The sequence below is a fragment of the Ixodes scapularis genome, unplaced genomic scaffold (assembly GCF_016920785.2).
Source record: "Ixodes scapularis isolate PalLabHiFi unplaced genomic scaffold, ASM1692078v2 PGA_scaffold44__24_contigs__length_19508400, whole genome shotgun sequence".
NCBI lineage: Eukaryota > Metazoa > Arthropoda > Arachnida > Ixodida > Ixodidae > Ixodes > Ixodes scapularis.
Genome location: NW_024609873.1, coordinates 3626877 through 3698965, shown reverse-complemented (window position 1 = coordinate 3698965; position 72089 = coordinate 3626877). Strand labels below are relative to the sequence as shown.

Genomic DNA, 72089 nt, shown 5'->3' with positions numbered 1-72089 from the left:
TGAACAAACCTGGGATGAACAATAAACATTTGCGAGTAATAATATCAAACAGTATTGGCCCTTGATGATGGGGGCCTTCTCTAGTGGCGTCACGAGGGTCAGCGGCACCCGGGGCGGTAGCCCGCCGCGACCCCCCCCCCCCCCGCTATCGTGGCCCGCCGCGACACCCCCCTGAGCGCTGCACCCCCCTGAGCGCTGCACCTTGAACAGATAAAGCTGGCTGCTGTATGGAAGAAATAAAACAAGCAGAAACGAAATTTTAGTGGCAGATTTACTTCTCTGTGAGCAACAAAGGCGAGCTTATTTGATTAAAGCTTGTGCTAGCTCACTCAGTGCCTGGCTAGTAGGCGCACTGGCATAATAGTTCTTAACTTTGTCTCAAATGCTGTTGAGTGTGTAAATGAGGCTGTGGAAATAAAAATTATTGTTATTATTATTATCATTATTTCGCCGCTTCTTTCGGTCGACCCCAGGTGCGAGATTCTGCCCGTGAACACCAGCACGAGGAAGAAGAGATCCGCGTCGTGAGAGAAGGCACTGGTTTCTTCGACATCCGGGACTTCCAGGACAACTGGGTGCGGATCAAGGTCCAAGCCGGAGACCTGCTTGTGCTGCCACCTAACGCGTATCATCGGTTCAAGCCCGAGGCAAGTTCCCAAGCGGCTATAAGTAGAGTTTCGTGTTTTTTTTTTTGGTAAATACAAGTAAACGCCGACATCCCGTTTTATTGGGAGCGGGGAATCCGGAAAGCCTAAGTTTGAAGCTTGCTTTTCTCTTCAAAACTACGCTTCTTGCTTTCGTTTCTACCTTTATCAGTACGGGGACCATTATGGAAGAAGATAAGGGTGTCTGAACGGCACCGTCTCGTTCTGGAGCAAGCGTGTCAAAGGGTCGTGCCCATATCTTCTAAGTGCCGCGAGATGGCGCAGCATGACAGGAGCTCGAGGAACCGTACTTCTTCGCGCACATGATACCATGGCCGCGAGGCGCGCGACCGCCACTGCAGGGAGAGTTCCGGCTATGCTTTGTCTTTGCGTACGCTATTCTCAAAACTTGCTAGTAGAGAGGTTTAGTGTTGCGTATAGGAGCAAACGTAAGCGCAGTGCGTTAGCGTTGCGTACCCCACGCTCCGCACGTGCGTCGTCGCCAAGCACCAATCCAAGAGCGCAGTTTGGGTTTCGCGCACGCGCAGGGTGACGCAACGCTAACGCAAGCGCACGGCGCATGTGCTCGCTCGTATACGCAGTACTAAAACTCACTAGCATCTGTTTTGCTCGTTGCGTCATCGCCCATTTTTATCATGGCCCTGTGATGCGGCAGGCGCGCGAACGCAGCTGTAGCACGCGTATAAGCCAGACATTGTACAGCGAAGCTGTACAATGTCTGGCTTATACGCGTTGACCCCTTTGAGTGCACCCTCACTCAAAGGGGTCAACAAAATGCAGCACCTGCTCTGAAACTCATCTGGTGCTCCCGTAGTTTGTGCTGTACTCGAAGAATCACGTGCTAAAGAGCAACGCAAAAAAAAAAAAATTACCTTTTTGCGTTGCCTTTCATCACAAAACTCAGAATATACAGATCTTCAAAAATTCAAAGTTCGTTCGAGAAACCTGTAGTAATTCCCCCAACGTTTTGACATAAACAATAATAAACAAACAGTGTTAGGAAGTACCCTACGTACATGGTACTTAAAGTACTACTGTTTAGGAAAATTGTACTTTACTTGAAGTAAATTCTCTGAACATGTACTTGTATTTTCCGAGGAAAGTAAAACTCCCGACTTGAATGTACATTCCCCAAATTAAAAAAAAAAAAAAAAAATCATCAGCGAGAGTAAAACAACCACTCTGCAGCGGCTTGACCTTATACAATATTTGCTGCCATTTCCGTAAAAAGCCGATGCACCTCCAATTACCCCTGGAGTAATACATACTAGTTAAAAAAACACGGTATAGGGAATGAAAGTGCGTTATGAAAGATTGTGCTAAAAGTGCTTGTACTTTACATTTGAATATGTTTTATTTATATACGTTACTTAAAGTACATTACACCCTTTGTACTTACTACTTTACTTGAAGTAATAACTTCTCATTTACTTCAAGTACTTTTTAGATGTTCTTTACGCAACAGTGTAAACAAGCAAACACTGTAAAACAATCAAGCTCGGACAGTGATAAACTTCAAAATAGAAATGACAGATTCGCAGTACATCATTGACCAAACAAACAATAAAGTACAAAGCAATTAGGCACGCAGAAGCAGAACCAGCTATTAAAGGGATACTTCAACGAAATTTGAAATATACCCGTCGTGTTCAAAAATGGGTTGAATATGATCCACAATATCCGCAAATGACAATCGGATGTTTGCATATTGAGCCTAATGGCTGTATTTTTCGTTATAAACGGCCCACTCTGGCAAGCGCTCGGAGAACAGCCAGCGGAGACCACGTGACGTCCAACGCAATCGTGACGTAGGTCGTCTCGGGACGAGTAAAGCTGCGGCGAGGCTGACTTCGAGAGGATGGCCTATACCTGTTTTCACCTCAAGAACCATAGTAAAAAAAGTCCGGCTTCTCGCGGAGCGTTACTGATTTTCCCCCTTTATGTAGAGAATTAAGATATAGGTAGGTGATTTGTAGATTAGTTTTATGTTATCTTATCAAGACGCACACGTTCCAATCACCAAAAGCATCGCTTTTTCCTCCGACAACCAAATCTTGTAAGAACTACTTCGTGCCGCGTATGAATAATGCGCAAAACTTGATTTTTTCTTGAGGTAAAACGGGTATAGTTGTTCCAGCCACCAAATCGGCTGCTTTTGTAGGAATTTTGAGTGACGGGTAAATGTTCTATAATCCTGTAGAGGGACAATAGCGACTTCTGGGTCAGACAAAAGGGATTCTCGGGAAGAAAGGAGTTCCCCTTTCCACTCTTCTCTCGTCGTGGCCGGAGGCGAGACAAACGTCGTCACTATCTGCAAGGTTCCTGGACGGGTATTACAAACTAGGCGTTAGCGACAACAACCAGGTGCTCTTTGATAACTGTTTAATTCGTTTTTAAATTCATTTTCGTGTCGTTGTTAACAGAATATTGGTGCGTCTGATGTGATACTGCTCCTTTAAACACATATAGACCAAAAAATAGGCGCCGAAATTTCGTTGTAGTATCCCTTTAAAGCATATTTCAGTGAAAAAAACAAGCCGCTTCATATTTGGCTATCACAATTTTGCTAACGAATCAAAACCTCTGTACTTTCTATTTACTATAAAAACATAAAAAGTAACCTCATTAGTAACTTCAAAAGTAATTCGCTACTTTTTAACGGTAATCTGTAATTTTCTTAATTACTTTCTATTTGAGTACTTTCTACTCTATTCAAATTACTTTTGGCGTCAATACTCAGTAACTTAACTCAATTACTTTTTTGAGTAACTTGTACATGTCTGCAAAGCAGTTATCGATGTCGTTTCAAAATAAAAGTTATGGTGCATTGCATTTACTTTTCTTTTGTCTATCATTTGGTATACTGCAGTGGTAATCGCTGCAGGCGATACCACAGCTTCGCAGCGTGAATTGGAGCTCAACTTTTTTTTTTATTCTTGAATGGCGTCTGCACTTTACTGAGGGTCGTATACACATTAAGTCAGGATGAGCTACTACAATATCAGTCTGATGCATGCTACTACTCTTCTCGTACTTAACACTCGCCTTTCTAGCTTGACACATTGAAAAAATATAAAACGCCCTCGCTTGGGGTTTCGGTAACAATACCGGTATACGGCTCGCAAACTTCCCGCCAAAAGAGCTTTGACACAGGGTCGAAAGAAAGTGCACGTTTATAGTGCTGTCTGTTCTTAGCGCCAATTCACCATCGCCTCAACGTCTCTGGGTTGCTGCCGTGGGATTTGCTCGCTTGAGAAATGAAGCAGACGTTCTGGTACGAGCCCAAATAGCAAAAAAAAAAAAAAAAAAAAAAGACTTAAGCAGCCCGTTTGCTCTGCCCTTGGGGTACTCACTTGAGCACCCCTCGAGGGGGTCCCACGTCGGTTTAGCAAGTCGGGCCCAAGAGGGGCACACTTGGGCAACCCACGGGGGCTGCTCAAGTAGGCCCCCTTGGTGGAAACCGCAGTGCGTCTACTTGGGCAGCCCAACATGGGCCCCCTTCGTGGCGGCACATGTGGGAGAGCTGGTCAATACGAGTCCGCCGACGAAATCAGTAGCCGGGAGGGTCTAATTGATCGATTAAAGCATCGCCCTGAATAGGTGAAGGTTGCCGGTTCGATCCCCGCTCATGACTCATGTTTTCGCCAGCTCGCTTCCACTTTCCATACTTTAGGCATTAAAAGTAATAAAAATACTTGTAATCAATAACTTTTTGGAGTAATTTTGTAATCAGTAGATTACTGGTATCAGGCAGTAATTACGATTGCTTTTTGAAGTAATAAAAATGACTTCTAACCATTACCACTTTTCCACGAGCCCCCCATCTTTATGCAATTAGAATTTGCATAAAAGCGTACCGATGTTAATGATGCCTGCCTGAGGGAAACCTCGCTTTACCCCCGAACAAATGGCAAGTCGACACGCATCACCTCATGGTCGCGATCTTAGCGAAACTGGTACGAGAGAATGACTCCAAGACTATACGTAAATTGTTTCGACTAGCGCGCCCTAAATCCCACACTTTTTAGCGAGAGCTTAGCTTAGAGCATGTGCTCGAGGTTTCTTTTCTACAGGCTGGAGTATTCTTGTAGACTAAATTTGATCTATCTACGCTATTATGCGAAAAACAAACAAAAAAACACGTCGTGAGCAGAATTGCTTTCATAATACGCGCAGCTGCGATATCAGAAATTTGTACTCGAGAACAAACCAGCAATTTAGATTCAAGGACGCAAAAAAACGCCGCGAATGAAGCTTCTTGCTGAGCCAATAATAACAAATCGACTGTTGTATTACCCTTTTAAAAGAGAATGAAACAATCGATTTGTTGTTAATAATTACTTTTGTTGAAGGCGCAACTGCACAGTTAAATGGCCTTCCAGCCTAAGAAGGGGGTCGTTAGTTTTATATAAATACCGTGTGGCAGGTACCAGGACCTCCCCGAGGATGCCTCCACAAAATTTCAGCTAGCGATTTGAACAATAAAGCACATAAAAGGGCCTCCGAAAAATCTCCGTATCGTAACTCACTCGATCAGCGAGCCGTGACGCAACAAGATCAAGAATGCCGTCTCCTCATAGGTTCTTCTTCCTCCAGTCTCCTGGGTGTCATCGATCGCGCGCGTTGGCGTAGCGTCGCTCAACGCATCTCGGGCTCACATTAGCAGCAACAGCGCGTTACAAAGAAGGGCAAGAAGGAGAGGGCACATGGAAGTATAAACGCAGCGATGACTTCAAAGTCAAGTTTCTTCTCCTCCTTTGTAAAAAACGAGACCTAAGTAAAAAAATGGCGCTTATCACATTGACTATTTTGCCAATTTGTATAATTCTTTTGCGGCTAAAGAAAAGGAAGGGGTGCTGACATACTTGTAGTCGAGTCTCACGATCCTCTATGCCTCAATAATTCCTCTAATTAGAGGTGCGCCACTCCTTGCCAACACAGCACATATTGTAAACTGGGGAGCTACCGTCTCGCAAGTCAATCTCTAGATGACCAGAGAAACTCTTGTTTATGTTGTTATGATGCTGATGAAGCCGATAGTCGAGACATCTGCCAGTTTGTCCGGAGCCTCCTATATAATCTTATATATTAGAGGCCCTGGTCCGACATACATCTGGAGTGTCTCAGGAGAGCGGTTCGATGTTCGTGAAGAGGGGAACCGAAAAAGGCGTGACGTCACGATTAACGGCTGTGTTACGTCAAAGGTTTCGTCGAGTGACGAAACGAACATGTGTGTATCGAAATCTCAGCTTGTTGAGTTATTTTTGATGAAATCTTCGTTCTTTTGGTTTGACAAGTTAGCAGCGTGATTGAGGTCACATAAACGTGCAGGAGGCGTGAAGACCTACAGTTGCTATTTTAAGAAGAGAGTATACAGAGGCATTTTGTAACTGCTAGAACCGCCTGAGCAGACATGTACAGGTTACTGAAGATAAACTACCTAAGGCATTCTAGTTGTTACTGAGACTAAAAAAAAACGCGCGTTACCTTGCTCAAAATTAACGACGTACTTTTTCATTACTCTGAATGTGTCCTTTTTCTGAGCCAGTAGTGGCCTTCCAATGTTATCTTCTATATCTTAACGTATTTAATATTTTCTTGCTTTTAACGCATTCATGGACATACTGAATTCCCCCACAGTGCAATATGCAGATCAGTAGAATCATCTAGGCATCAATGTTGCTGGGGTTGTAAGCACATCTTGTGCTATCTGCGTGCACATCTTGTTCTATCTGCCGTGACAAAAATATTTATGCATCCACTTTGATGTACCCACTTTGGCAATGATTTCTTTGCGTTTTTGGCATAAGGTTCTTAGATCGAACGTTCTTTCTTAGACTCAGAATTCACAAGTACAGCTGAGGCAATGGAGACGCCAAGGCAGGTGTCGCTTATGCATGGAAGCTATGCCTTAGGTGCCTGCTAAGTTTTGTTGTGTGTTTCATTGTAATGAAGTCGAAATGGTTCCTTCTTGGCCAGATCGCGTTGAACCCGAATTCCATAGGCTTGATTTCGCCTGCGCTGATCAGCGAAAAAGGTATCAGCGTGGCTGTTGAGGGCCGTTTACGGGGATAAGCTTCGACAATGCATGGCGCTAAGTACAAGGGAATGGAGAACGACCTAGCTTAGGACAAATATTGGACCCTTTGGGGTGGACAGAGGATTTGTCCCCTCCATTACCAAATGTGTGCTTAAACTGCTGTACCTTACGCGAGGTCTCCCGTATCCTGCCTTTGACCTAGTTTTGGCCTCATTCATGTGTACAATTCTCTCACACGAGACAAGCTAGACAGAAAAGATGCACAAGAATGAAGTCAATGTCCTAAGGAGCTAACTGGTCGTACGTCGTTGTGTTTATCTGTTGAAGGCTTAAAGGGTAACTGCAAAGAAAAAAAGATTTTTTTTAACAGCCTAATTGGGTCAAGCATGTCAAAAAATAATTTTACCGCGAGAAAACAAAAAAGTTTTACAGCAATATTTATTGCGTGAGACCGATTTTAGTTTGCGGCTATTTCGTCCGTTTTGAATCGCGCGCCACGAAGTTGGTATTCCGTAACGTTGAATATTAATCGGCTGCTATACTTCTCATTGGCTAAGAGTTTAATTGACAGCTTAGATCTTGGTTGTTAAACCTTTGTTATATGTTGCAATTTTCTTTTGAAAGACATATTTTTACGTTTAAAGAATAACCCATGTGATGAGAGTTATTAATCTTTACAAAATGTTTACAAAACGGGCACTTCCGTTTGGAAACAAAAGCTTCGCCATTCTTTTATGGCCGCCAAAGTCTCTGCTCCCGCCTGTCTCGCCTACCTCGACTAATCGTTTCGCCGAAACGATAAGTCTTTCGTGCTGACCCAGGTGCTTGAGTGAGACTTCTTGAAGTGAAGTAGTGTGTGTTTAGCAGCTGTCGCAGGTGTTAGTGATAGGAAGCGACGCGGGGTTTTGACTTTCATAGCGCGGCTCTTTTGTTTTCCTCTTTGCTGGCTTAGCGTGCTTTTTTGTTTCTTTGTTTGTTTGCTTGCGCGTGCAAATGCTGACTTTTCGGAGATGTCAGATGAGTGATCCCGACAGCGAGCCTTCCAGCAGCCATTTCGCCCCGAAAGGAATGCTATTGGCTGGAGGCAATCGGGCGTTCGCGTAGCGACAAACGTGTCCAGTTACGTTCTCGTCATATAGCTATGGAGGCCGTCGAGATTCGCCCCGTGTGCACCTAACGTCCGCGACTAGACACAAAATAAAAAAGCACTATGTTCACTACGTAAAAAGTGGTCTCAGTTCATGCATCTGTAGGCAGGTACGAAATCGTGCCCAAATTTATTCACACCGCATGATGCAACACGTCGCTGTGCAAACGCAGTCCAACACATAAAAACGGCAGATTTAGGACAAAAATTTGGAGTCCATTGTTCAATTAAAACGACGTAATTTTGTTGAAAACGCCCGCAGCTTTTTACTCACGGTATACGTCGGGAAACTTCCACATTTTGACACAGAACGAGGCAGATTTACTTTTAAAAACGCTCGCTGCGTCCTCCCGGACCAGTTTGACTGGATCAGCTGACGACGACGGGACTGAACTGGTTGAACGTCAACCCCACAACAACCAATTTGCGCTCCGTGTTAGCACCGCATTACACACACCACGAACGTTTCAGCTTTGTCGCATCGCCGTGTTGCATTAAAGAGAACGAGATCACCGAAACCAACGCAGCGCTGTCGTGAACCTTGGCTTGTGGTTGCACACTCGTGAATTCTGTGACTCCCTTCGCTTTCAAAGCACGCACGACGATTACGAATTATACTTTCCATCTTCCGGGAACATCACAGGGGCACTTCTCCGGTCACGTCTTCGCTACATGTGCTCGCAAACCGCGTCAAACCAAAACAATACCGCCGCCGTGCGTTGTTGCCAGATCTTACCGGAAGTCGAGACGCTGCGTCGTTCAACTCCGCAACGCAAGGAGAGTGAGGGGCGGGGCGTACTCCTCTTCCGCGGGGGTCAAAAGAGCGAGAGCTTCAAATGTGGAGAGGTTCTGACTCTGACTAAATTACGTCCTGTGGAGTAAATAATGATAAAAAAAAAATATTTTTCTCGCGGAACATTTGCTTTGTGACATGCTTGTCCCAATTAGGCTGTTTAAAAAACTACTTTTTTCTTCAGTTACCCTTTAATTATCGTATCCGGAAGGAGGGGATTATTCGCCAAAACAGAGGGGAACGTATATGTTTGGTGATATCTCTAACCTTACTGAATACTTTGTGCAAATTGTCTTTTATGGCCTCCCTGGCGCTTTTCTATTGTGTGTGGGAAAGCCACAGGGGCGAGCTGAAGTGAAAACCAAGTTGGGTAACTAGTGTTTTAATAGTGTTGCACACGTTCCGCTCTAGCAGCTAAAAAATACCGTTACCCTTTTGCTTCATGAAAAAGTTACAAAAATACGTTACTCGTTTCTCCTCTCGAAACGTAACTAAGTCTTCACTTCGTTACTGAAAAAGTAACTGAATATAAATAGGGATTAACTTGCAGCGCGGTATGTACGATAGACTGTTCTCGACTTCTGATATAGGATTTGACAAGAGGAGTGCGTGCAGTCTGTATGTGTAGTTTATCTCTTTCCTTTCTCTCTCTGGTTCACTTAAGTCCCACATCCTTTCTCACGGAGTAGCAGATCGACACTCAAAGTCCGTTCAGCCCCTATTTTTAGAACTCTATCGCACTTCCTGGCGACTCTGACGTCGGGGTCAATCGAATGTTTTCTTATTCTTGACTAATAATCACTTGGGGGAACCTTTCTAGCCTCGTTTACATGAAAGCGACTTCAACGCATCGACTCCACTCGTTCTTCGAACGAAGCCGACGCGGCAATGTTACATGAATGCGCACCAAGCCCTACACAAAGGTGGCGCCACGCCGTGCCAAAGCTCGAAGTTAGGCAGTTCCGGCACCAGCCGCACCACGTTTTCCGGTGCATCGCACGTGGAGGCCTTTCGACGCGTTCAGTGAACGTAAAGATCGTGCCCGCTGTCTTCGGTGCTGCGGAAGAAGTTACGAGACGGAACAAACATCAAAACCCAAGCGTTTAGGGCTCCAGGCAGGGCCGCCGGGTCACTCTGGACCAGAGGCGACGTGTGTGCGCAAGCTTTGAGGACGCCTCCGCGCTTCGCCGCGCCAGACCTCGGGGATCGCGACCGGACGCCGAGTCCGAAAGGCTCCTGCGCAGCCAGGAACGGCACCGAGGTAGGAGCTGCTCGTTCTGCGCCACCATGCAGTGCTCTACAGTGCTCGGAGCTCTCGGTGTCGTTCGTGCTTGCGCCGAAACCTTTGGGACCCCTTCGGACGCGCAGGTCGTACTTCGCAAGGCTTGGACGGGGCCGCCCTCACCGAGCAGCTCCGCTATATTCCGCTTACTTATGATGGCAATAAAAGCTCGCGTTTGTTCTCGGGAAAAAATTGCGGGCGACCATACGGGACAGCTCTCCGCGACGGCAACGAGGTTGGCCGCCGCCATGCATGTCTCAGCTGTTCACTCGCTCCCGCAGCGAGCGCCTTCCCATAATCCTCCGCGTTCCAAAATGCGAGGCGACCTGCGTTTACATGGGCTGAATGAATGCGCACTCGCCATGTCAATCTACCTCTGTCTAGCGACTTTAATGCGATGCGCTTTCTTTCCGCATTATGCCGTTTACATGACCGTATTCAATGCGACAACTGGATTCGATGGGACCAAGTCGCATTCATGTAAACGCGGCTTTTGACAATGATATGCCTATGACACAGTGCCCATGATTCAAACGGCGATCACGAATGTTTCGCAGGGAAAAGTTGCAATGTGCCGGGTTTACGCCGCCGGAGTGGACTACACGGCAGTGTTCCGGGAGACCTGAGTTCTCGGATCGAGGTCGTGCCGCTCGAACGCCAGGAGCATGCCGAAGAACCGCGACGGGTCCGACAAGTTTCCAGACGTTGGGCACCTTTGGGTCTAACACTTTTGCAGACTGGTTTTTTTTTTACCAGGTTTATTTTTGCACATTTCTGAATATTTGCTGATGCAACAAATGTGTCAATGTGTCTCTCTCACTTTCTCGGTATCCCTTTCCATGGTCACTGATTCACGAATCGGAAAAATATGCGTCTGCACGTAATAAACTCAAATTTATATAAGAAGTGTATTATATTGGTGTTTTCTACCTTTGCAAATTTTCAAGACGTAGCTCTGGTCCTTTGAGTAATAGGAACGTTTGTTACATTTTTAACGGCGGATTACTGAGACTACTGAGTCGTCCGAGGTCGCGCATGTCGTGCTATACCGCAATAGGCGCATGCCCCTACTAAAAAGTGAAAAAAAGAAATGAGTTTCAATTGAACTTGTAAACAATTCACTCAATACACCGTGTTGAGTTTTAATTGAAACCATTGTTTTTTATGGCTTCCTATTGAGTTTTCATAGAATTTCGGCCACTGCGTTCCAAATGAATTTTTAGTAATTGAATTTGAAAAGAATTTCGGTGTCTGTGTTTCAATTGATTTTCAATAAATTTTTGAGTGGCTAGCTGTTAAAGTTGAATTTTTGCAACTGCGTTTCAAAATACTCCGCAATTTGTTGGGAATTTTCGCCTCTATAATTCCTTTACGTGGAGGCACATAAGTGCATCATATACGTAATTCATGAAGCACTCATGACACTCGAATCAGCATTTATTAAGGTTCCTAGTATACTATCCACTCCTCAGAGGTCTGATGACTTGTAAACAGTGTTCCTATGTTATTAAACTCTATCCCTTCGTAAAAACAACATTGGTACAAACAACAGTCATTCGGTGCAGTCGCTAACTCCAGAAAAACAGTCCCCAGCGGGTATATTCTCGCTTCTCTGTATAGCGCCACTTAGAACGAGGCGAGTCACCCTAGTTACTCACTTTAAACGATTTATATTATTGTATGGTTTCTTTACAAAGTTACTACCAAAGAGTTATAATGTACGCTAGCGGTTCAACTGTTGTAGCGTCCGTTTTAAAGTTGAAGCTGGCGTGAACAAGTCCGGAATTGGCTACCGGAAGTGCATTTTTATGCAAAAAGAGCGAGTGGTTTTTCTCCCTCCGTTTGATTATAAGACCACATATCACGAATAATTTGTACGTATACTAGATAGCTTGGATCATTTCTTAGTCACGGAGACTCAAATATTAATCAGTTACTGCGTTTTTTTCAAACTGATAGCATTAAAAACGGTGCCAAAATGGCTTCGTACATGTATTTGTACACACTGTCCGTCAGTGTTAGCGCGAACACGGCATTGCCGCTTTTCTGCAGGGGGTTTTACGTGCCAAAACAATGAGGAACATCTCGAAAATCAAGAGATATGTCAAGAAATACGCACAAACACTTGGTCAGTACCTAGCTGCGCGTAAAGACGATCAAAACAAAACAATGCCAATAAATGAGTGCGATTTGCAATAAACAGCAATCGTTTTATTCACTCTGCCACTCATGCAAGGGTGCAAAAGGTAGGTTTGTTTTAGCATTCAAAACTCATATCTGCTCGCTCGAAAACTTTTAAAATGGGGAAAACTCTTACATCCCGATAAATTCAGTACAATAACGAGAAAAAACATTTTATAGCGCGCTTACATGTTACGGTATTACGCGTTTTATCCGCTCGTAAATGGGCGTCATTTCAGTGGCATACATTTATGGTGGATTATCAATGTTAGCGACATGGAGATGTTGGCATTCCTTGCGCAAGTTCTACGTTATTTTCGACTGTTACTCTTAGATTCTCCTACACACTTGCCGTCCCTTAAAAAAAAAAAAAGAGTTTCATTTGAACTTGTAAAGGATTAACTCAATACACCCTGTTGAGATTCAATTGAAACCATAGCTTTTTTTGTTTTTTATGCGTTTCTATTGAGTCTTCACACAGTACGGGCCACTGCGTTTAAATTGAATTTTAGCAGAGAATATCAATAGAATTTCCGTGGCTGTGTTTCCATCGAATTTCAAATATATTTTTAGTGGCTGTTTCAAAATAACTTTTGCCACTGCGTTTTAAAACAAAATATTCGACAAGACACTTAAAACTGCTTACGTGTAAGAATGCGAAAACATTATTTACACGCAGCGCATTCCTACGAGCAGTGCGCCACGGTCTTCCTCTTCTCCACTGCGCTTCCGCGGTGACATGACGCTCCCCCACTGCGCAGGCGCGGCGTCCCCCCCCCCCCCCCTCCCCCCCTCCCTCGGTTCCACGGCTTTTGTGACCATGCATCTGCGTTGCTGTGCTTTTCATTGTGTTTCATTTTTTTTTTCGAGGCGCGTCCGCTTTGACTTTGAGCGGCCCTGGCGGCTTCCGTGACGAACATCTGATGTAGCAGCCAATGGGAATTTACACCGCAATTCGCTGCATGAGCTTCGCTCCATGGGACAGGGGAATTTAGGGGCCGCCAATTTAGGTGCCGTTTTGTGCGGCTTCAGAAGCTGATGACTCCGGTTCGCTCCAGGAGACAGTTCATGGTTTCGCACTAAAAATATTTCTGCCACTTGCTGGTAATTTGTTTTGTAACTTCTAATGCATGTTACTTGAAGGAAACCAGTGTTGGAAAAAATACTTGATAAAAGTATTTAAGCTGCTACTAAATACCTGCTTCATAAAGCATTTAAAATATTACTCAAGTTACTTTCACTGTAAAGTATCTTGAGTTGGGTACAAATACTTAGAAATCTAATTCAATTACATGTGAAGATACTTCCGCATTGCGTAATTTGTATCGACGTCAGTGGAAACGACAATTATACAACTGCGCAAATCTGGGTTGCCAGTAAGGTTTATTATCTCGCAACAACATAACACAGAAAAAAAAAGTATCGTAGCGCTATTTTGTGCAGTCTGACAATAAGGAGCAAAATATTGTCACGAATGGCAAATGATGAGGCGGCGAATAACCGAACAAACTTAAAGTTTAATGGGGCGAAACTGTGCCCAAAACAAAATAGACAAAGGCTAGCGTCGCAGGCGTCGATGCCCGCTAAACAGCAGGATCGACCGCTGGGGCGAGACTGACTCCGGACCGCCACTCTGAGCACCTTTTGTACCGGCGTGTGTTTCTGAAACATTCGGCGTTAAAAGTTCGACGCGTAGAACATTCGTAACTCAATCAAACGACAAGGCTCTCGAACTTACGAGAATGTCAAGTTGAAAGAATAAAGGAGGCGTCCGCTCCCCGGTATCAAATCTGGAGCCTCCGCGCGAGAGCCAAGCACGAAAAGCAAGAGCGGTAACCATTCGGTCACACGCTCGCTGGGCAACGCGCGTGGCAATATCACTGATACACTCTTAGAAAAAAAGGGAGTCAGGTGGAGTCAAATGCGCTTTTGACTCCCCAGTTTTGCGTGATGGCGTCGAGGTACTCCATCTGGCAGCAAAAAGGAGTCTGATGCGGTTCGGACTCCCTCAAAAGCACTGGAGTCAAATTAGAATAGTAAATGCCTGAACTCAAGTGACCCCACTTGGCACGCAGGGAGTCATCTAATTCTATGAGGTTGGTAGAGTCAGCGTAACAGAGTCTCGCCACCAGAGTCAAATGACCCTGTTTTCAAGTCGCGTGAACATTAGACAATTTGACGTGTTTGCAAAAACGATATCACCTTTTAGGGCAAGGTATTTCCATGCACTCCAGTCGCATACAACTCCCAATATTTGTTTAGACAGAAGAAAGAAACCAGCGTGGCATAGGCCTTTTATTCGACATGTCTTAATTACATTACCCACACGCGCCTTTGACTTTTTTTTTCTCTCATATTTACTCAGGTAAATGTTTGCGGCTCGCTCCAAGAAAGCCGGCCCAATGCACAAGGTAAATGGTAGCGCTGTGCTCTATCTCCGGAAATCCGCATAAAAGGCATATGAATTATTAGGAGACACTAATTTGTAACGGATAAATCGGGGGTCAGCTCACCGCAACTTCATTTTGAAATCAATCCCGGAAGATGTTTGCTGATGTCTGTACACATTTAAGAGCACGCACTATGTCACAGTTATTCCGCTGTCGCCCATGCTTTGCCTAAGCGCATGACATTACACACAGCACACGAATCCCCCGGAGGTCCGGTGATGAATGCGGTCGTTGAAGATCTCTTCGGTATCGATGACTGCTTCTGGGTCGCGCGCAAAGCCGATGAAACGAAGGCCCGAGATTGGCGGAAGCGCGGGAGCCTACGCTTAGGAGAGCATTACGTATTCATCGGCATGTCACATTCGGCAGCTTCAAGCAACAAGCAGAGGTGGAGGAAACGCTGTAAACTCTGCCCATGCATGTCCCGTTCTCAGCTTCATGCCCTGTTTTCCCGAGAAACTAAAAACATCCCGACAATGCCGCAGATGTCGTACACTGTCTCCCCGAATTCTCTCGGAAGCCTCCTCCTCTCCTTGACTTACGCCCTCTCCTCTTGCCGTACTCGTCCCTTTTGTGTTCCCCAGTAAAATTTTCCGAGCCGTCAAAAAAAAAAAAAAAAACTGGTTTGTTGGTGGCGCTGGAGGGTCGCTAAAACGCTTCGGGATATGTAAAAAATGGCCGACCATGCGTTCACCAAGCCATGCTCTGCCAATCTTAGAGGCGCCGTCACTGATAGGTTAAATTTTGCTCCCTCCTGCGCTTTTTGTTGGAACATAAACGTTCATTTGTATTTTTTTTTTCGTTTTCTTTTCTTGCTGACTTCGAAGGGATCTTCTATTTTTATAATATTTCGAGCCTATAGAGTATAGACGCTTTACACACGCGCCAGAATACAGCCGCCATTGCTGACCTTATCTTGTTTTGCCGAAATACCGACCCACTAAAATTGGTGTGGAAGAGCCTCCACAAAAGCCAGTGCTGGGGAGAAAGGCAGAATAAAATCTAAGATGGCGATAACATGGCCTGCTGTGGTAATAATGAAGTGAAGTAAACGTAATAAGGGGGAAAAAACTGAAGGTCAGTTATGGTGCTGCTGCAAAACTTCTATACGTGATGGGCAGTTTGATACTTTAGACCCATGTTACGAATAAAAAATCAGGGCGCGGGATGGCCAAAAAAAAACATGCTTTTCGAGCAAGGCTCGTCAAATCATGAGACGCTGGAGAAATGCAGCATTCTGCATTAAAGGGGTCATGAAACGCTTTTCCAACTTTTTCTGTTTCGCTTTCCTCCTCAACTCATAAATCGCGCATTCCACCAAACAGTTCAAGAAGACGAAAAGAAGGGAGGCCCCTCTCGCTCGGAACTTGGTTTGTGTACCCGGAGAGAGCCATTGTCCCCCTAGAAGATTAGCCCGTCGCTCAAAACTCAGACAAAAGTTTCTTTCCCTAGCCCGTTCACCCCTAAGCTGACTGTGCTCTGGAAGCTACGTGCTCCTTGGGCTAGCCACACTTTTGCCACGTAAGCGTGGCAAATGTGGCTGCAGAGAATGAAGTCAGGTGATGAAACGGAGGTGGCCGATTGGTTCGGCAAGCGCGTAGCTTCCACCACAATGTCAGCTTAGGGGTGAAGGGTCTAAATGAGGTCCGGTTTTGTGTGACGTCAGTTTGGACCCGATGACACGCTTTTGGGACCGCGGATGTATCCTAGTGAAAAGGCAGAGCGGTTACGAAGGGGAGGAGGAACGAAATAGTCCGCTGTGTTTTCAAATTTTCGCACTGAATGTCAGGCTTTTGACTTCTACCTTTTTTCTTTTGGCCCACTGAACGATGTTCTATTAGTAAAATCCCTCTATCCCAACCCAAAAATCGTTTCATGGGCCCTTTAAGTCCTTATTTCGAACTCTTTTTGTCCGCCTTCCGCCCTTTGAAAAGCATACGGGAAGGGCCTTAGAACGGACCTGGTATCGCTGCGCCGCAGCGTTCTTCCGCAACATAAAGTTCGTCTGCCTTTCTCGCCGTCACCATGGCAACGAACGCCGAATGAATAGAAGCACGCACGGTACCACCGCGTGAAGCCAGCAACAGCTGTTTACGAACGCCGTCTGCTAGCCAAAGCCGAGCGCGGTTGATCCTGTTTTTTTATTTTTTATCCGTAACATGGGTCTAAAGTACCAAAGTGCCGATTTGTCTTCAGACAATTCCGCGTCCTGTTTTTTTATCCGTAACATGGGTCTAAAGTATCAAACTGCCGATTTGTCTTCAGACAATTCCTCAAACGGCCAGCTGCCTGAAGTGCAATTTCTCAATTAGGTCAGTTTACGCTAAGCCAATAGTTGTGACAAGAGGACACCCGTGAAATTTGGTTGATCATGACATTCGTGAGCGTTATCTCAAGAAAAGCAAAACTAAATAATGCGCAACTACGAAAAAAAAAAAACACTGTGAGAAAATAGTATGGAAACTTCCATTGCTACAACTTATCCCTTAGCAAAAAGAGGCCGTACTTCAAACGAAGTTGAAATATATTTAGTACGAATATTCATTTTGTATTTATTCTGTATTATTTTGGCCGCATTCGAAATACGCGCGTAATGTATTCAAAATACATTATAAATATGAATCAAAAAATATTTTAAATATACCAAAAATATGATTCCTTCACACTCAAGATGCCATTTGTGGATTAAAAACCGGTTACACAATTTTTTTTTATTTTCGATTTTGTCAGCAAATGGTGTCCCTGTGGTATTTGAAGGCACTACTAAATACATCTCACAAAGCCACATTAGAAACGAACACAAACACAAACACCATGACGCACTGAAGAGCTCATTCACAGTCCCGTTGACTGCTCTAGAGCCTTATATAGCCTACATATTGAAGGTAATAATTTTTTCGGTGACCACCTCTGCGCTTATTAAGGTTACAAGTATTCGATCTTCTCCTCGGGAGTCTGTCAAGGGGGAAACAGTGTTTTGAAGTTCGTGGACGATATCTCTTACTAAAAGGCATTGGTACAACTAATAACAATTCGGCACAGTCCCTAAAACAATATCCACACAAACGGCTCATAAAATACATGTTATTGCTTCTCTGCGTAGCACCACTCAGGGCGAAGCGAATCAAGGCAGTTTCTTCACTTTAAAATACTGTAAACGACTTTATTTTCGTGAGGACCTAATTCTCGCAAAGTTGGCGAATCGCCTACAATTCCGAAAAATAGGTCCCGTGAACAATTCCGGCAAAATGTAAAAACATTAAAATCTCTATTGCGATCCCAGCGCGTCGCGAAAATTAGAATTTGCGAATTATTCCAAAACTCCAACTTTGACCTAAATCGTGAAATATTGAGCCCGCGAAAAATAAATATTTTACAGTAGTTGTTTTGCCTTTCCTTTTTAGTAGTTGACTATTTAATATGGTAGTTAATGTCACTGTATTAAAGTCACTATTCACATCACGTACAATGGTGAGTATACACGTTCAGTGAACTAACATTGTGCTAACAAAACCACGCCAAACGTATCTGTTCACAGCACCTGCTGAAGCTTTCCAGCATCAGCAAATGTTGTGGTTGTAGTTCCCGAACCCCGTTCGTGATTGGTGTGCAAGGAACTGATCAGGTGTGTTCTTGATAGAAAAAAGGAAACAATAACATAAACTGGGCTGATTTATCAGTGCGATGCTGCGCAATTCAATTGCCAAACTAATCAAATGTATTTAGGCGCTTCAGTGTACTCCATATCTGCTTGAAGTGAACTTCAGAAGGGGAGCTTTTAAATATTTTGGTAGTTTAAGTCAAACTACCAAAGTATTGCAGTCAAAAGGTACTTAGAGTATAACACAACAGTATTTACGATTTTCAGGTATTTTAAGAGTATTCTGCACCTATTCTTGATTGCTCCATTTTTTTAGGGTTGGAGTATATTTTGCATGAATTAAATTAATATTTCAAGAAATATATGTGAAAGGTATTTTGTGCTTATTAATTTAGTATTTACATATTTCAAAACGCATGAAGGGAACTTCAAATGTATTTTAAGTAAAAGTATTTTAAAATGATTTTTAGAAGTATATTTTAGTACTAAGTAACAAAAAAAGAAGTTTATATTTTCGGTATATTTTTCGTGTACTTACAATTATGAATTGTATTTCAAATACACTCAAATTAGAATGTGGTATATTTCAAACGTATTAGTTTTCGCTAAGGGATGGCCAACTCCTAAAAATAAATTTTGGTGGTGCTTTCTCATCAACTATAGGAAACTGCGAAAATCGTCCTCCAACGTCAGGCTCGATTTAGGGAACACACTCGCTTGCCCTGGTTGCATTACGAAACTTTAGAAAGATTACACGTTGTCTTTATAATTCGCAATAGTGATATGTGAACTTGCAATAGACGCGTAACTAACATTAGAATGGGTCCTTGACAGTCTTGTACACGTTACTAAAAAAAAGTAGTCGATTACAATTACTATTACTCTTGGCTAAAAAGTATTCGATTAGATTACTCGATTACACGACGGAAAAAGTAATTGGACATTACTTAAAGAAGTAATAGTTACTTTTCCGATTACTTTATTGTGTGAAGACACATCTCTGAGCGCTCATAACAATGAACTACTTCCAACCTATATTTCACATTTGCACAAGTATTGAAGAAGAAAAACTGGCTCCCTCTTCGTGGTCGTTGCACCTTCACAATGCGGACACAAGCATAGAATTCGTTTGAAAACGTTTAATGATTTGGGCGCGCGCCAGTGTGTGTGTGTGGGGGGGGGGGGGGGGGGGAAGAGCCGGAGGGGGTTCTAGATCTTGTTAAGCTTGAGCAAGGGTTGTCGCTCTAAGTTTGCGTCGTTCACTTTATTATTCACATGTGGATGAACTCGCATGTTATACAAAAGAGCAGCAGCTCCAGGATTTGAAGCGGTTCATGTGTAGTGTTCATTAGCGGAAGAGATCGCCCCGACCACTTCTCAACTCGAAACATTGCTTGTCACAAATACCACGTAGGGGAAATAGGGAAATATTTCAACTGCCTTTGTTATACTTTGCATCCGCTTAAGGCATTCTTCGGTTCAGGTTCTCCTACGGGCTGCGAGTAGGTACCCTAAGCAGGATGTTTTTAATTGTTTTTTATTTCTCTGTGTGTGTGTGCGTGAGGGGGCTAGTTTGAACGAAGGACTCACAAAGCTACATTCTGCTTCTTCAAACTTTGCCCTGAATGGCCTTTGTCACACACTGTGGCTTCCATGGGGCTTCCCACTCCCAGTCCCAGCTCGAAAAAAAAAAAAAAAAGGACATTCCACAGAAACTGTACATAGAAAGAGATTGACCTCGTTGCCTACAGCTCCGCAAAAATCTTCATTTTTTCCGTTCGAAACAAAAAAAAGCAAATTTTATTTTTGTCATTTTATAAAAAAAGGCGTGTGCCCGGGCCGGGGGGGGGGGGGGGGGGGGAGAGTCCCGTGGACAAATTGTAACGGTTACAAGTAATTTTATTACTTCAAAAAGTAATCAGATTACTGTTCTGATTACTGCCTAATAAAAGTAATCAACTGATTACAAAATTACTCCAAAAAGTAATCGATTACCAGTAATTTGATTACTTGTAATGCGTACGGTACAAGACTGGTCCTTGATAAACCCTTGCGTGACACAAATGCTAAGTGCGGACACGCACCCGGGAAACCAAGTGAAAATTGGGTATTCAGTTGTGTCCCAGTACAAAGGAAATTTCTCCGACGATACGAAATTTCTCCGACTAAATAATAAAAAATAAATATCAGTATTTCCTTTGTGAGACGCTCCATATTTATTTTGCAATTTTTCATCAAGTACCCAAGCGGAATGCTTTTGTGATTTCTTTGGTCCGCGAATTCACTTTGTGAATTTTCTATCGTGAAAATTGTTTTAAACCAATCAAGAACATATGTTGTGAAAGAACCTAGCGTTATTGGGCCTACGGCGTGTCGATGTATCGCATTATGACTTTGGTCCACAGTGTATTACGAAAAGCTATAGCCAAAAAGAAAACATCGCTTCTGGAACCCGTGGGATCTCTGTTTTCTTTGGTGCTGCCCCCGACGACCGAACTTGCCAACCGTCCCCTGTCTAGTATTGTCCATACTTTCTATTTCATAAGTCATGAAAAATAAAAGCATGCACAGCGCGTTCCGTAAGAAGGGATTATTGTGAAACTAGCATCGCCATTGCTGACAATATGAGCTACAACAGCCACGCGTGCTTATATAGAGCATCTACACTCTCAAGAAAAAAGGGTGTCAAAAGGTGTACTCCTACACCCTTTGTCCCATATAATACACCCCAGAATTTCAATTCGACGTACAGTGCCCTACAGTCGAACAGAGGGCCCGAAATTTTACGAGGGGCTTGATAGCCGTGTGGTACAACATTTTAAATAGCTAAAGTACGTATCAAGGACCACATAAAGGAAACACCGAGTTTTTACAGTAGGGCCAAGAAAACCCGGATTATTTTTTCGTGTTCAGTAAAATGTACATTATCTATTTTAATAAGTTTTACCACACGGCTATCAAGCCCCTCGTAAAATGTCGGGCCGTCTGTTCGACTGTAAGGCGCTGTATGTTGAATTGAAGTTTGGGGGTGTATTATATGGGACAAAGGGTATAAGAATACACCCTTTGACACCCTTTTTTCTTGAGAGCGTACTAGCAAGAGGTTTTGGTCCAGACTAGGGCTAAAATGCAAAGTTTGGACGTTGTTATTCGAACTATTTTGCAAATAGAAAGATAGTGCAGCTTCCCGGAATCTCAGGAGCAGCAAAAACTAGACCAAGTGTTGTATTTATTGTCCGAGGCGTACGTGTGCATTGAAAGTTACCTCAATCACATTTGTGTTTCTGTAGAAACACAACATCTCCAGATCCTCTTTTATAGAGCTCTTTTTCATTAAAAAGGTTCCTTTTCCTCGTGATACAGATACTAAGAAGTAAGATATATCTGCAAGTGAAGCTAGAATACACTCAGATGCTAACTTGTATAAGCGGAGGCAAGATCAGTAGTGTGGACACCCGAATTCGCTTCTGCAGATACATAACAGATAACTGGATGAAACAACTGTCAGAGTGTGACTTTTTTTTGTTACGTCCTTATTCTGTTAAACATTGTGAGCCTTCCTTGGAACTCATAATCGGCAAGGCAGCCGCCTCGCGGATTGCATAATCGGAGATAATGATTATAATACCTGATATAGCAAAAAAAAAATATGTTTATGAAACTTTGGGAGCGAAAAATCGCTCCCAAGGTAACCTGCAGTTCATTGTCGCATTCTATTGTTCAACATCAAAGCAAAGCAAAGCTATTTTGTACAGAGTGTTTATACATAGTGAAGTCTGTCTACGTTATAGCGGCAGTGGTTCACGCAGTAGACGAGAAATTGAGTCAGTGCAGCACAACTGTTAGGCTTCTTAGAAGTAACACGGTGTAGAGATTACTAATTATTCAAACCTGTGACGGTACATTGCTCATCCAGATAAAAAAAGGCCAGGGGGCTCGGGCTGAACCCAGTATTCCGAGCCGCGAGCTTACGCTCCACGTGCCCCGAGCCGCGACGCGATACCATCCGCCTGTTTGTCGCAAATCAATTTACACCGGGACAGCTAATAAAAATAATGTAAGCGGTGCAAGCGCGAAGTGCCAGTTATAAAAGGTGATTTGACGCATGTGTTCGCGCAGCTTCTGTGTATGTCTTTTCTCACTACCAAATGCCATTGATTCAAAGGGTTAAACACCTTCGCCAGAATTTCAAGAAAATACAAAACGCTCGCGAAAACTGTCTAAAATATATTCGAGAGAAAATTTTACAGCCTTTCTATCAATTATTTTGCAAGGTACCCCGGCATCTTGCACATTATGCCGGAATATCGTTAATGTCAGCTCCATAAAAAAAAAAAAAAAAAAAAAAAAAAGAGTAATCTAGTTTTGGTCGAAGTCAAAGCTTAGGCACGAGCCCAATGCTCTGTGCGTTCCCGACTCGCAGCTTGGCTCGCGCAGTGTGAGAACCGTCGACTTCGGTCGCACGGAAGCTGAAATGAAGTATAGAGGCACATTCAGCTGCTAGCGCGCTGAATGAACCTCTTGCGGAAGTTTTATCACTTCGACCGATGTCCGCTGCAGGACAAAGAAGCCTTGATTTGAAAGTGCCCTTACGGCTAAAAATCTATTTGTATTTTCATGTATGTTGTTTTCTTACAATTTTGAAAATTGCTTGTGCTTCGTACCTTTATTTAGATTTTTCTGTACTCTTACAATTTGAAGAGTTAGCGGGAATTTTGATCTCCCCAATGTTCCTGAGAACTTTAATCCAAAGTAGTCTATACATTCCAATAAAAGAGAGGTCACACATAGTTCCTTTCATGTATACATTTCGACGTGTAAAACATTAATTTTACGTTAATTTCTTCATGCGGATGTATTAAGGGCTGCAGTAAGAGGCAAGTTTCCAAACTGGCGACTGAATATTAAGTCACCCATACAAACCACCGTCTTATTACGTCTCCTGGCATTTCTGGCATCACCTTAGATCATGACTTAAACGCTACGTTTAGTAATATGGCTCCATTATATTAATCAACAATGTTTAGCGCTCTCTCAACTAGATATTTTTATCTCTCAGGATCCCACAAAGACGTCAGTCTACCCGGCCGTGACTTACAGCGGGCATCATCCCACAACTTCTGACGCTGCAAGAATGACGTTTGAGAGCCTCACGCTTCCAGCTCTTGATATCCCGGGGGCTACCGAGCTGGCCTTTTGCGCGTATCGGGCGTTTAATGTGGAGTATGGCCCACACGTGAAAAACACGTTTCTGCTTTTAGAAAACCTGTGCAACATGAAGCAGTCTCTGCCATCCGTGGCTGTGATGAAGGCGGCAACAGCTATTCGTTGTTAGCCGCATGCTGTTGACTGCAATGGGCTGCAAGCAGCCCATTGCAGTCAACAGCATGTGAGCAGTTGGAGTGAAATTGTAAAAATATTTTGTCTATGAAATAAAACTGTGATATTGCACCTCATGTAATTCCATGAAAAGCTCCCCCACCACTATCCACCACATTCCTGCGTGGTGTATTTGGAGGGGCACGTGGTTTTAAATAAAATCACGTCATTTCACTACGGCTCTTTATAGCATGAAAATTATTCCATTGAAAACAGAATCCAGAGAGTCCTGTGCAGGAGTCAGGTGAGTCTAGGAAAAAAGGATTCAAGTAATTCCCTTCGGGGGAATCGTGGGAAACCAGGAACGGAATCTAACAATTCCCGATAGAGAGTCACGTGATTCCAGACGAAAAAGAATCCAGTGATTCCCGTAGGGGGGTAGCCTGATTCCTTTGGATATTGGAGTCTCGTGATTCTAGTGAAAGGGTCGCCTAACTCCTGCAATACTGGAGTGCCATAATTCTACCGAGAGAATCCACTGACTCCTTGTGAGAGGGGATCAGTTGACTCCAGAGAGGGAAGGCGTCACGTGACACCACCAGCTGAGAGAGTCAGCGGACTCAAGTGGAGAGGGCGTCTGATGCCTCCACCGGGCGCTAGAGTCATTTGAGTCTCTTAAAGTAACCACCACAGGGACAAATTTTGACTCCCTCAAAGGGAGTCAGAGTTGATTCCCTTTTTTCTTAGAGTGTAGATGTTACAAAAGACGTCTGGGGCAACAAGATAGAGGTCGCTTTGGGAGGAAATCAGACCGTGGCGCCCCAAACGGTTAACTTTAGAACTAGATGGATGGGGAAAACAAATACAACGGCTCAGCGCTCGGCTGACTTAACCGAACGCGGCGTCAGCGTTCAGCTGGAGTTCGTGTTCTCCGGTGAGGGGAAGGAGGGTTTTTTTTTTCACCACTCCGGCCTTCATGAACGATGCAGCATGCGCGGTGCCCAGCTCGGCACAAAAGCCAACGTGGGTCAAGCGTGCATCCTCTGACGACTGCTTTTGGGAGAGATCCGGTACTTAACGTCACTTCACTAACTGTTGGCATTTTTTCATTACACTGTGCCCCGACATGAACATTCCCACAAGGCCTGTGGGCATGTGTACAGGCCTTGTGTTGGGTAAACACCGAGGAGTGGGGGCGACAAACGGGTCAGAGCGCTTCGCCAATATTGACATCGCTGAATATCACGTCCTGCGGCGCACCTTAGACGCATCGTTTAACTACGATTCATATTCTTTATATGGGGAGTTCACTATAAACGAACTTCGGACACGAATATGAGTGAATGGATAACAAAGAGAACCCACATAATAGCCACAGCAGTGGTCGCACCTTCTTCAAGTCGGTTGCGTTCAGAAAGGCGCTCAAGGTTGGGAGACACTTTGTTGGCATTTTGAGAGGTCATCCAGCTCGTAGTTTGTTTTCTGTGCTGTTCTCTAGTTATCAATGTTTTGCGTTTATGATGTTTATAAATGATAGCTGTTTGTCGGAAAGAATTAACGTTTCCCTTGACCATGCAGAACTATGCGCAATTTCTGTTCACAAGGCATCTGTTTCTTACATTGCATGCGTAGTTTATCGACCGCCTAATTCTAATATAAAAATGTTTTGTGAGGAACTCTCACCATTATTGCGCCAATTAGATAACAACCAGCATATCATGCTGGCTGGTGACTTTAACATAGATGAGTTAAACGAGAATAAGTATGAGGTTTCAAACTATACTTAGACACGCTTTCCTCCTTCGGGCTCGAGAACGTGATACGCGATTACACAAGAGAAGAATATTATGGCAGTACAATAACTAAGTCATGCATTGATCACATAGTAATAAGAATTAGTAATGCAACATTAGTGCCGGCGGTAATTAAACAGAAGGTAGCTGATCATTATTTAGAAGCACTAGCAATATGGGGTGAAAGTTAAAAAAAATAAAATGTCAAACCAGAGGGTATTTAAAAACATTTTAGATAACAAAAAGGTAGACCATCTTATCAGCATGTATGACTGGAATTCACTATTAGTACATGACCATGTTACCGCTTACGACTTACTGGTTGATAAATTCAAAGAGATATATAAAATATCTGTCAAACATGTAAAATTGAAGCAAAGAAAACACGAAAATGTTTGGTTAATGAAGAGATTTTAGAACTATTCCATTTGAAAGAAAGGTTATGGCATAGATGTAAACAAAATCCACTTTAAAAACCAAATATTGTGTGCTAAGAAATAAGTTAACTGCTAAAATTAGATTAGCCAAAAGAAATCATTTTACTAGCAAATTTAGTTCTGCAAAAAACCGAAGGAAAACATGGGTCCTCGTGAATGAGTTGATGGGCAGGAAAAGGAAAACTAACACTGACGATACAATTAGAAAGAATTTTCCAGCATTAGATCGCTTCACGGAATTAGCCGAATCTTTCAACAACAGTTTCATTAGTACCGTACAAGCCCTAAGGCAAAAGATAGCGGTGCATGTAATTGATGAACCGGCTGACCAAATTGACTCTGTAAATTCAGCCTATCTACCAGAAATAAATGAGTACGATATCATGAACATTCTTAATTCAATGTCAATAACGAAATTGCCTGGAATAGACCAAATTCGCATTAAGGATTTGCGCTACAATTTTTCAAGTCTATAATTAACGGATGCCTGACAACAGGAAAAATACCGGAAGGACTGAAATTGTCAATTGTGAGACCGCTATACAAAAAGGGTAGTAAGAAAGAATTAGGAAACTATCGACCGATATCGATATTACCAGCAATTGCTCACATTCTCGAAAAATGGGTACACATATGTATGAATGGCTTCTGTGAGAGCTTTTCGCTATTGAACGACGGGCAATACGGTTTCAGGCAACAAAGGAACACTATTTCATTACTTGAAGTTTTCTCGGACCGTGTAATGAAACGCTTGAAAATAATAAAGTAGCCCTTGCCTTGTTTTTGGACTTATCCAAGGCATTTGATACAATTGATCACACACTCCTCGTATCAAAACTCAATAAGCATGGTTTCAGGGGCCCGTTTCAGAAATTCTTCACTGACTACTTTACAAACAGGTTTCAGAGGGTTAAAATTTGAAGCAGCACTAGTACAAAACTCAGAGTCGATTGCGGCGTGCCAGAGGGTAGCACACTAGGTCCGTTATTATTTAATATATATGTGAATGACCTAGGGTTATTACAACTATGATCTACCATGTTTCAGTACGCGGATGATACCGTTCTATTCCTACCGCATGACAACTATAACCAGGCGGTTTCGCTGCTTCAAAGCGATATAGATGTATTAGTTAACTATTTCTCAAGTAATCTCATTTCTGTGAACGTCAATAAAACTAAATTAGTCTGTTTTCGTAATCCCCATAAACAAATTACTCTAATACCAAACATATATCTTCACCTTCATGATCATGCTCAATACATTTGCACGTGTCGACCATTACCTTATGACTCCTCGGTTAAATATTTGGGGTTAGTATTCGACCAACTTCTCCTTTGGAACCAACAAATCGAATATCTTATAAAGAGAATACGGGTGGTATCGGGAGCATTTTTACAAGCTAAAAAGTGCATGTTCTGTAAACTTCCGGAGAACTGTTTTCATATCTCTAGGAGAATCAGTTATACGGTATGGGATTACGATATATGGGAATTGTTCAGAGTACAAAAAAGCAGGGAATTCATAGAATTATAAAATAGGGTGTAAACAATATTTCTTACGGGTCAGTGTTCGATAAACTAGACATTGAAGAAAAAATGCGCGCATTAGAGGTATTGTCATTTAATCAATGTGTATGTAATATGTGATAATAACAAGTAAATATTATAGTAGAACTTTTAAACAAAAGGTAAACATAGAAACTGCCGGCGTACGCATAGGTTTAAGGTCCCTAAGATACAAACGAATTATGGAAAAAAGTTAAAACGACATTATGTCCCTTCGATGTTCAACAGTTTGCCAGAATCTTTGCTGATCCTATCATCCTTTCGTGCGGTAAAACGGAATGTAAGAGAATGGTTCCTCACGCTCGCGCAATAATAATTATATAATAACTTAGTGCGTATTCGTTGCCCGAATTCCTACTTTATTGTTGTTTGTTTTGTTTCTGCAGTGTTTAAAGTATCACGGTATTTTGTTGGCTGCCTGGTCCCACATACAAGTATATTTCCTTTCGTGGGGCAGCACGCTTACACCTGTATTTTTTCAAACATAATAAAGATATTATATTATATAATTATTGTCATTTTTTCTATTTCTTATTCTTTTGACACTCAAGTCTGCATTGTTGTCGTAGGTCGTTTCCTGGTCTGCGTCGCGCCTCAGAGTGGCATCTTTACTTCCGTAAAACCACCCCTTTCTTAGGATTTTTTTTTTTTTTTTTTTTTTTTGGGGGGGGGGGGGGATTCTATAGAAACAAAAGGCGCCTTTGAGAAGGCGAGGGAAGACCCTTCATTGTACGAACCTCGGGCTGAAAATATGAGTCACAACCGGCAAAAAAAAAAAAAAAGCGATGTTTTCACGAGCTCGATTTAAGTAACCGTAGCCATTCGGAGCTAGCAACAGGATTTGGTTGCTCAAAAGAATGTTCACGTTTGCTCGTGCCACGCCGACGCCACTTCATAGCGAAAAACTCGGAAAATGGCGGAATGTCAAAAATGTATTTAAGATACTGAGTACAAGATACTTGAAATTATAAGTAAAATAGAGCATCAAATACTCTCGATCAAAGGTATCTGCATGATAGCGAGATACTTCGAGAAGTATATAAGATACAGTGTCTTGGAGTAGAGTATTTGATGTAGGCATAAGTCGGAAGGAAACGAAGTACATGAAGAAATCGAACAAAACAACATGTCACACTCGTAACACTTCACTTTCCCCTTGACTACTCCACCGCCTTAAATACTCTGCTTATGAGAGGTACTCACTTGACTGGTGACCACCTAAGTATTTATGAAGGTTCCTAGTTTGCTAGCCCCTCCTTGGACGTCTGATAAAATGCAAACAGTGTTTCGACGTCATTGGATCTCTAAGTAAAAGGAGATTGGTACTAGCGATAATCATTAGGTGCAGTCGCTAAATGAACAAAGCGGTTCCTAGCGGGTGTTATCGCTTCTCTGCATAGCACCACCCTGGACAAGATCAGCCACGGTAGTTGCTCGCTTTCAAGGATTTGCATTCTTGTTTCCTTTCTGTACGAAGTGACCATAGTATAATAGGCTCACTGAAGTCACTAAGTCACTGACAGAGTGAGAACGGCATGGCGTGTGTTTCGAAAGCACAGTCGGAATGCGCTCCATGATTTCCACTGTGCAGAGACGTGACGTAATAGCTACGTGTTGTTGCGTAATCAGCTCCCACTGGCAACGGGAAGGCACGTCTGGTTTCTCTGTGATTGAGTCAGCGAGGCATTCGGCAAACAGGTCGTGTGGTGAAACCAGCGTTGTAGGCGGTAAAAAAAAAAAAAGTAAGGAAATACTTTACTCGTTACTCGCAAATAAAAGTAACGCGTTACTGTTATCGATAAAAAGCAACGCACGATACATTTCCGGCACTTTGTTCTTAAATTATGATTGAACACGTTTTATTGTTTTGACGATGCAGAAATCAACGACTTATCGTGCGAATCCGCTTGGTGTCGAGTCTCCCTCGCTAACGGTGATGATCTTACTGTGGGTTCATTCTACAGATTGCCATCAAGCAACACAAACTCTATTTTTTTCTTTGCATAACGCTTTATCTGTGGTAGAAGCCAGTTTTTTTCTTATTGGTGGTGATTTTAATTTACCAGATATTCAGTGGGCAGAACTCAAACCGTCTATTTTAAATATACTGGTATACACTCAGCATTTGTTAATCTTGTCAATGACTATGACCTTCATCAGTTTGTTACAGAGCCTGCGAGGATCGGTTCTAGCCGTTCAAGTGTCCTCGTCCTTGTGTCCAGTAATCGCGCTTCGGCGGTCTCCGCTCTTGCCGTTATCCCAGGAATTAGTGACCATAAGGCTGTTGTTGCAAATGTGTCTTGTTCATTTGATCACAGTTCTTCCTTACGTTCTAAAAAAGTGTACTTTTTCGACAGGGGTGATTATGCTGGTTTGTCTAGTAGACTTGATTAATTTTACTCGGAGTTTGAGGACATGAGCGTGGCAGGTGACAATATTTGCTGTGGAACATAGTGAGAAATGTAATAAAGACTCCGGTTGATATTTTCGTTTTATTAAAAATTATCACCTCGAAGCGTAGTCAGGATAAACCATGGATGAACTCCGAGTTACGGAAACTTATTAATAAAAATAAACCTGCACTAACTCAATACCGAGCTCGTAATGACTCTGCATCATACAGTAAACTAAAGGAGATAGGTGTCGCCCTTAACCGTGCAATCACTTCGTCCCGGGAAAACTACTTTACAAAACTAACTGTGAAACTCAAACAAAACCCAAAGGAATTCTGGAAGTTTATTCGCTCTAATAAAAAATATATCGTTGGAATTCCCTCCCTTTTGGTCGAGGGTCGCCTTTTAGAGGATGACTCTTTAAAGGCTGCCAGTTTCAATGATTACTTCAAATCTGTTTTCTCGGATATCCTGACGGGGAATTATTGCGATTCCAAAGAAGCTCCTGTTTCTACTGATTTTATGTCTGCAATCTATTTTGATACAAACGGTGTTTTCAAGCTTCTAAAGAAAATTAAATAAGGTTCAGCACCTGGCCCCGATGGAATTCCCAACGTCCTGAAGTATTGTGCTGAAGTTATTTCGAGCTACTTGGTAATTTTGTTTACGGTATCGTTGAAATGTGGCTTCTTGCCTCTTGACTGGAAATCTGCATATGTCGTCCCCGTCCACAAGTCTAGCCCAAAAAATCTGCTACTAAACTACAGGCCCACCTCACTGACAAGTGTGTGCTACAAAACTATGGAGCACATTATTTACACGAACCTAATGAAACACCCTAGTCTTATCAATTTCTTTAGCCCGTCTCAACACGTTTTTCGTGCAGGATTTTCTTGTACCACGCAGTTGCTTTGAGTTCTATCACGAAATTTCACAATCGTTTGATAAGGGCTGACAAGTTCACTGTATCTTTATGGACTTCAAAAAAACCTTCGACATGGTTCCTTGTGCTCTTCGTATGAACAAGCTTCACAAACTAAACATAGATTTGGAAATTTTTAATTGAATTGGCGATTACCTAAATTCAAGAAAACAGTCCGTTTTAACTCACGGTTTACAGTCTCCCTATATAGAAATAACATCCGGAGTTCCACAGGGGTCGGTACTTGGCCGTCTCCTTTTTTTTAAGATATACATTAATGATATAGTTGAAGGCGACTCTTCACATATTCGATTATATGCAGACGATTGAATTTTGTACAGTGATGAAACCTGTGATGCTCAAGTATTCGCTCTTCAAAGTGATTTAGATAAAAATGATGTCTGGTGTATCAAATGGCGCAGGACTCGAAACGTATCTAAATGTATTAGCGTTGGATTCACCAGAAAAACCAAATTTATTCCTTCATTCTACAGTATCGGTGGTGTTTCACTTGAACTGGGATTGGAGGCAAAGTATTTGGGATTTATTTTTTCGTGCAATTTAAGATGGAATAAACATGGTGACTATATTACAGTGAAAGCAAGCCGGTCACTGGGATTTATTAAACGTAATTTTAGGATGGCTCCCCCATCTTTGAAGGAGACATTATATTTTTCTCGTGTGCGGTCTGTAGTCGACTACGCCAGTGAGGTATGAGATCCGTTCAGTCAGAACCTTATAGATCAAATCGAAAACGCACAGAATCGTGCTGCGAGATTTGTTACCGGTAATTAGGATTTCAGAGCTAGCATAACTGAACTTAAATCGTCACTAAATTGGATGCCTATGAGTCAACGACGGAAATTGTTCCGTCTCAAAATTTACATAAAGTGTTTTACCACAATAGCGCAATTAGTAGGTCCAAGTATATTTTTGAGCCTGCTTATGTATCACAAAAGAAGAGATAATTCAAGAAAAATTTGTCCATTTCATAGCAGAACTGATGCTTTCAAATGCTCTTTTTTCCCGCGGTCCATTGATATTGAAATAAGCTGCCAAGTGACATTGTTGAAACAGCATTGTCAGAGCTGTTTTTTTTTTTTTCAAAAGATTCAATGTTACTTCTAACTACCGTTGTGCATTACTTCTTGAATAATTGTTTCACCTTGTGTTCGTAGTGCACAAATTTTATGTATGTGCCCCTCCCTACTATAATGCCTCTTTAGGCGATGTAGGTATACAAATAAATAAATAAATAAATATATTTACGAAGAGCAGGATCTCGTTTACTTTTTGGTTACTTATCTTAGTGTTCATTGTAAGTGGTTCTCGCTTGATAACCCTCGGGTGTGAGAGAACTGGTGGACATCGCTTCTTTTTTCAGTTCCCGAGACTGCGGTACAAACAGCAAAACTTTTAGTCGAAGAAAAGACACAGAAAGACGGACGTTTTAAACTAAGCCACTTTCTTTGCTTCCACGAATCTTCGTACACCCAGAAATCTTATTTTTTGTTCACTTTGATATTTTAGTGGTCTATTGGGAATTACCAACAAAAATTGTAATATATTGAATGTATTGCTCCTAAAAAGTTTGAATCTGTTCAGGTTTTTGACCCTGGATGCCTTAGCAGGCAGGTTATCCGGTGGTCAGTATTATGTCCCGATAATGAGAAATCAGTTAAAATGAGTATTCGAATATTAATGAAAACAGCACATACTAAATAAAACATTCGAGGGCGTCACATCCAAAGTGCGTATTTTTGCAAGTTGCCAAACATATTGCCACAAGAAACAGCCAAATGACAGAAATCCACCTTCAATTCGGTACTCTAACTAACTATAGGTGGCGCCATGCACTCATTTTCTAAACTGGCGGTTATAGTGAGGGTCGGAGATGCGTGCCGCTGTTGAGCCTGTCTAGTGTGCTGGCTTCACCGAACGACGTAATTTATTTCTGGTAATACGAGGAAGCTAGGGTGTTATGAGCGCAGGACACCTCTTTATCCTGAAAACAAAAATTGTGTTTAGCGTAATATTTACGCCCGGAGACACGTTTTAATTCTGGAGCGAAACCGAAACTAACCTCTACTTTGGATTTAATTTATCGATATAAGTCTTAATTTCGGATTCCTTCGTACCTCAAGATGTGTTTTCCATCATAATTATTTAGTTAGAGAAGTTGATCGCGAAAACTTTATTTCGTGACATACATGTTCGATCCAGGCTGATATTTGTAGTTGTAGTTGTTAAAAAAATCAGCGCTGATATTTGTGCGTTCTCGCTGCATTTCTCGCTCAGATAAATTCATGGAAGATAATGAACTGCGTGCCTTTTAATGGGTTTTTGAATATTTAGATGATTAATTGGTTTAAAATTATTCCCAGCACAAGAATAAGAGAACAATTCCAATTTTTACAATATTTCCACAAAACGTCTAAGTTTATAAACGCTGTTCTGACTGCAACAACCCAAAGACCGAATCCGAGTCAGACAGCTGAAGTGTGTGTGTGTTTTTTATAGCAACGCGTGACGCATAGGATTCTATATCACATCCAGTGTTTGACTGTTTGTCTATCTTTATAACGATGTCAGAGTTTATCAAATGCTAAAAAGAAACAAAATATAGCTTTTCTGCAACGACTATTACGATTAAATGGCATATTTTCGTGATGTTGGCGTTAATTGTATTTGTATTAATAATAATAATATTAAAATTCAAATATTTTAATACGTACTTTTTCAAGCTCTAATATAATTTGTTGCTTATGAATTAATTTCAAATGCGCGAACAAATATGACAATCATAAGTATGCTAATTATCATCACTGGCGCCAATTGCAGCATTTTGAATTACCAAGTGATAAAAGAAAAAGTGTGAAATCAACGAAAACATTCTAGCTAATCTGAGAAATCCACGTAAAATGGCAGTATTGTGGGTAAAGTATATTTTGCTATCAAAGTTGCGACTTTTGACAATCGGCAAAACCTCCAAAGTCGTCGACAATATAAATGCCCAAAAGTGAAAAAAAAATTAATTATTAATTTATTTATAACATTTAGTTACTTTCATTTTTACGCTCCGTCGTTTTGCCAATCTCAGCCTTTCCAGTTCGAAGAAACGCCTATCTGTTTGCACGTCTGCTCACTGCAGCAAGTTTCGTTGGCGTTGGAAGCCGGTGAAACAGTAGTGAGTTTTAGTATTGCGTATACGAGCGAACGCAAGCCCTGTGTGTTTCTGTTAACTTTGCGTGTCCCACACTGCGCGTGCGCGGAGCCCAAAAGTGAGGTCTTGGATGGCGCATGGCAATGAGGCGCACGCACAACGTGGGGAACGCAACTCTACCGTAAACATACACCGCTTGCGTTTGCTTCTATGCGCAATACTAAAACTCTCTAGTAAGGTACGATCCCATACCGGCTGCAGCACAACGTTGGAACAGTGAAGAGTGTTGTTTAGATTCGGAAATGACATGTCGCGAGCCAGGATCGCGAGGAGTTCAGCCGTGCCCGCTGAGCAGGGCAATTGGGGGACCCTCACTAGAGCGCATCCCGCTTCCGCCGCGGGAGGGCGAGCGTCGAGTCGGAGACGCGAATAAGGCCCATACAACCAATATATCACGTTTTTTTGTTAATATTTCCAATAATATCGCAAGAACACATAAATGCAAAGGAAATGCAATTTGTTCTTTAAAAAAAATTGATTCCAAATTTACTAGATTTCATAAATATTCGTTTCTCAAATACACGTAGCAGAATATTTATTAGACTCGCAATACTCAATTTAAATCCATAAAAAAAACTTGAGAGGGCCTTCTGATGACATCAAGTGTATTAAAAAACACATTGTTCAGACAGAACCCCATAGAAACATTTGTCAAGTTTCGCAAAAGGGAGGCAGTATGACTTTAAAAATATTAAAAATCCATAACATAATAAATTAATTAAATTTCCTTGACAGAAAAAATTATCACGAGAGTTTCTCCAAAAAGTTGCGTTCATGTAGGTAGCTCAAGGCACAGGGAAAGCGGAAGGAGTAAAACATGCTACCTAAGATTAGGAGAAAAAACGCCAGTAGCTTGAATGGGAAATCCCCTCTTTAGGCAACCTCCAATTGAAAATCTCAACACCTTTATATGGGCGTTCAGATTTTGCATGGCTGTCAATAAAATTTAATTTAGAACTAAAATACCTTTTGCAGTGGGATGGACGTTTTGAAAAAAACTTATTAAATATTTCTGCACTTTTCTAAGGCAATATTACCGACATAGTGTTTTTATTATTTACTCCTTGAGACATTTCTAGTATAAAGGTATTTCACTCGAGTACTGCTAAAGAGAATTTTCTCTACCTAAAATAGCCAATCGCTGATGTGCATTGTATAGTGCTCCATTCATAAGCGGCTACTGCAATGAGCCCTCGAATCTAAGAAAACAGATTTTGTCACAACACAAGAGTCTTTTTGTAGGGTGATTTGAATTCCACACTCAAAGAAAAAAAAAAGGAGAAAAAACGTAGCAACGGCACATTTTTCTCACTTCTACTGACGCACCCCCAAGCGGACACGAGAAAAAGGGAGGAACGAAACGTTTTTCTCCTTCTCCAGGCAGACGAGAGAAAGCTTTCGCCCTCCCGACTCATCTTTCGGTTTCGTTTTTCGAGCACGTCGCGCACGTTGTTTAATAAATAGCTGTTGAGTTGATTGAGCTTCAGCGGCAGCGAAGGCCGTCTGTAATTCCGTCTTCTAGTCTAAACGTGCAGAACATTTCGGTTGCATTGACGTTTTTATCACCAATTTTACCAAACGAGCAAACGAAGCCGTTAGAAGCAGCGAAGTTTCGGAGCAGTGCCAGCAGAGCTACGTACACTGGGCTAGAATGGCCGTATCCGGATTGCGGGACCCACGCGGAAGTACAGCAGCGGAGCCACGCGAAACTGCGTCGACGTTTTCGACTTTATGGAAATCGCAGGAACTATGTTCAAGACAGGCAGGTTTTGCTGCCGGCTGCCTGGATGCCTTCCGTACTGAGTTCGGTTCTGTTTTCAGATGCTGAGTGCCAACCGGCACTTAACGTGGTTCTGTATTTCTGCGTGTCAGCAACATAGCAGCAATATCGCAATGGCAGTGTTATGCGTTGTGAACAGAAGATTGGAGTTACTGCCGATACAGAGCTGGCAGTAATGACATTACTGTAATGGCATTCCATTAATTAAATTACACTTTGCAGTAACCAGTAATGCAATGAATTACTTCGCTAGGCTAGTAATTTAGTAATGTAATCAATTACTTTCAGGCAGTAATTTCAAGAAAATTACTCGTTACTTTCGAAATTACTGTTGTCCTAAATTATAAAGTTCATTTGCAAGCTTTAAAAAAGAAAAGAAAAAAGTGAAAGCCGTTTACAACTCCCTGTAACACCGAATTAAAGCGCAGCTCTTGAAGAGGAGGAGGGAAGGGTACTGGGGGGTGAAGTGACCTGGGGGTCACGTGACCTTGGGGGTCACGTGACCTTGGGGGGTCACGTGACGATGCCGATGATGTCATCAGTGACGTCACTGATGACGTCATCCGTGATGATGACGATGACGATGCGGATGCCGGTGACGTCATCAGTGATGTCACTGTGGTGATTTGGGGTGAGCGTGGTGATTTCCACGGGCAAGAAAGAAAGCCTTCACTGAGGGAGAAGAAAAAGAAGCAGGTCGAAGTAGAAGAAGTGTGGAACTCGACGGGACAGCATCAGGCCGGCGGGCTGTGCCTTGCAACTTTACGCAAGGTCGTCCGTCGACAGGTCGACAGAGTCTTGCAGCTACACGCAAGACCCGACTACGAAGACGCCGCCCCCTAGCCACACGTCAACAGACGGGTTGAGACATCCAACCAAGCCATCGCTGCAACGCTCACCAGGCTTCGAACACTGTCGCATCGCTCCCCGGCAAGGCCTGTAACACTCTTGTTTCATACTGTCAGTGACATTCGTTTGTGCGGTTTTTGTAATAATCTGTATATAATGTCTTAAATCTTTAATCATATTTACCGTATCCAACCACATTGTCTTCGTGTTCCGTCTCTCTGTGTCACACACCTGCGAGCGTGAACTAGTCCACCACATATCTGGCGTCCGCGACAGGACTTTGCTCTTGTTTTCCACTCTAAAGAGCTTCACCTCGCTGGTGTGTGTGTGACGACCGAGAATGGATCTCGAGAAGTTAATGAAGGTTGGCAAAGAGTTGGGGCTTTCGGGGCCAGAACTAAAACAATGGATGGACGATGAACGTGCTCGCGATCGAGATCAGCGTGTGGCAGAGCGCGAAGCTGTCAAAGAATCGGAAGCCAATGCTCGCGTTCGATTAGATGCAGAACGCGCAGTACTAGAGCTGAAGTTACGCTTACAGGAGCGACAGGGGATCGTAGGAGCGGTAGTTCCAGATGCGGCTGGCGAGGGTACGTCAACTGGTGCTGTACATGGACATCGGAGCCCGCACAAGCTAATACCGGCATTTAACGAGAGGCGCGACGAACTTGATGCGTATATCCAAAGATTTGAGCGGGTGGCAACTAGTCAGGAGTGGCCCCCGGATAAATGGGCCTTGTCCCTCAGCCTATGCCTGACAGGAGAGGCGCTAAGTGTGGTCGGACGCATGGCTCCTGACGACGCCATGGACTATAATAAGTTGAAGCAGACACTCCTTCAACGTTTTCGGTACACCGAGGAAGGGTACCACACTAAGTTTCGGAGCGCGAGACCGGAGGACACGGAGACGGGTAGGCAATTTTCCGGCCGCCTTTTAGGGTATTTTGACCACTGGCAAAAGATGGCAAAAACGGAACACACTTACGACGCACTTCGAGATAAAATAGTGTCCGAACAGTTCCTGAAACAATGCCATGAGAAGCTCGCGATCTTTTTAAAGGAAAGGGGCTGCCAGGGCCTCGATAAACTAGCGGAGGCTACAGACCACTACCTCGAGGCCCAAGGGTTGACCAACCTTGGAAAAAATAAAGAAGAAAAAGATTCTAGCAAGCCTTCGGGGTTAGCTAGAATTCCCGCCCATCGAGATGAAAAGAGGAAGCCGCAGTGCTTCCTCTGTAACAAACTGGGCCATCGGGCCGCAGACTGCTGGTCCAACTCAAAAGGACCTAAACAAAATGCGAATTTCTGCTGGAAATGCCGCGATAATGGGCATAAAGCCGAGGCTTGTCCTAACAAAAAGTCAGACGTTGGCGGTAAAGCGTCGTGCTCAGTGATGCACTGCAATCGTCCTGAGGACTTGGGCTCCGACGCCTGTTTGTCGAAGCAATATCCGGTGGGAACGGCAAGGACAAAGGGGACCGAGGTTCAAGCAGAAGATATGCCGACGGCTACAGGACTGCTTGAGGGACACCCTGTCACTGTTCTCCGGGATTCCGGATGTAACTCCGTAATAGTAAAGCGGTCATTAGTTCCTGATGGCAAACTGACAGGAAAAAGCCGAATGCTCTACCTGCTGGACCGGACAGTCAGGTGTCTACCTGAAGCAGAGGTGGACATTGATTCTCCTTATTTCAGGGGCAGAGTGACTGCAACGTGCATGGAAAATCCGCTGTACGACGTAGTATTAGGAAACGTTGTTGGCGTACGGGATGTTTCTGATCCTGATATCAACTGGAAAGCAGAGCAGTATGCTCCAACCCAGAAAGAAGAGCCTGCACCAGAGACCTCAAATGAGAGCCACAGTAGTCTGACGAGTCAACCAACTGGTACAAAGACGCCCTCTTTCTTGGCTGCTATGAATCCGAAGGACAAGCAGCTTGAGGGTGCAGCTGGCCGGCTCCCTGTGGCAACGGTCAATCCAGTAGACATTCATCCAGAGGAGCTGCGAACCCAGCAAAGAGAAGACCCTTCGCTAAACGGCTGCTTTGAAGCTGTTGGACGCGAGGTGGTGTCACGAGCAGCTGATGTTAAGTTCGTGTTGACAAATGGAATTCTTTTCCGTCACTACAGGTTACCATCGGCTAAGCAAATGGAACAGCTCGTCGTTCCAAGCAACCTTCGAAGCTTCGTGCTGAAAATGGCGCACGAGGGGATTCTCTCTGGACACCAGGGAATTAAGCGCACAACAGATCGGGTGCTCGAGGAGTTTTACTGGCCGGGTGTGCAGGGAGATGTCACTCGGTTCGTAAAGTCGTGTGACATCTGCCAGCGAACTGTGCCAAAGCACTTAGTAGGCCGTGTGCCTCTCGGAAACATGCCAGTCATTGCTACACCTTTTCAGCGGGTAGCCATCGACATTGTGGGCCCACTAGCACCAATCTCAGAGAAGGGAAACCGCTATGTCCTCACCATGGTGGACTTCGCGACACGTTACCCTGACGCCATTGCTCTGCCAAGCATTGAGACCGAGAAGGTAGCCGAAGCTCTCCTCGAAATGTTCTCACGCGTGGGGTTTCCGCGCGAAATCATTAGCGATCGTGGCAGATCGTTCCTGTCTGGACTCATGAAGGAGTTCAGTCGTCTGCTCTCGTTCAGACAGCTGCCGACCACACCGTACCATCCTATGGCCAATGGCCTTGTAGAACGCTTTAATGGTACGTTGAAGCAAATGATACGCCGGATGTGTCAGGAGTGCCCTAAAAGCTGGGACAGGTACTTAGCGCCTTTGTTATTCGCGTATCGCGAACTTCCACAGACTAGCCTCGGGTTTGCGCCCTTCGACTTACTGTACGGCAGATACGTCAGAGGACCCATGGCCATCTTGAAAGAGCTCTGGACAGGGGAACGTATAGACGACGAGACGAAGACCTCATATGGCTACATGATTGACCTGCGCCAGCGGTTAGAGGAAACATGCCGGATGGCCCAAGAACATCTCACGAAAGCGAAGGCCGTACAGAAGAGATACTATGACAAAAAGGCAAGAGTGCGCCAACTCTCTGTCGGAGACAAGGTTCTTCTACTCCTTCCCTCTGACGCTAACAAACTTATCTTGACTTGGAAAGGTCCCTTTGCCGTCTTAGAAAGACGAAACGACGTCGACTACGTCATCGACCTAGGGACCAGAACCAGCTTGTTCCACATCAACATGCTGAAGAAGTATGAAGAAAGGCCACTAACCGATCAGACACCCCAACGTGCGTCAGCCGCATTCCAACACGAGGAAGTGGAGGAAGAGGATGTACCTGTGCTGACGCTGCACCAAAAGGAAACTTACCGAGACGTGAAAGTTTCCGAGGAATTAACTAGCGATCAACGAACTCAGGTTGCTACCCTCTTGGCGGCACACCAGGGGAGTCTTTCAGATGTTCCAGGAAAGACCGATTTGGTGGAATGCAAATTGAAGCTTACAACAGACACCCCTGTTCAGGTGAACCAGTACCCGATACCATTCTCTTTACAAGAAGCTGTGGAAAGTGAAATCCAGCAAATGCTACAGCAAGGCATAATTGAGCCATCGGAGTCTCCGTATCAATCACCTGTTGTGGTGGTAAAGAAAAAAGACAAGTCAATGCGGCTGTGCATTGATTTCCGACAACTGAACAGGGCTCTGATCTCCGACAACGAACCAATACCAAGGGTGGACATGATGTTTGCACAACTAGGACGAAGCCGGTACTTCTCAAAGTTCGACTTCTCGAAGGGGTACTGGCAGGTTCCAATGCATGAGGAAGCAAAACCGATGACGGCCTTCTCTTCCAGATTGGGATTGTACCAGTTCCGTGTTATGCCCTTTGGCATCAAAACCGCGCCGGCCATTTTCACCCGGCTGATGAGAAAAGTGGTCCAGGGTCTCCCAAAGGTCTACCACTACTTCGACGACGTCCTCATTGCCACAGAGAACTGGGAGGAACACCTGGAGGCGCTCGAGTTGTTCTTCCGACGGGTTAAGGATGCCGGTTTAACCATCCGACCTACAAAAAGCGAAGTTGGTTTTTCCTCTGTGAAGTTCCTCGGACACATCGTTGGTCATGGTCTCCTGAGGCCGCAGGTCGAGACACTGGAGAAGATTCAAGCTGCTAAACAGCCAGAGACGAAAAAAGAGGTGCGATCATTCCTCGGCCTTACCGGCTATTATCGGGATTTCGTTCCTCAGTACGCTGAGATTTCTCATCCACTAACCGAACTGACACGAAAGAGGGCACCAAACAGGGTAAATTGGAGCAAAAAGGAACAAGAGGCTTTTGACAAGCTAAGAGAACAATTGTCCAAAGAACCCATTCTAAAAGCACCAGAGTTCTCGAAACCTTTCGTGCTACGCACCGATGCGTCGAACACCAGCGTGGGTGCCGTTCTCATGCAACGGCATGATGATGTTCTTCACCCGGTCGCCTACGCAAGTCGTCGACTTCTTCCGCGTGAAGCAGGCTATTCAACAATCGAACGAGAAGGTCTGGCACTTACGTGGGCAGTTAAGAAATTTCATGTATTCTTGTTCGGAAGGTCATTCATTTTGCAGAGTGACCACCAGCCACTTGTTTATATAAATTCCGCAAAGCACGTCAACAACCGAGTCTTGCGCTGGAGCTTAGCTCTTATGGAATACGACTTTACCGTTGAGTATATCAAAGGGAGTGAAAACGTTGGCGCTGATTATATGAGTCGGATTTCTGCTGCTTAAGAATATTTGTTTAGGTTATTCATGGTTTTAGGAGCGTAAATATTTTTTTAAGTGCACGTGTGGCCGACGGACCTTTTTCAGTGACTTTTGACGTATATATTGCTGATTGTGTTAAAACTATTTTTTTTTCTCAACGCACAGTGTTTAGGCAGTGACTATTAATGCCTTATCCTTCGCGTAGAAATTTTGTTTTGTTGTGTGTGTGTGTGTATATGGTCAACGGACATAATTTATAGCATATGGTAGCTTGCGTACTCAGTGACAGTGAACGTGGTAGAAGTGGTTTGAACCAAACAACTATCTTAAGTGAGGGGTGAGTGTGGTGATTTGGGGTGAGCGTGGTGATTTCCACGGGCAAGAAAGAAAGCCTTCACTGAGGGAGAAGAAAAAGAAGCAGGTCGAAGTAGAAGAAGTGTGGAACTCGACGGGACAGCATCAGGCCGGCGGGCTGTGCCTTGCAACTTTACGCAAGGTCGTCCGTCGACAGGTCGACAGAGTCTTGCAGCTACACGCAAGACCCGACTACGAAGACGCCGCCCCCTAGCCACACGTCAACAGACGGGTTGAGACATCCAACCAAGCCATCGCTGCAACGCTCACCAGGCTTCGAACACTGTCGCATCGCTCCCCGGCAAGGCCTGTAACACTCTTGTTTCATACTGTCAGTGACATTCGTTTGTGCGGTTTTTGTAATAATCTGTATATAATGTCTTAAATCTTTAATCATATTTACCGTATCCAACCACATTGTCTTCGTGTTCCGTCTCTCTGTGTCACACACCTGCGAGCGTGAACTAGTCCACCACAGTCACTGATGACGTCATCAGTGATGATGACGATGACGATGCGGATGCCGGTGAGGTCATCAGTGACGTCACTGATGACGTCTTCAGTGACGATGACGATGCAGACTCCGATGACGTCATCAGCGGTGATGACGATGACGATGCGGATGTCGGTGACGTCATCAGTGACGTCACTGATGACGTAATCTGTGATGACGATGACGATGCGGATGCCGGTGACGTCATCAGTGACGTAACTGATGACGTCATCAGTGATGATGACGATGACGATGCGGATGCCGGTGAGGTCATCAGTGACCTCACTGATGACGTCATCAGTGGTGATGACGATGACGATGCGGATGCCGGTGACGTCATCAGTGACGATGACGTCATCGGGGAGGTCACGTGACCTCGGCGGGAGTCACGTGACCCTGGGGGGTGGTCACGTGACATCGGGGAAAGGGGGGTCACGTGACCTCGGGGGACACGTGACCTTGGGGGTCACGTGACCCTGGGGGAGGGGTCACGTGACCTCTGGGGGTCACGTGACCTTGGGGGAGGGGCCACGTGACCTTGGGATGACCTTGGGGGTCACATGACCTTGGGGTGGCCTTGGTTACGCCGACGCCGACGCCGACGCCGCTCAAGCCGGGAACGGGCCCCTAAAGCGCGATCCAAACCAACGCTTCTTTTTGCGCCTGTAGGTCGTGCGGCTGCGGATGTGACGTATTTTCGTGACGTCGCGCCGCTTCTTCGCTCCTTCCGGGCGCGCATAAAAAAGTTGGTTGATTTCAACTTCTTTTTCAACGCGCACAAAAACGCGCGGTGACGTAGTAGGACGCTCCTGTGTCCCGGCCAATCGGTGGAGGGCAAGCTAGTTCCGGCTCCGCGTTTCTCGCCGTCTGGCTGCCCTCTCCTCCCCCCTTTTATTCTCTTCCAACATGACAACGCGATCTCTCTCTCTCTCTCTTTCTCTGGCCGCCTGGCCGGCCAGTCTGTCGCAGTTGCACCTTGCTTGTGCGCTCGTGCCTGCGTGCGCGCTCGCCCGAAGTTTCGCCCGTCCAAACCAAAGCGCACGGTTCTGACTCAGAAAGCGCGCCCGGAAACAGCAAAAACGCCACGAAATGCGTCACATCCGCAGCCGCACGACCTACAGGCGCAAAAAGAAGCGTTGGTTTGGATCGCGCTTAAGAGCTGCGCTCTAAAATTAATTTGCGTGGTGAAATGTTGTTAAAGAGCACCAGACGAAATAAACGACGGACACCAGAGCGCGAAGCTTCGTACAAAGAGCTGGACAGACGCACAAAGGAGGGCTGGAATGGCGAAGGAGAAAAGCTTACGTGTAGACATCGCTGGAAGGCAACGGCTTACAAACCCCAGGCACGACAGATTCACGGCGTCGTGTCATCACGACGATACTATACTCCGTTCACCCCTAACCTGACAGTGCGGTGGGAGCTGCAAGGTCACCAGAACCAATCCAACAACTTTTTTAGTCACCTGACCCGTCCCTTTCTCTGCGCGTGGGTATGAACGAGAGGGTGCACGGTTACCTGGCGAACGATAAACGTTTGACTGCTCCATCAAACACGTAGCTTCCACCGTTTCTCCCTAAGCTGACAGTGCTTCAGCTCAGGGATGAACGTCTCATATTCTACAAGGCGACGTGCACATCACCAGTGAGTTAAACATAATTTAAAAACTGAGAGGACAGGACAAACGGATTCCCAGCCTTTTTCTTTCGTACAGCAATGTCAAACCGTAAGCTTCAACGATTGTGAACAACAAACGACCGGAATAAATAGTTCATTCCAAATGCCTTGTCAAGGCCCCATAACATTTCGTGCGTCCTCGAGCAAAGCAGGTGCCGCTTGCGCTATGCCTCGCGGCCTTCCCTTGGGAAGTTTATTCGGGAATAATCCTACAAGGAGATATCGCTCCCCGTTTGTTGGGATAGTACACAATTTAGGAAGATCGCGCCATTCCTCAACTAGCGACGCTTCTGCTTAGCAATTATCCAGGCCCTTTGCGGGACAATGCGCAAAAACTTGGGCTCTTCGGGTGTTTGTGAAAAATGCCCCGTGAAAGGAAACCGAGAATAAGTAAACTAGTGCTCTTGGGAGAATAGAAGACGGAAACATATCACCCTTTTAATAAGGACCTTTACCGTTTTAAAGAAGCTAATCATAATGTTAAAGGGGTACGGAAACAAAAATTGAAATATTCAGATTTCGTTCGGAAATGAGTCAAGCATGACGTATAATAACCGTAAATGATAATCGCGCGTTTGTATTTTGAACGATTGGCCATATTTTTCGTTCCAAACGGTGCACTCGAGCAAGCGCTCGAAGAGAAGCGAACGGAGAGCGCGATGCGTCATGGGATGTCCGGCGCAAACAAAAACAGAAAGAAAAGACTTCCCGCGTTCGTGGAGTAGCAAGGCAGGCGTGGTTGTGAGCTTTGCCCTTGGTGGCGTTGTTAGCGTTGTGATGGTGTCAATAGCGTCAGCGCGTTACAACTGAGCCACTCGAAGTGCCCGTGGAGTGACGAGCGTGTGGCTGGCCCAAGGAGCACGTAGCTTTCACAACACTGTCAGCTTAGGGCTGAACGAGGTGGGGAAAGCAACTTTTGTTCGAGTTTTGAGCGACGTGCTAATCTTCTAGGGGGAGAATAGCTATGTCCGGTTGCACGAACGAGGGTCCGAGAAAGAGGGGAGTCCTTCCTTTCCGTCTTCTTGAACCGTTTGGTACAATGCGCGACTTGTGAGTTGAGGAGGAAAGCTAAGAAGGAAAACGTTGAAATACCAAAGAGCGGCGCTGCTCCGAAGGAAACTGCTCCGTCACGACTACGTAGCAGTTTCCACAACGTTGCTAGACTACCTCCCAAATAGGCTCCGCATGCATCCACCAGGTGCACATTGAAGATCGTTTATTTAGCTTTAAAATTAGTTTTCTTGTGTTTTTCAACGGAAGACTAGTGTTTTTGAGGTTAGGGTGCAACATGCAACACATTAAAGCCAGAAAATGAGCGCTGAAATTTCGTGTCCCTACCCCTTTAAACACTTATTTTGTGTGCGCCAGCAAAACGACTGTTCAGTATGGTTCCCTTTGAGGCGCATAAGGCTGTTGTGGTTTAAACAGGAAGAACTGAATTTGGGTACATATAGACCAACTAAGCTGTTTGACGTCACATCACTGCGGCGGCGCAGCTGTCGGCACTGCGCATGCGCAGCAACTCGCTTCTCCCGGGTTTGGTTGCTACACACGCGCTGTGTGGGAAAAAGAGGGCTTGTTTTGTAAACACTGGAATTGGTGTATACGGTAAATAAAATGAGCGCGATTTACTGCCTCAAGCTATTGAAAAGTAATGCCAAAGTAATTTCCAAGTAATGTTATTACTTTTGGAAAGTAATTATAATGTAATGCCATTACCTTTAATATGTGGTAATTTGTAATGTAATTTAATTACAGTTGTGCAGTTTTTAGGAAAGTAATTAGTAATGTAATTTAATTACTTTTCGAAAGTAATTTTGCCATCTCTGTGCCAATGTGACCGTGTGTTCGCATATCAGTGGTGTAACAACAAGATGAGATGACGTAAACTCACGGGCCGTGATCGGAGTGGGCGGGGTGTCGCAGGTTGACATTTCGCACAAAAATAACAAGTTCAAGAAAATAGAAAACATCGTTGAGCGAAGGATACCCGAGAAGAAAACACGATTTTGTTTGTATAACCGGTCAATAAAACCACTAGAAGAACGTGCAATGCATATATACAAATGCCAGATATTTTTAGAGGACATTTCTGTAATGAATTGACGCAGCTCTGTCGGTTCCTTTTTACTTAAGAGCTTAGTTGGTCTATATGTACCCAAAGCACCTCAGAGCCCCATAGAGAATACATGAGGTTTTTCACCAAATTAAAAAAATTCTCACATAATAACGGCTGCGCGGATCTTCTTGAAAATTTCGGCTTTAAAGACATTGAGTCATTATCGAGACACTAAACGCAACAGATGTTTCGTCATAAATTTAATTATATTCTTTAAAAAAATCATGAAAATGGTCAAAATCGGCTAATTCGGCACTCTTGCGTTCGGAACGAATTTACAAAATTATCTAAATTCAAACATAAGAAGAATTGCGTTTAATGTCTTCTAAATTTATTACGGAATCGAATAATATTCGAATTATTCATGTAAGTCGATTTGTTCCGTAACTACAGCAAATATAAAGAACCAAGGTGTCGGTGCTTGTTTTCGTCGTTTTTAAGGTACCTCTCTCTCCCGTGCGGTGGCGCTCGCTGTCCACGAAATGCGAAATCGTCCGTTCGGAGATCGGCCGGATCGGCACTGTGCGAGGTGTTCTTCCGCGGCCGTGTTCCGCGCCCGTATCCTGTTTCATTCTGCACGCCGAGGCGTCAGTGTGCGTGTCTTGCTTTCCTGGTTCTCGCTGGGTAGGTCTCCGTGTTTTCGCAAGTGGCAAATTCACCTTGGAGCTATGGGTCGAAGACAACCGTCCTGTGGCAAGCGGACCGCGAGGTGTTCCACAACCTCGCGGTCCGTCAACGCGTTGTGCTTGTTTCTACTTTTTTTTTTTTCTTTTAAAAACGGACTTTTTTTTTTTTTGACGCAAAGTTTTATTTTATCGTTATCCTTCACACAAACGTCCTTCGGCCTTGGGGTCGTGGAAATTGGGGATGAAGCGTGCACAGAGTAGATCGTTGTTTTCCTCCTTTTTATTTTTCACGGATGTCCTGTGACCTCCGTACGGTTCGTGGTCACCACAATCTAACGCGGGGAAAAACGGGTCGCCTGCTCTGTAGTCAGGGTATTCCTAGGGGAGGGTGATAACTCGCTGTTCTTCTGGAAATTCACATATCACCCAAAAAGGTGACATGGGTAATGATTACGGTATGTTTTTTTCCGGTGTTTATTTTTGAGCGAAAATCGGTGCATGTTTTTCGGTGCTTATTTTTTAATCACCAGTGTATTATGGGTTGAACGTCTTGTGATGACGCTAAAAAGCGTTGATAACCAAAGAAAAATGCGATTGGACAAGAACATTTCAAATTTCCAATTCTATTCACATATCCATTACGCTCTTCTCGTGGGAGCATCTATCCTGACGAAAAATGCCAAAGTCATTGAGCTGTGAACGCATACTCAGTGTACAATCTTTCGGCCTAGAGAGGTATTGCGCACGCTCGAACGCGCTTCACAGCCCAGTAGACGAAGTTGGTGGCACCCAGAAGGCGAGTTCTTGAATGGTCTGTAGTAGGCAAGAGAAACAAATAACAATCAACGCATATCAGCTCTTCAAGCGAAGAAGCGCGTTTCTAAGGTCAATGGTTCCGGACGGCACTAATGTTGTTGGCGTTGTCGTAAGATGACGTCAGTTCATACGAACTGACGTCATCTTACGTGATGACGTGACACAAACACGTCATCTTACATGATCTCGTTACACGAAATGACGTCATCTTACGTGATCACGCTGCACGAAATGACGCCATCTTACGTGACCACGTAACACGTCATCTTGTAAGTCAACCTCTCCACACAGCAGCGCTTTCCGGGCCCGTGCAGTGCTGTAGTCGAAAGCAAGCTCCCTATGGCAAGCGAAAGCTTCTGAAGTCTCACATTGAGAATACTCGCTAGCGACCGTCTGTGGAAGCTTCGCACGTTGAGGTTTTTGTCGAGATCGAGCCATCGTGTTCCATTAACTATAGTTGAAGTTATCGTTCAATAAAGCCCTAAAAAATATGAATGTAGTTGGTGTAGACATCAAGATCTAATCAAAAATGCGGTTTGACGTCAATTAACGTGCATATACAAGTGTAGAAAAAAATGAGTTATTTGTGCATAGATGTTTAAAAAAGTGTTTATTATTCGACATAGGATTTTGGGAGAAGGATGTGTTCAGATTTTTCTTAATGAGCGCAAATATACCTGACGCAATAAATAGTGACGATTTCATCGTCCCAGTGGTGAGCAGGTGATTTCTTGCTCGAAACAATGATGCCATTTCATAAACCAAGTTCTGTGACATATGCTTTTCCAATGTCTGGTCACTATTTTGTAAACCTTTCAGTCCAAACGAGTATACTTCTGTTTGTTTTTGTTAGCTTAGGAGGGGGTCACAGAGCCTATCTCTTTGTCTTCCTCTAGGACAGACGTACAGAGTTATACCGCAACACGCATCTGTGGAACACACAGAGCTATCGCTCTCCTGTTGGCGGTACAGTAGCAGACGACACAACGCAGCTCCGTAGTCTATCGAGGGCACGGCTAGCCGCGGCCCGTAGCGCGACCGTTCAGACTTGGGAGATGGTTTTGAAGAACCGAGAAATGGTATCTTGTGTACAATAATCACATGTCGTTAGTATACTAGTATTCTACTTGCTAAGCCAAATAAATATTTGCAGCTTGTGAGAATATGTTTGCGTGACGATTTACCGTTCACACTCCTGACGGATGTTAGCGAGTCCTTCATGTTCGTGGCTCGCAGTTATCGCTACCCCCTCGGAGTGACTTCACCATATATATTTTTTTCTTGCTTGCAGGACATCATAAAAATCACAAACACGCGAGAAAAAAAAATCTTATGAGTACGCGTGATTTTGAGCTTCGCAGCTCTAAAGATGCCCGGTAAATGTCGTCCAGTCTGTTTTGTCTATACTCCGTTTCACCGTAATTTGGCAACCCTCAGTCGCGGAGCAAAGCACGTGACAGCTACTTTTACGAGCAGTACTATGGCACCTGCAGCGCGTCTCCGACTGGTGTGGTTAGCGTCTTATGCTGGCCATACATCAAAAGTTGTCCCGAAGTGCAACAAATGACGTCACAGAAGACGGAGTGTCACGCTGTTGCATCTCGCGATCCTGGCAATTCATCGTAGAAATGCTGGCGAAAACCACGAGGGAACACGAGTGTCGCTGTCGTCATGGCGTCCCAACGAAAAGCAATTATACAATTTCGACGTTTTTGTAATTCGGTAATTTAAATTACTGTATATAATTTTTAAGAAAGTAAAGACATCATAACCAAATAGGAACTTCCGTGCCAAAACATGCAGTGCGAAGTGAAGACAACTACTATCTTTTTTTTTTTCTTGATGTCCACAAAAAAAAAAAAAAAAGGCTATGCAGCATCGATCCTACCGTTTTTTTGTTGTTTTTTTCGCACATTATGTGATGTCCTCTAACACGAAAGTACCGACGTAAAAGCGCTGTAGAGACGATATAAAAACAAAAATTTAAGGGAATCGAGCTTTGTAGTAAACGGAAAAAAAATAAATAATTAACGACTTTTTACGGTAAACACTTCACCTCTAAGTAGAACTTCAAAAAAGTGACGGTTACGCGCTTTCATGCCCATTTCAACAAAGTTGGGAGAACGATGTATTGCATCTTGTGAATAGACATGTGGAGCAGCATGTTTATGTTAGAGGCATTGTGTGTAATCGCTGCGCAGTACCTGCCAAAAGAAGATATTATTTGGGCAGTCTCAACCGTTTCCGTCTGTGTGTGCTACGAATACAGCAACTCTTTTCGTAGAAGAAGTGATGAGGAAATGGCGTGCCCTTGATGATACGATTGTGATTATGAAATAAAATTTTTAATCAGCCAATAATTGCGACCTGTCCGGTCGCCTGGAACCCCGACAACAACTCTCGTTCTCTGGAAAGTTCATTCTAATATTTATACGTTTTGTGGAGTTCATCGAGCGAATAAGAATGTTCCAACGATGAGCTAAACCTACACGAGTTCCCCAATCCAACTCGGCGCTTTTGAATTTTAGCGCCGTAGATAGTTCTGCGAACAGAGTATACTTCTGTGCAAATATTCGTCTAACAGTTTTGCAACGTTGGAAAGCATCGGCATGATTCAGAATCACTGCGGAGTTGATACTCGGGAAGATAAGACGGGCACTTGGGAGAAACGGACCGTGGCATTTGAGACAGGGGCACAACCGGGGGACAAACGTGCTACAATCGCATACCCTTCCAAGGTCATCGCTTGGGCGACCGCGCGCGCGCCCAAGAAACCTTTCTTTTCTTCTTTTTAGGGGTGGTGGGGGGGGGGGGGGGGGGTGGAGGGGAGTGGTGTAGGCGCTGATTGTCTTCCTCCTTTGTGGCTTTTGACAGACGCACAACGAGACTGGCAGAACAAGCGCATGATTCATTTCTTTCGATGGAGGCGTTCTGTCTGTGTATGCGAACATGATTTTTTTCCCCTTTTAGTAGTTAGTTGTTCTTGCCTTGACTCGGGTCCCAGTGGGTGCGTTGTCGTTGTATGCCCACTATTTTTTTTTTAGTTTATGGTAGTTTTTGCGCTGATGGGGTATCAAGGTAGACAAAAAGTTAAAAAAATAAAATAGCGCCTCGACAAAAAAAAAAGAAAAAAAGTTGTTGCGATCAGGAACGTTTTCAAAGCCATTTTAGGAGCCTGCGGTGTTACCACAGGTGCAGGATTGAGAGCGTAACCCACGCACTTGAAGAGAAGGGGAAGCTCTCGTCTTATTGGAACTCTCTTTTATGGGTTTCCACGTCGCGATTGTCCTTCAAAATCAACTGTCATTTATTTCTCGCTCGTGGCTTTCAAGTACTGGAAGCCACGACTCGAGCCACAATAGTTTTGCGAAATCAAGGTTTCGCTGAAATGGATAACTCTCACGTACAGTTCGACGCGCAATACCTTTGCCGTATTGACTCGCGAGAGATGCCCCCAACACGGCTGAGTATGGCGGTGCTCCAGACCTAACATCTAAATTTTGTTGCCTTACCTGTTACTATTTCGCGCCCATTTTGAGCCATATCAAAATGAAAGCGCATGATGAAATAAAAGTCACACTCGTTTTCCGCTCGATGGAACTTTCACGCCAGCTCGCTGTCTTTGGTGGTACCTTGAGCGTTTCCCAGCAATGCGGAGAGTTAAAAAAACAAAAAAAGAAAAAAAAAACGTACGATGGCATCCTTTGCGGGATGAGGACGATTCGTCACATGCGCATTCGTCACAGGACGATTGGTCACAGGATGATTCGTCACGTAGGAACATTTGTCACAGGATGACTCGTCATGCGGGCAACTGGTCTCATTGATCGAGCAGGGGACGATAGTAAATTGTAAATTTCAACATCTGCCTACATACCCTGATGAGGAGTTTCACAATTTTCCACTGTCACGTAAACCAATGGTTATATAAACTAATATTACAATACTCATCCGCTTTTCCTTTCATTATATTACGGGTCTTCAGCAGGTTGATCTCAGTTGCAGGCTTGAACGAGCAATAATCCGACTGGCAGCCAAATTAGTTTTTAGTTTTGCCTTGCATACACCTATTCGACAAAACCAACAAGTATCGGAATTCCTTCTGCCGAATGTGTACGAGTACCCCTCGTGCAGCATCATGGCTCTCTCTGTTGCGATCACCTCCATTATTTTGAATGTAGTTCAAAAATAGTCGCTCTTCTACGGCCTCCGCATTCACCGTTCAGGACGGACCCAGATAGCTAGAACGTCTGTTACAAATTCTTTGACCTCGAGAAGCGAAAGACATGCTAAGATAAGAGGTGACCGACTTTCTGAGGCCCAACCAACATTCAATGTTCGGGACCGAATCAGAAGCTAAAACGTTCCTTACAAATTCTTCGCCTTTGTCCGCCCGAACCAAATTGAACAATACATTTTTGGGGGGACGAACTATTGTGAGACTGGTTGGCCGCGTGACGAGTCATCCTATGACGAATGTTCCTGTGTGACGAATCGTCCTGTGACGAGTGTGCATGTGACGAATGGACCGTATCCCATCCTTTGCACACTCATTACTTCTATAACACTGAGCCACCTCGTATCCTTTTGTTTTTCTTTCATGGTACTAATTTCTTTCTGCGCATTACGGCTGTTACGACGCTAAGTCTGTCTGCCCTTCGAATTTAAACTTAGGCTCAGATCAGGGACGAACCAGTTTAAATCAGGAAAATATAATTAACACTGTAGCAAAGTAAATCTATCATATCGATCGGAAATACGATTTGGCACATTCCATCTGAACACATATTGTGCACAGCGAATGCAATAGCGAGTCAGCGTGCAAAACGCCGCCACACTGAGCTACCATAACATCTCAGCGATTTTTGCATAGCACCGAGCACGGAAAAGAGAAAACAGTTATTCATTCACATAAACGAAGCAAATTTATTTAAAGCCCGGACACTCCGTACGTCCAATCTAGCTAAGGTTATCAATAGACTCGACCATGTCATTTGTCGAAACAGATAAAAGACGTTGGCAAAAATGATTAGACTGAATAAGTCAATCTAACGCACGTATTTTACCAACCGACGGTCGCGCGCCTTCAATACCCTTTCCAATTGTCATTGCGCACCTTGGACACACTTTGGGGAGCAATGCATATTTACATCGCCGCCCGAGGTCTCCATTGAACGTGTAGTGCTGACTAGGGCTGGGCGTCGATTAAAAATTTTAACCCGATTAATCGCCACCTTTTAATCGATTAATTAATCGATTAATCGGTTGCGTTGATTTTTATAATAATATAATAAAAAGCAGGCAACAACTTGTCTTGCCTTTGAACTTTGAAGACTTATTTTACTCCCTGTTACACGGCGCAAAGGACATTTAGAATTGAGGGTACATACATAATTCAACGATTCAAAGGCTCACATATTTTTGTACCGCTCCGAACACAAAGTGTTTTCTGCGTTTTGGCGGATGGTCCTTGCTGCAGCGGCGTACATGGGTGCTTCCCTCGTAGGTGATACTGAAGCGAACTCAAGCTTCCACTGTACGAAACGGCTTTCATGGCTTCCTTCGTGTTAAAAACTTCACACTGGAGTTTACGTTAAGCCTAAACTTTCGAGCGTGAACTCGTCCATTTTTACGGACCGAATACTGGAACAAGTAACCATGGCGTCAATGGCATTGCTAGCTTCCCAGCTTGTTTTTTCGCTTGTTTGTCTTGCCTGGGCAGGGTGTGTAATAGATCCTCAACACCTGAAGTTTCGCGGTTGCGCGGGGATCAATTGCGGGCCCGGCTTGTTCGTCTGGCCTCGGCAGAACAGTAATGTATATCCTCGAGCACGTGACGCTTCGCGAGCGCGAGAATTGAACTTTGCTCATAGCAAGTGGCTGAGAACAAAACACCGCTCGGGACGGGAGGCACTCACTTGATCGAATGACATTTAGCGAACGCCCACGTTTCACCGAATGACACTTTAGCAAATAGTCGGACGCCGCGAAGCGGCGTTTTCGGGTGGGCCAAGCGGGTTCACATTTTTGTAATGAGCCGCCGCAGACTGTCGCCGCGAAGCGGCGTAAGCGCAGCGCGGCGGATGGGTTAACGCGCTCCCCCGTTATTCGCTAAAACGTCGATTCGCTCAAATTTCGCTGTTCGCTAAAACGTCATTCGCTCATGTGATATAGACTCGTTCGGGCAGGTCGTCCAGGATAGAGCCATGCGTGCGTTCAGTCGACTTCTTTTTGAGTACCGATTAAAAAACCGATTAACCGGTTAAAAAGTTTGATCGCGGTTAAAGCCTTAATCGAATAATCGGAAGGTTAATCGATCAATTTCCCAGCCCTAGTGCTGACCCAAATAAAATGCTAACCTGACTCTCAATCGCTCACCGCAAAGGACGATTTCGAACAGGCGGTACTGTAGGTCACTTGAGATAAAAAAAAAAGAAAAACAAGCTATAGAAACGAGCGTCGTAAAAAAGGGGACCGGCATTTTTATTCCTACCTCCGAACAGAAACGAGCGCCACCCACTGCATCACACAGCGCAGAGGCCGGACTCGGTCACCGCGCGTACATACCAAGCGCGCGCGAGGGATGCAGAAACTTCCTCCACCGGGAGAACACGGCAGATTTCGGGATCTATTTCACGCAGCGGATAACGCGGGCCTTTTCACACCTCGATACTGGCGCCATCTAGAAGTTGCGCGTTCAACCACGTTTCGAGCCGCGCGCCATCTGGTGGCTGAAACGGACGAATAAATAGAGGTACCGCGCCCTCTTAAGGGAAGGTGTAAAATGTTTGTATTTTTGTCATTTCTGTACTGTGGCGATTTCAGAGTGTAGATCTGCGATATAACATTGCAGTGCAGCATGGTTTCTTTTACACACAAAAGAGATACGTAAAATGTCTGTGTTTTGACGCACATTTCTTGGAGTGTAAGGAAATATAGTACACATGTTCGGTAATTCAGGGATATGGGACATGTGATAAAAGGGTTAACGGGGACATGTCCCGTACCTAAATGGTCTTTTTTCTAATAGTGTGGAGGATCCAACTTTGATGGACTGAACGGAGGGCCGCAGTCGTTGCTCCCGTCCCCGTTAGTCCCCCAGGGCACTGTTGGTTGCAAAGCAATTGCTCCCCGGAGTGACTAAGTCGCGCTTTCCATTTTCTTAGAGTGATATAGCACTGCAGACACTACTTGAGAACGGCTTAGCTCGCTCTTTTGACAAAATTAGAGGTAAGAACGTCAGTCCAACCACGGTGCTCAGCGTGCCTGAACGGCGAGACGGAATTACAGACGGCCTTCACGCTGAATCAGCCCAGCATCGTTTACTAAACAACGTGTGCGATGTGCTCGAAAAACGAAACCGAAAGATGAGGCGGTAGCGCGGAATCTTCCTGCCGTCTGCCCGGAGAAGGAGAAACACGCCTCGTTCTTTCGTCTCGAGTCCGCTTGGGGGCGCGTCAGTTGAAGGGAGGAGAACGCGTCGTTACACCTTCTTCCTCTTTTTTTTTCCCCTTAGAATGCGCGGACACGACCAGTGGACCGCTTCTCACATTTAAATTTCTAAAATTTTACCCTGAAAAAAAAAAAGTATGTTTAAGTAACATCATTTCGTGTGCGGAAGCAAAATTGTTACTCCATCGGGGCGGAGAAACACTATATTCTAAAACTACCCTGCAGATTGTGCAGTAACGCAAGCGCTAAATTTGGGGTTAGCGTGCGCTAAAATTGCATACGTTATTCTAAAACTCCCTAAAGAACCGCGACGCGTCCTCGTTCCGACCATATACAAGCAGCGTTTACATGAATGCGACTTAGTCGCATCAAGTCCAGTTGTCGCATTCAATGCAATCATGTAAACGGAGAAATGCGCTAGGGAAGCGCATCGCGTTCAAGTCGCTAGAAAGAGGTGGATCGAGGCGGCGAATGTGCATTCATTCAACCAATGTAAACAGAGGTCGCATCGCATTTTGGAAAGGGGAGGATTGAAGGCGCTCGCTGCTGGAGCGAGTGAACAGCTGAGAACATGGCGGCGGCAATCCTTGTCGGCGGCGGCGGAGATCGGTCCCGTGTGGTCGTCCGCAGTTTTCTCCCGAGAAGAACCGCGAGCTTTTATTAAGGCGAAAGCCTTATATGTCTCATCGTTCAGTCCTTGAGCGAAAACACATCGGCGACACAAAAGGTACCAAAACCCACAAGTACTTGTAAGGTTGTGTTCCTGGACGTCGATAGGAACCCTGGGGCTGTCCACCATCGGGGACCGGGGGTGGAACGATGTTGGTTGCTGGAGGGCTGGCTGTAGGTGGCGAGGACGCCAGAGGGGGACGGCCAAGGCTGCTTAGTGTTTTATTAAAAACACAAAAGCTTTACTTGAACTCTCCCGGAGTACACAATGCATTCAAACGACGGGAAATAACTGGCCTCACGGGCTTACGATTGCGAGACACGAAGTCGTGCCCTACCGCGCTCGGCGAGGACGATGGCTAAGTAGCCGGCGAACAAGGGCTGCCATAGCCTCCGCTATGGGGCTGCCGCGTACGGCAGGTAACGCCACGAACCGCGTGAGAGAAGAACAGTCAGGGGCTCGAAAGCCCGTTGTTAAGTAACGAAGGATTTTGTTAGAAATAAGTAAGATTTGTTTTAGAAAAGTCTATCTTTCTACAATGACGTCGGCAGTTTTTTTTTTTTTTTATCTGCCTATGTTGGTGTCCACTTTTTTGGGCGTTCGCTCGCAGACCCGCGGCAGGGGATGAGAGCGTGAACGAAGAGTCGTCTTGTTCTCTCAAGCGCGGGGGGCTTCGAGCAGTCGCGGGGCTCGTTATAGAAGAGTCGGACCCCGGTCGTTAGCAAACGGATTGGATTTCAGTTGGGGCGCCGGAACACCCCTGTCTTGGGCGTCGGTCCGCACTTGTGGCTTTTAAGCGGGTGTGCTAGTGTCCGGCGTATTTCGTCGCTTAGTGTAGAAAACTTCGCGTTTAGTCGACGCAATAAGTTAACTTGGTGGCGCTAGCCAGACAGCTGAGAAAGCATGTGGTTACTCTACAAGGAATTTAGGTTTGGCAGTTGGAGCGCCAGGATGACAGCTCGCCGACCATTGGATAACAGTGTACCACGTGTGAGTGGTGGAATTTGAAGTGATTGGTCAGTCTCTGGAGGCAAAGGAGGCCCCTACGAGTCTAGAAAAGGGCTGCCGAGAGGATACTCGGGGATTCGGCTCTTGAGACTGGGGGACTAAAGTATGGGTTTTAATTTTGGGAGTTCTGTAAATTATTGTTGACTTCTTGTCGTTTTGTTTTGAAAATAAACGTGGCCACACTGGCCATCGTAAACCAATCAACGTCGCAATGTATCCAGCTGGATCGAACAACTTTTAGTATATTTTTTTTATTATCAACTTCCCGGGGGGACTTGCATCGGGCGAACATCATCATTGGTCGTCACCATCCTGACCGGCCCCCCTGCCCCCTCCCACGGAAAGTTGACTCCCGTTCAAACTCAATACAATACAATACAATACAAAAACCATCTTTATTTACTTTGTTTGCAAATAATACAATATAAAGCCCACATAAGCCAATGATGGCTTGTGTGTGGGACGCGACAGGAGCCTCTGCATTTTTATTGCACACATAACTAAAAATAACAAAACATACCAATATTAGTACCTATTACTGCAGTTCCACCTCCTTCTACAGCTTATATTAGTTCGCCTACTTTGATGAGTACATGTGTAAACCCATCGAATCATATTGAATTAACATTTACATACTGTAAAGAAGAATAGAATTCACGACTTACGAGACAATTCTAATAATAGAACACAATAACAACCTTTTATATCCTGCGTTTTCGGGGATACTCATCGGTTATACCTATTACCTTTTAAGAATCTTTTTTTCCCTGTTCAATTATCCACTTTTTTGCTATTTTTTTATTCTAGGGGATTTTATTTCAAGTAGCTCGTCGGGTAATGTATTATAAAGCTTAGGTATGTAATATTTCCTTGTGGCCTCTCCATATCTTGTTCTTACAAATGGTTCAACAAATTTTTTATTAGGTCTTAATGTCCTTTCTTTTTTATTTTCGTGCCTATATTTATTGTTGAAAAAATGCTTTATTATAATGTCATACTTCATTTGATCTCTGAAACGTAATATTCCTAATTCTTTATGCATATAATCTGAAAGATTTGTTTCTTCGCGTCGGTACCCAATATTCCTAACTATCCTTTTTTGAATAGATTCTATCTTTAGTTGTAAATACTTGGCACAGTGCCCGTGAACTGTTATTCCATACTGAAGTACGGATTTACCCAGTGAATTGTATATCATTTTAAGTATGGATCGCGGTACTAGTTCTTGGATGTGGTACATATGGGCCATTAATACCCTTAATTTTTAAGGTATTAATTTCCAGGCTCACATTCCCGGTCAGGGCTTAAAACAGTGCGCCGGAAGCCGCCTTATACAAAGAAGATTTCGTCCTCATCCCATTGGGTCGAGGCCCCGACCTACTCTCGACCAATTGCACGAGAGTTCATTGCTGTTGCCCAGGGGGTCATTAAGATCGGGCCCTGCGGTTGAGTTTAAACCATGATATGTTTATCTTCCAAGGAAGCTCTGCTGGTCCTCGGTTTCGGCGAGAATCATCGACACGTGCCTCACCAGCAAACGTCCTCTCCCCCGGAGCGCGTGCAGGAGCCTCAACGTAAACGAAAGGCGCGCCGCCGTTCCGTGGAGAATCCCGCGATGCTGGGTCCGTGCCGGCGCATGTACTATCGTGGACACTGTTAGCTATAACACGGCAGCGGCGGCCGCCCCGTACCCCCAGCGCCCCATAGCAGGCGCCGTCCAAAACTCCGCGCATGCGCCGTGTGGCGTACTCGCTCTTCCCGCCTGCGAGCACACCCTCGCTTTGTCGTCTGCTAGGCACAGAGCAGACGACGCCACAGCGCTCGCCAAATTTCGCTGAACATGGTACAGCGAACCACCGCGTATGAGGTGCCCACGGTTGATTCCCTGACTCCGCTGGCTAAGGATAATCATCGTATACTAAATGTAACATCACGGCAGATTAAATTTTTGTATGAGACAAACTTGCAGTTATCATCCGTTTCACTTTAGGTCTAAGTTCTGCGGACGCTACGAGACGATATGACCCACCAAGCAGCGACAAAAGCACTTTTTGCACTTTATTGGGTCCCCCGGGGAGGCACTCCGTGACGTTGCACCTTTGCTGCTATTTGATTGGTTCTGTCGTTTTGATGCGTACGCTGCGGTCGGACTTAAGGTGAAATGGAGTATAACAGTCTATTTCTGTATCACATCTGCTGCGCTCATACTGGTTTGCGAACACATATCGGTAAAAATGCTGTTTCTGACAAAGCAAAAAACAGGGGTTATGCCCTAATGACTCTGCAATCTGCCCCAATAGAAATCGCCGGTTGAAAATGAGTTTGAGACCAGTTAGCTATACCGAGGGTACCAGACGAGCAGCACTGTAGCATCGCCTGCTCTGCGCCTAGCAGACGGTAAAGCGAGGGTGTGCTCGCAAAAGGGAAGAGCGAGTCCGCCGTACGGCGCATGCGCGGAGTTTCGGACGGCGCCTGCTATGGGGCGCTGGGGGTACGGGACGGCCGCCGCTCCCGTGTTATAGCTAACAGTGTCCACGATAGTACAGCCGTTGCACCCGGTGCCTTTCCTGTCAAGGTCACGAAACACTGGAACATGAGCCGAAGTTTTCGACGAAGTCGCTCGAGCTCGAGACGCGGCCCATTTTACGAAATGGTGCCACGGCCGTTGATAGCCCACTCCGGTGCATGCCCCGAGCGCCCGCGTAGATTTGTGTGTTTCGACCCTGAGGCCCCCCGCTCCGGGTGAGGGCAAGGCCTGCGGGCAACAGGGCCGTAACCAGGGGGGGGGGGGGGGGTTCTGACCCCCCCCCCGAAATTTTTTTCTGGGTACGGCCCTGGTCGGTGCACTTGCAGCCAGCCGATTTTAATCTCCACCTCTGCGCACGCGCAGTGGCACCGGTCGGCTACCGGGTACCAAACCGTGACCGGTTCTTCGGTTTGCTATGACTCTCCATTATATGCCACCGATGCACATGATTCATAGGCGAAAATAAGACAAAATGGCCGCCGTTGTCTCCGAACCCCCCCCCCCCCCCCCCCCGAAATTTTTTTTTCTGGGTACGGCCCTGGCGGGCAACGACCGGCCGTGTGGTATATAAGTATAAAGCCCGGTTCAGACAGTTGCGTTTGACTGCGTTTGACTGCGTTGCGGCAGCGAGAAACCAGGGGATCCCTGCTGCTTATGTCGCGTGCCAAGATGATTTCTTGAATTGGATTCCACGCTTCATACGAAGCACAGATGTGCCGGTGACTCGCTTTCGGTACACGACGCAACTCAGTCAAACGCACTCAAACGCAAATGTCTAGAGTGCCTTCATACACACGCGCGCTTTACAAATGTCTAAACCGGTCTTAAGAGACGTGCAAGCGCTAAAATGAAACGAATGACCGCGGATCGGCGGAACATACCGACAAACTCAAACGAAACACCGTCTTGGCGGCGCGCGAAATTTGCCACCGCCTCTACACCACGGTTCGCCACTAGACCACGAGATGGCGTTACTTGTCCCGTAATCGGCAGAGTAGCGCGCGCGGCGCCCACCCAGCGGGACAGAACAGCCTCGCTCGGGCAGCGGTGGATAGCGGGCGCGCGACATGGCCGTGGGATTAGAGCTCACAAATAAATGTACGCAATATTAGCGCACGCTACGCAAGAGGGTTTTAGAATAGCGTTTCTCCGCCGCGACGCAAAAGCCTAAGCATCTCCCGCTTGCAACGCCACTAAGATACAGTCACGATTTGTATTTCACACACGAAATGCTGTAACCTCACAAAAAACCCGTTTTTTTGGTCCAAAGAATTAGATTTGCTTTAACATGAGATTGCGACGCGAGCGGTCGACCGGTCGTGTCCGCCTGCGTCGCCTCGGCAAGAGGTGTTTAACCTGTATCATGTTGGATATAGTGGGAATACGTATATCCAGTCACAAGCGTTCTTCATCAGGAGGTTCTTCCCGTGGGGGTTGGAGGAAGCGAGGAGGGGAGGGGAGGGAGGAAAAAGAGAGGGGGGGGGGGCGGAGAAAGAGAGGGGGGTTGGTTGAGAGGGTTTGGGAAATATTTCGAAATGACCCTTTCTTCTTCTTTTTTTTTGGAAGGGGGGGGGGGGGGGGGGAGGGGGATCTGGGCGATTAGCTCTTGGGCTCGTGCCGGTTTGCGAACGGCCTTCCCGCGCTGGCGATTTCGGCACTCGGCGGTTTCGGGGACTCCGGAGGCAAATAAACAAACACTCGAAACGAATAGCAATAAATTGTCCCGTTTGCCTCAAAAAGATTCAGAAAAAATACAGTTTCGTTAACAGCTAACAAAACTGTATTTTTTTCTGAATCTTTTTGAGACAAATGGCGCCGAAGTTAACACGCGTCACCCGACACCTGGGGAGGGGAAACTTCCTCGAACCGATCTGAACCGCGCGTCTGCCCGTCGCAACCGACTGGATATACGCGTCGAGGGTCCCCGGCCGCCACAACCATGGTTGTGGCGGCCGGGGACCCTCGAGGACCATTCTGGGTGTCGTGTTCTCGCGGAAGACGCCGCAAGGCAAGTTCAAGATCCTGTGGCACTTGCGCGCCACGGCTCCTGCGTTGCACCATTTATTACTTTTTTTTTTTTTTAGAACTGCGGTAGGTGACAGGCGAGGTTGTACTCCGTCTTCTAACGGTCTCGCCTTCCCCTCCCTCTCGGCCATTTTACCTACCCCTACCTTTGTGACGTGTCCGACCCCTGCCTGTGTCTTGCCGTCTTTCGCATCTATTACTTGAGGAAGGGCGTCCGACCGAAATGTCTTGTATACGTCCTTGTCCGCGTATTTTTTCGAGAAGCACAACCATATTACTTGCGATGACGTGTTTTGGCTCATTGTGCTCGGCAGCGCCCCCATTCTCTTGGATACTCGTGTACTGACCTTCGCACACCTTACCTTTGCCGAGAAATGTTCGCGCGTCGCAAGCATCAAGTTGCCGGTGATCGTTGCTCACCTTACTGGGTTTTCTAAACCGTGTGAAACGTCGTCCCGTATTGAAAATCGCAGCCGCGAGGATGCCGCCGACGTCGCTCCCACGACTCCGCCAAAGCGGCCGCAGCCATGGGTCTGGGAGTCACCATTTTTTTAACTCTGCTCGTCTTGGCCGACTTCTCATTACAAATCCACCTTGGAGGAGCGCCAAGACTCTTTGCATACGCACGCAATTTCCGAGAAATAGCGCACGCTAAAATAGCTCACTCAAAGCGCAAAACCTGGTTGGCGTTCGGCTCATGCGCAGTGTCGACGACGCTATTCTTTGCCTACACAAAGATTTAGCGTGCGCTATTCTAAATCTCCTTATTAACGGCGCCCAAAGTGCGTCGTCAGAGAGTTTACTGTCTTCGGAGGTTCGCGATCACCGGGATCTGCGCTTTGCCTTCCGCCTTCAAGTCGTCTAAGGCAGTGGTTCTCAAGCCCCGATGTTTTGCAGACCCCTTGTGGATCGGCGGACATGATGGAAGACCCCATTCGTGACAAGGGAAGGGAGGAGTTATAGGCTAAATATAAAAATTATATAATAAATGGGCTACGTGCTAGTGTGAAGCAGAATTCTTATATTGATATAAACAAAAGAAAACTCGCCCGAAAACTAAAACATTTCTTCTCGATCTGAAAAAAGGCAGCTTTTATTGCCAGGCTTTACTGATAAGGCAGGGCTTCGCGGACCCCTATAGAATGCCCTCGCGGACCCCAAATGGTCCGCGTACCCCCATTCGAGAACCATTGGTTTACGGGATAACATAAGAGATCCTGCGAATTTATGGCCATCATAAGCGAGCGAAATATAGCTGAGCTGCTCGGTGAGGGCGACCCCCGTCCAAGCCTCGCGAAGTACGACTTGCGCGTCCGAGAGAGGAGGCTTCGGCCTAAGCACGAACGACGCCGAGAGCTCCGAGCACTGCGTGAAGAGCAGAACGTGCAGCTCCTATACCTCGGTGCTGTTCCTGGCTGCGCCGGAGCCTTTCGGCCTCGGGGTTCGGTCGCGGTTGGCAAGGTTTGGCGAGGCGAAGCGCGGCGACGTCCCTAGAGCGGATGGAACCTCTCCAGGCCGTGTGTACTCGCGGGGTTGTGCTCACGGACTTCGCCTCAAATCCAGTGGCCCGGAGGCCCGGCCCGGAGCCCAAAACATTTGGGTTTTTATGTTTCTTCCGTCTTGTAACTTCTTGCACATAATCGAAGACAGCGTTCACGATCTTTATGCTCGCCGAAAGCGTCGAAAGGCCTTCACGTGCAATGCACCCGAATATGTGGTCACGTGGTGCGGCCGGTGCCGGAAACGCAGTTTTTACTCTGACATCGCATGGCGCCACCTTCGTGTAGGGCTTGGTGCGCATTCATGTAAACGTTGCCGCGCCGGCTTCATTCAGAGGACAATTGGAGTCGATGCGCTCAAGTCGCATTCAAGTAAACGCGGCTACAGATAAATTAATAAAGCGCACGCGGAGCGGGAGCAGTCGACCTCGTTCCTTTACTTTTTCGCGCAGTGCAGCGCGGCGTCGCCATTAGCGTCCGCGGGAGCGGGACAGCCAGGCTAGCCGGGCTCCCATTTGCTGAAGGGAGACAACAAAGACTATCTGAGCAGGTGCCACGTGACCCGCTCCGGCCAATCAGGGGCCTGCAATGGCGTCCCCACCGCCGCCCGTTCCGGAGGTTCTCCTCTCCGCGCCTCGACGCTGACGGCGCCCTGCTTGCTCCGCGCACCCAACCCGTCGGTGCCGCCGCGTCGAGGGGCTCGCCTTCGACCGCCGTTTTGAACCGCTTCCGGGGCCCCATCGACCCGTCCAACGATGAGTGCAAGTGCGCGGACTCATGTCGCGGATGCTGCCGCAAACGGCGCGTCTCTGCGACGCGGCGTCACGGAGTTACGAGCGATTTCTGGAGCCCCGTTGGCGAGCCGCCCTGGCGTCTTCCCAACATGGCGGCGGGGATGGCACGTTGCTATCTCGCGTCGGCGGCTCCTTTCCGCAGTGGGTCGCTTCAGCGTCCGGTGGCCGCTGGGACGACGTCGTCAGGGGTCGAATGGACCTTTTCCAAATACCGACGGCGCCAGGCGGTGGCTGCACGAACTGAAAATCGAGGAAGTGACCTACCTGCGCTACCAATCGATAATGGGAGCTAGGCTACCAGTTGCTTCGCTCTCTGAGCAGCGTCGCGTGCGCAACGCAACATTAAAGAGGGGCATCCGTGGCGTCCACCCGAACGTCGTGTTTTTCTTTCCGTCCACTTTCTTTTTTTTGTGTAACACAATTATATATATGCTGCAATTACGTGTTCTACTCGTCGATCTACAGCCTCATTCCGAATTTCCTCGATTTTTCGTGCCGACTTCCATCGCTTGGCATCGGGCGCTCGCGCGTGCGCAGAACGCCTCTCGGAAAAGGTCCATTGGGGTCCCGAGCCGCCTGCGGGGACTTGGCTTGAGTCGGGGCGACTCAAGCCAAGTCCCCGCAGGCGGTAGGGCCAGGGAGACCCGATACACCATTCGCATCTCGAGCTCGACGCTCGCCCTCCCGCGGCGGAAACGGGAAGCGCTCTAGTGAGGGTCCCCCGATTCTCCTGTTCAGCGGGCACGGCGGAAATGCTCGCGATCATGGCTCGCGAAATGTAATTTCCGAACGCAAACAACACTCTTCACTGTCCCAACGCAGCCGGTATGGGATGGTACCTTACTAGAGAGTTTCAGTATTGCGTATAGAAGCAAACGAAAGCGCTGTGCGTTTGCGTTATAAAGTTGCGTGCCCCACGTCGTGCGTGCACCTCATCGCCATGCGCCGATCCAAGAGCGCAATTTTGGGCGAACGCAAACACACAGCGCTTGCGTTCGCTCGTATACGCAATACTAAAACTCAAAACTGTTTCATCGGCTTCCAAAGCTAACGCAACGTGCTGCAGTGAGCAGACGTGCAATCAGGTAGGCGTTCCTCCGAACTGGAAAGGCTGAGGTTGGCAAAACAACGGCGCGTAAAAATGAAAGTAACTAAATGTTATGAAAGGATATGCAATTTAAAATAAACAATATATTTTTTTTATTTTTTTTTTATTTTGGGGCATTTGGTCTGGAAGGATTTTGGCGGCGACTTTGTAACACTTGCTGGTTGTGAGAAGTCGCGACTTTGATAGGAAAAATATGCTTAACCCACAATTAATGTAATTTTACATGGATTTCTCACATTAGCGAGAATGTTTTGATTGATTCTAGACTATTTTTATGTTATAACTTGGCAATCAAAAACGCTGCATATAGCACCAGTGATGATAATTAGCACAGATTGGACTATCATGCTTGTTGGCGCGTTTGAAATTAGGTCATTAGCAACAAATTATATTAGTTTGAAAAATTGCGTAATAAAATATTTGAATTTTTTATATTATTATTACTAATAGAAATCACGGCAATGTATGCCCCCAATTAACGCCACGATAACAGAAATACGCCATTTAACCATAATGGTCTTTCCAGAAAGGTATCATTTTTTGTTTTTCTTTCTAGGATATTAAACGCTCTGACATCTTTATCTAGATTGACAGTCAAACACTGGATGCAATAGAAAGCCCTATGCGTCACGCGTTGCTCTAACACACTTCAGCTGTGTGACTGGGATTTCGTCTTTGGGTTGATGTAGTAGAACAGCGTTTATTAATTTATACGTTTTGTGGAGATATTGTGAAAATTAGATTTATTCTGTTATTCTTGCGCAAGGAATAATGTTAAAGCAATTAATCATCTAAATACCCAAAACTAATTAAAAGGCCAACAGTTCATTATTTCCCATGACAACTATCTGAGCGAAAAAAAAAGAGCGAGAACGCACAATATCAGCACTGACTTTTTCAACAACTATAATATTCTGTGTTACCTCTAAAGTTTATGAAAAACATTGTATTTAAAGGAGCTGTGCAACGATTTTAACGTTGAAAGAGTTGGCATCTTCTACTTTTGACATTGTTCACCTTGTCAGAAAGGACAGAAAGCACAGCTCCTTCTTTTAAAATGTTGCGATTCTGCCCCGTAATCACGAGGCAAAACTTAAAATATTCCCCGACCTGCAGCCGCGAGCGGCGGCCATGAGAAACACGCGGCGTGACGTCATTGGGGGGTTTTGTAGAAAGATTGCAAGTTGTGCGAATACCTGCTTAATAAAAGGTAACTTTTCTATAAATCTTGTTGTTCCAACATAGATATAAATGCGTCAACAACCCGGTAATCATCGACAAAACTTTTATAATACGGAGTTTTAGTGGCGCCATCTATCCTAGGTCCACAGAACCGTCAGCTCTATCTGCCACCGCGAACATCCGCCAGAAGCCGGAGGGGGAGGGGGACAGAGCCGGACGGATATGGGCGGACCCGGATGAGACTTTCCTCGTTCCACCATATTGTTTGCGCTGCGCCCGCCAGCACGTGGTCACGCGGTCGCGAGCGGATGAGTTCTCGCTGCTCACTGACTGCACTAGAGAGAGAGCTTCACCGGAACCCCCCGCCTACCCCATCGACGTCTTTGCGCACGTGACCCGGAAGAAGATGTACGAGTTGAGAGGTGGCCAAAACCTGGATCTTTTTATTTTTTTTTTAAATAAAATCTAGGCCATCCAGGACAAAGTCTGTTTTCTGTAGTTCACTTCAGAAGTGTCAGGCATCAACTTCCACAATTATTTAAGAAAAGCCCTGAAATTGTTGCACCGCTCCTTTGAAGGGCCCATGAAACGAATTTAGGGCTGGAATAAATAAATTTATGTTACTGATCGCTCATCGTTCAGTGGGCCAAAAGATAAAAGGTACGAAAATTTGAAAACACAGCGGACTATTTCCTACCTCCTTCCCTCCGTAAGCTCTCTGCCTTTTCACTGTGATAAATCTGCGGTCCCCGCAGCGTGTCACCGGGCCCCCGCAACGCGTCACCGGACCTCACTTATTCCCTTTACCCCTACGCTGAAATTGTGGTGGAAGCCACGGGCTTGCCGGACCAATCAGCCGCCTCCCTTTCATCACCTGACCCCATTGTCTGCGTGCGTGTATGCGCGAGAGAGCGTGATCGCGTGGCAAAAGTGTGGCTGGCCCAACGAGCACTTAGCTTCCACAGCACTGTCAGCTTTGGGGTGAACGGGGTGGGGAAAACAACTTTTGTCTGAAATTTGAGCGACGGGCTAATCTTCCAGAGGGAGAATGGCTGTGTCCGGGTACACAAACGACGGTCCGAGGAAGGGGGGCTCCCCCCTTTCCGTCTTCTTGAACTGTTTGGTAGAATGCGCGATTTATCAGTTGAGGAGGAAAGCTATTTGTGAAAAGACGGTGAGAGTGCAGGCGAGCTGGTGGTAGCTAATCATGTCATATTACACCTGAGACTGCGGTGGAAGAAATCGGAAGAACTTTTAGTAGAAGGAACAGACACAGAGAACGTTCTCTGTGTCTGTTCCTTCTACTGAAAGTTCATCCGATTTCTTCCACCGCAGTCTCAGGTATAATACGACATGATGAGGAAAGCTAAACAGCAAAAACTTGGAAAAGCGTTTCATGACTCCTTTAAAGGGACACTAAAATGTCTAGAATATTTTAAGTGCCTGCCTCGAACATGTATGTTACAAAATAAAGTTTCCGCGAACAACTTTTTTTATTAAATAATTACTTGTGAGACACATCTTGAGTTATGAAAGAATTCAAAATTAAGACCTATATCGAGAAATTAAATCCAAAATAGAGGTTACTGTTGGTTTTGCTCCTAAATTAAAGAAGCACTGACACATGAAAATCGTCCGAAACCATTGAAAACGATGCCGGGACATTACAATCGAAATTCGAAACTTGGTAATTCAGTATTTGTAAAGTAAAAAACCAATTTCCTAATGTCGAATTTGAAGTTCCCGCGCGATCCGCGCCAGTGCGGTGACGTCAAATATTGCGGAGTCCTGCGAGTCGACTTTCTTTCGAGCCTCCGCTCCAAGACCCCGCGACCCGAAGCGCGGAGGTGAGGAGTGGGAGAGAAGGGCGCCGGCGGACCGGGAAAAAACGGTTTCTTCGTCCGATTCCCCGACTCACCGATCGTCCTCTGCTATGTGCGTCGAGCGCCCCCAAGCTTTCCGAGGGAGGATACAAATCGAGGAGGCGACATCACACCGGACTGATTTTTGGTATTTATAAAAGAAGGGCCGTAGTGCGTTCGCAATTGCGTTATAAGCATGTTTCGCGATTGCCGCTATTAAATTCTATAGAAATCTTGCCTACAAAGCTTCTAAATTTCATGATTTTCGACGTCAACAATCAAAAGAAGTGAGGAGGTGAGCAGCGGGAGAGAAAAACGCAAAAAATAAAAAGGCGCGGGCGCGTGCAAAGAAAACAAAATTTTTTTTGCTTGTTTATGATTACAATTTGCATCGTTCCAGATATTAAAAAAAAGAAGACCTTTGGGGTGTTAGTGCCCCTTAAGACGTGCCTCCTGGAGTAAGTATTACGCTAAACACTGTTTTTGTTTTCAGGATAAAAAGGTGACATGCGCTCATAACACTCTATAGCTTCCTCGTATGATCAGAAATAATTTGTGTCGCTCAGTGAAGCCAGTACACTTTACAGGCTCAGCAGCGGCATGCACGCATCTCCAACCCTCACTCTAACCGCCATTTTGGAAGACGAGTGGCGCCACCTATAGTTAGTTAGAGTCGCGAATAGGGCTTGTGCGTGAGCGGCGGCCATTACTCTTTCCCTGGCACGAGTCCACGGCTTCTGTGTCTTCGCTTCCGGAGTCCTGGACTCGCGGTGTTTGCGGCGGTGCTTCACCTCAGGGGCGGTGGTCGTGCGTTGGCGTGACGCGAGTTTGGCCGACGTCCCATCTGGGGATGTGTCTTTGCAGCCCACTTTGCTGGAGCGCGACAGGCCGCACGTGGCCGCCTGGAGGCACGCGTGCGAGGTCCCATGGGATTTTGTTTTGTTCGGAATCATCTTTAGGGGGACAATTTTGCCCGGGATCATTTAGCCGGGGACCATTTCGAGCAGGAGCACGTAACCGAGGGTAATTTTCACTGTTTTTTTTTCCGGAGTCAGCCTGTTGAAGTTCATTTAAATTGACAACCTTTAGCGCGGGAACTTTTTGACAGGGACAAACGAATAAGAGGAAGTTTTGTATGTGACCATCTTTTCAAGCCTCGTCCCACTAGAGAGACAAACACCGGTTTTTGTCCGACGACACCACAAAGTTCCGTGTCGCCGATGCAGTCTCACTGCACCGACCAACACCCGCGACAATCGCCGACAAGCGCCGACAAACGATCGACGACGAACGAGTTCTTGTCTGTCGTCTTGAAGCACAGTAAGCAGTCCCACTGAGGAACATCTCTCGGAGACAAACTTATCCTCCTCGCCCGCTTGTGCCTTCTGTTGCCTCCCTTCCCACCCTTCTACCCTTCTTCCCGGAAAGAAAAGCCCCTGGCGGCCACTCCTCATTCCCGGCCCCGCAGTTCCGGTCCTTCGATTGTACGCAGCGGTCGCGGGCGCGGCTTGCTGGCTGGCGCCGGGCGGTCGTGTTGCGAAAGGAACTTTGCTGTGGCTGGTTTTGCTCGCGAAAACTTGGTGCGCGAGGTGGTGCTTTACGACGCCGAAGTCCACGCCCCTGCATCAGGATGGATACACCCATGTGCGAGGACTGACCAAAGGAAGACCGCTCACCACGAACTAGGACACGACGTTCCGCGGCAAGCCATTCCGGCACACGAGAGACTTGTCATCACGTTCTGTGATAATCGGGATGCTGTATTGTCCACCAAAGAGCGCCTGCCCTCGATCATTCGAATATGAAGTTATAAACATCCTCAAAATCAGCGTGAAACTCCGTGGCGCTCACCTAGAATGCCTCGAACGGCCCAAAAAAGGAACGGGTCGGGTATTTCTAGTTCGGAAAAAGTTTGGTGTCGATTGTCACGACTGTTTACGGAAAGTCGCCAACGGCAAATGAAGAGAAGCGGAAGCTTTAATCAAGAAATAAAGTAATCGTCTCCACTTTTACCGTGTTTGTCGGCGCGTTTTATGCCCAAAAACAAAACGCGAAAACTGCGTCGCCAGACTCTGTTTGTCTGTGTATATTGAAGTGTTTTGTTGACAACTCCAGTCCCACTAGGAAACAAGTTTTCTTGTCCCCGTGTTCTGCGTCGTGTCCGCCAGGTGGGACGGCGGACTCCGACAAACAGGCTGTCTGTCTGTGTCGTCTGTCGCTCGTTGTCGTGTGTCGCTGTCGTTTGTTGCTGTCTGTCACTCTAGTGGGACGCGGCTATTCCTCTACCCGAAAAACAGGCAGAAAACGATGTCGTAGCCCTAGCCCCTGACGAAGCATTTCCCGCTCCGCAACAAATTCGTCACTTTTTTTTTATCAGTGCTTATTTTTTGGTTAACCAGAAGCTTACGGAAACAAGACCAAACTGCTTTGCTCAAAGTCGCGGATTAGATATTGGCCCCTGAGAAATCACCCGCAAAACAATGCCAAAAAAGAAGCACTCGGCCTTTTCGCTTCTCGCGTTTTTGTTAGTAATGCAAAAGCATTAACATTCTCACAGAGCGAAGCCGCCTTCGTCTGTTGGCGTTGTCTGTAGCAGCGAAAAAACGGCACCTAAAGCCCTATTCGCTGCGACGCATCATATCCAATGCTTTGTCACGGAAGCCCACCCGGCCACTCGTGGTCAAAGCCCCTCTGGCGTAAACACAAAGCGCAGCAACGCAGATGCCTCTTCAAGGAAGCCGGCGGGTGCGCTCAAGGTCAAAGCGGACGCGCTTCAGAAATAAGTAGTGCCCTGCGCTGATAACAGTTTGATTATCCGCACCCGATCCGCAGACTTTGTATGCGCATCCGAACCGCATCCGCAGACTTTTTACATTATTGTATCCGTATCCGATCCGCACCCGCATACTTTGTATCCGTATCCGAACCGCATCCGCAAAATGTGGAACCAGATTCGACTCACAATCCAGGCATTCATTGTATATCATAACACAAAGTGCGAATGAAACAAACAATAAAAATACAAATAGCACTTTTTAAGCTGTTTCCTTATTTTTGTACAAAGAAATCTTCCGGTCACAATTCAAAGGGGATGTCATTTTATCATTATCAGTTACATCGTATTTATATCAAAAGCGATCAGCCATCCCGAGACACTGCGCGTCGCTGGAAAAATGATCTCAGTTATGTAATCGTCCTAGAAGTCCGCGACACTCTGTCTTGAAGAAGCGCACAGAAAAAAAAAGTATATATATATATTTTTTTTCTTTTTTTGTAACATTTATTTTATGCAGGTGCGTACTTTTGAAACATGAAAGTTAAAAAAGGGCATACTAAATTATGACATCTTAGTTCCGTCAAACAAATAAAAAGTAAAAGAGGTTCATATTCGTCCGGCTACGACGTCCTGGCGTCGGAGTTGGACGAATATGAACTACCAGACTTTATGGCTAGGACTTTAAGCGTACAAAAAAGAAACAGGCAGTTTACGGGCTGCCTATGTGAGTGCACTGTTGATTCTGAAACTTTACAAACCGTGGCGCCACAAGGTCGCGCTAGCTGTCGAGGCACTTCTTTTGTTTTTTGGAATCATGACCACACTATATACTCTTCGCGGGAGAGGGGGACGTTTCTTCTATTTCTTGTGACTTGTACGTTTGAGGTTTTCTATGCCCGGAGAAAGTTTCCGCTCATTCCCTGCCAATGTAGTAGCTTTCTCGGGAGGATTGATGCCCTGCATACTTTACTTTCTCTATAGATAGCATTTTTGACTAGAGGCAACGCACTAACTGAAGCGATCTTCAGTGAGAATCAGATCTTTCATAGAATTCCTATAGTTTCTTCGAAACGCGTTTTCTGGAAATGTTTTGTGGACAACTTTTCATGGACATACATTTCATGGCAATACATTTCATGGACACACGGTTTGTCGACGCTGTACGTTTTGTGGGCACATGCCCCTGCGACTTTTTGTAGACAACTCATTTCTTCGCTAAGCCGCTAAAAGCTAACGCGCGATTCACTAAGGCAAGCTAACCAAACCATGCCCCCCTCCTCCCTGTAATCCAGACGAGACGCACAAAGTTTGTTACGAAAATAGCAGGATTTTGTGCGACGAAACCTCTTAGGTTTTTCGATGAAACGAACACGAGAAGCCTTTCGGTCAAACGTCGCATGGCGACGAAACGATCTGTAGCCACCGGGCAAACTCTTAGGTCCGGATCCGCGGATATCCGCATCCGCAGCCCCTGACATCCACATCCGATCAGGAATCCACCAAAATTTGTCTAATTTTTATCCACATCCGCCCGTTCACTGGGGATATCCGCGGATAATCCGCGCATATGCAGGGCTCTAGAAATAAAACACAAAGAAAAGCACAAGCAACACTATTCTTCGTCGCGGAAACCGTCGTGAAGCCGTCAAGGTTCACCGCGCCTACGCAGTCGGGGAGCGTGATGTGCGATAGCACACGGCGCCACGCAGCGCTATGTGCTATCGCACACGGCGCTGCGTGGCGTCGTGTGCGATACGTGGCGCGCTGCTTCGTCCAAGCTGCCGAAGCTAATGCAATATGTTACCTTCTTGTGACAAGATGTGCCACATCGCTCGTGTGGTGTTCACTAAAACTGCCCATATGCCCCGTTAGATTATGCGGCGAGTCAGTGTTTGAATATCGAGGTCGCACATACCTGCATTTTGGAATTGTTCAAATGCT

General features: G+C 45.5%; 1 protein-coding gene across 1 annotated transcript; it reads left to right on the top strand.

Moving 5' to 3' along the window:
- Positions 1-37404: 37404 nt before the first annotated feature.
- LOC121047454 lies at positions 37405-41728 on the top strand. Its single transcript, XM_042293091.1, has 2 exons — positions 37405-39933; positions 41672-41728. Exons 1-2 carry the CDS (start codon positions 37405-37407, stop codon positions 41726-41728), a joined length of 2586 nt encoding a protein of 861 aa, XP_042149025.1.
- Positions 41729-72089: the final 30361 nt, after the last annotated feature.

Excerpts from the sequence above, each read along its gene's own strand:
- LOC121047454 (XM_042293091.1), top strand. The coding sequence starts at position 37,405 with ATGGCAAAAACGGAACACACTTACGACGCACTTCGAGATAAAATAGTG. Across the intron at positions 39,934-41,671 it reads CAACAGACACCCCTGTTCAG|GTCGACAGAGTCTTGCAGCT; the intron begins GTGAACCAGTAC and ends GTCCGTCGACAG.